This window comes from Oncorhynchus keta, chromosome 10 (assembly GCF_023373465.1).
Source record: "Oncorhynchus keta strain PuntledgeMale-10-30-2019 chromosome 10, Oket_V2, whole genome shotgun sequence".
Classification (NCBI taxonomy): Eukaryota; Metazoa; Chordata; class Actinopteri; order Salmoniformes; family Salmonidae; genus Oncorhynchus; species Oncorhynchus keta.
In genome coordinates, this window is record NC_068430.1 from 29576076 (window position 1) to 29648164 (window position 72089).

Below are 72089 nucleotides of genomic sequence, written 5' to 3' on the forward strand. Positions count from 1 at the left end.
ATGACTGTCCTGATCAGGTCAGGTTACAGGAGACCACAACCCTACAGATTATCTCTCAACCCCAACAGAGGAGGAGAGATCTCGGGGTCTGAAGATGTGGGGGTTTTACGACCCCTCACGCCCCTGGTAAATGTTAGGCCACAGACAAATTCCTTTTGTCCTGTTACTATAGAGAACCAGCATCAGAACATTAAACATGAAATAAAGGGACTTTGGAACAATGGTTTCCGTCAGCCACAATGGTGGTCATGACGATACATGGAATATGAAAATGTATGTCATTTTTGTTTGTTATTAAAGGTTAATAGATTACGTTTTTACGAAAACATTGTAACGTCAACATACCTAGTATATGTTTGATGTTTATACATTGTATGTTGTATGGAAAATGTCCAAATCGAAGAGAATGTTTTAGTAAAGATGAAATGTGAAGTTAGTTGTCTAAAATTGGATTTGAGTCAAATCTAGACCTTGCCTCTTAACTAGGTACGCCCAGAGAATTGCCCTAAAGGCGGTTACGCCCACTTCTGACCCAAGGGTATAAAACCTGTGAGTAAAGAATTTACAGATAAGACTACGTGACCCAAGCTGCAGCCGAGGTCTAAAAAGTAAACGAACCCAAAACACAACACAAGTTTGAAGACAAAGAAATCTTTTTCTACCTCAGCTACGGATGAGTAGCTGTGTCTAAGCGGGTGAATTCAAGTCGAACCACCTAGCTTCTACTTCCCATCGAATCGTGGTATCTACACTGTTTCATTCCTACGCTGTGAGCTCTGAGCTACAGAGCTGTCTGTCCTCAGAAGAACCCTTCCAGAACAAGGGCGAGGGAACAGACTCCTAAGCCAAAAGGACACTTACATCGTGAAGACGACCAGAGAGGTGCGCCGGAGAAGTGCGTCATTGAGCAGCCTGAATGGTCCAGCCTTCCCCACGTAATTACATAATTATATTCTGACCCATAAGAGCGGCAGTTTGGGGCAAGGCTAGGGTTAGAATAAGCATAGCTGACAAATTCACCCAAATGTATATTTCTCTCGTGTACTTTCTCTTTTTCTCTCTCTTTTAAATCCCCATCTTGGGTAACACGCGCCATAGTGTGTTTGGGAAATAGAAACTCAATAAAAACGTATTTTCCCATGGTGCCCCAGGCTGAGTTAATAATCGCTTGTTTCAGTTAATCACGCAATTAGAAACTTTTAATCATTCGATGAGCAACAGTCGTCACATTAACTAATACAACGTCACGACAGAGGTGAAGGGCAATAGTTAATCTCTGATAAGGCAGGCCAGCTGTGGAAACTAGAGAGAAGCGAGGAATTCAGCTTGAGGTCAAGTCAACAGATTGTCACAGGTTCAGTTTATTTGATTGTTGTTCCCTTGGCTTACCGCTGGGGGGCACCCTTGCCTTGTGTTCTGGTTTCCAGGTCACCCTAATTATTACTTATTGGTTTCACCTTTGATTACCATCTCTGTTCACCTGGTTGCCTTGCTATTTAGGTACCTCTGTTGCTTATATCTGTGCTTAGGGCTTATGTTTTGTTTAGTGCACTCTTGTGCTGTTGCCTTGTTTTTGTCAAGACTTTAAGTAAAGAGCTGAATTTACCTTTACCTCTGGTTGCTGTTTTTCTCTGTGACTGGGTTCGAGTTCGTACAAGCATCATTGTAACAGAAGACCTAAGCCAACAATGGACCCAGCAGAGATTTCTCAGTCATCTGAGGAACATGTTGAACTCCACCATTTACGGTGGCTCTCACCCACCAGGCATTGTCGGATGATTTAAGACCTCTTGTGTCCACTCTGCAGACAAGACAGACGGGAGCAACAGCTGCTGCTCCTGAGGTTGTTCCTAATCTTCCACTCCCTACCAGCTCAGTGACTTCCTCTCTTCGGGAGCCTCATCTCCCGGCACTGTAGCACTATGAGGGGCATCCTGAGAGGTGTTGTGGGTTCCTGCTCCAATGCTCTCTGGTATTCGAGCTGCAGGCATCAACGTTTCACACCGAGCATTCCATTGTTACATACGTCATCTCGTTGCTCTCAGGATGGGCTCTGGCCTGGGCCATGGCCATATGGGAGCAGCAACCAGACATTTGTTTTTAATTGGCAAAGCTTCACACAGGAGATGAGGAGGGTTTTTGATCACCCCATCATTGGCAGAAACGCTGCTCAAAGACTCATTGCACCCCGCCATTGACTTTCGGACGCTCGCCGACTGAGGGCGGTTGGAATACAGAGGCACTTCACTCAGCCTTTCTGAACGGACTCAGCGAGGTTCTCAAGGATGAACTGGCTTCCCGGGACAACCCTGACACTCTGGATGAGCTCATCGTTCTGGCCATCCGGATTGACAACCGGCTCCAGGAACGTCGTCATGAGAGGACGGAGGGATTCCGAGTGGTCTCCAGTGTTTCTGGTCCCGCTGAAGGAGTCGATTCTTCAGGTGTCCCACTGCCCTATGCTGCGCCTGCTTGTTCTGTACCCCGTCAGAGTTCTCATTTCGGCTTTGGTTTCCCTTCAGAGAAGCCGACGCAATTGGGACGCACCAGGCTTTCCGCTCTGGAGAGAAGGCCCAAGATTAACGAGCAACATTGTCCTTACGTACCTTTCTGTGCCTCCTGTCCCGAGCTCCTGTCCCGAGCTGATGGGATGACTTGTCAGTAAACGAGAGAATACTGGTGAGTCAGATACAGTCTCCTGCGGCCGACACGGTATGCACCATTTTTCCGCCCAACCTGCAGTGGGACAATGGGCAGTTGGACATTCCTGCTTTCATAGATGTTTTCTGGATTGCACATTAGCTCGCCAACAGGAACTGCCTCTCAATAAGCTGGACATTCCATTGTCGGTCACTGCGTTGTATGGTCAACCCCTATGGTCTGGGAAGTTGAATAAACTCACCATGCCTATTCAGTTACGAGTTCTGTATTACCATGTGGAGCTTATCCAGTTACATCTGGTGGACTCTCCTGAGCTTCCCCTGGTTCTTGGACATCTATGGCTTTCTATCCATAGTCCTTAAATTGACTGGCCCTCAGGAAGGATTCTGGGATGGAGTCCTTCATGCCAGCTCACCTGCCAGTAGCTCTCTCCTCATCCTTCTGGTCCTGCTCGTCTGGTGGCTTCCGATGCTCCAGTTCCCCTGGCTGGGAATGACAAGCCTGATCTTTCCCGTGTACCTCAGGATTACTGGGATCTGGGTCAGGTCTTCAGCAAACAAAGGGCCAGCGAACTACCTCCTCACAGGTCCTACGATTGGTCCTTTTTCTTTGTTGGGAAGAAGGATGGGGGATTACGTCCCTGTATGGATTACCAGGGTTTGAATAACATTACCATCAAGAACCGTTACCCTCTGCCTCTTATGTCATCAGCTTTTGAGAAACTCCAGGGAGCTACGTTTTTTCAAAATTGGACTTACAAAACGCGTACAATTTGGTGCGTATCAGACAGGAAGACGAGTGGAAGACACCGTTCAACACCCCTAATAGACATTATGAGTACCGTGTCATGCCGTTTGGACTTACTAATACTCCAGCCATTTTCCAGGCCCTGGTTAATGACGTGCTGCGCGACTTCCTTCACCAGTTTGTGTTTGTATACCTGGATGACATCCTCATCTACTCCAGGTCCATGGTTGAACACGTCCAACATGTACGCCAGGTCCTTCAAAGACTCCTCTCTCACCACTTGTTCGTGAAGGCCGAAAATTGTGTACATTGAGTTTGAGTCTATTTATTTTTACAGGGACAGTGCACATTAATCAACTTTTCAGTAAAAGTGCCGGTTTTAGCCAGCCGGCTAATTTTCAGCCGCAGTCCCTGGGCAGGTTATTAAAAAGAATTACAATTGTGTCTCAAGACTGTGTACGGATCGACTCCCACAAGGTAGAAGTGGTGGTCAACTGGCTGCAGCCCAGCGCTGTCAAGCAAGTCCAGCGTTTTTGGGGTTTTGCTAACTTCTACTGGAGATTTGTGAGAGACATTAGTTCTATGGCTGCGCCATTGGCAGCTCTCACCAAGGGCTCGGCTGGGCATGTAAGCTGAACCCTCTGCTGCTGAGAGGGCGTTTCAGGACCTGAAATGTCGGTTTCCTTCTGCACCCATTCTAGTTCATGCAGATCTTTTTCTTCCCTTCGTGGTAGAGATAGTTGCTTCTGACATTGGCGTGGGTGCGGTTCTGGCTCAGCGCTCGGCTAAAGACCAAAAGCTTCACCCCTGTGCCTTCTTCTCCAGACGTCTCACTCCAGCGGAGAGGAAATATGATGTCGGCAATCGGGAGCTGCTTGCGGTCAAACTGGCTTTGGGGGAGTGGTGGCACTGGTTGGAGGGTTCGGAACATCCTTTTACGGTTTGGAAAGACCACAAGAACCTGGTCTCTTTGCTGCCGGACCTGGAAGAGGGCTCGGTCAGTGCTCCTGAGGTCCTCTGCTCGGACTCAACGACAGGCCGACCACTCTCTCCTGCATCCAGGCCAGATGGTCTGGTTGTCTACTAGGGATCTGCCCCTACGCGTGGAATTTAGGAAATTGGCACCCCGGTATGTTGGGCCATTCAAGGTTCTACAGCGCATCAATCCAGTGGCCTATTGCCTTCGTCTTCCCCGGTCCATGAGGGTTCATCCCACCTTCCTTCTGGAGTACTTCTCCTGTCTTATCCGGTGTCCTGTGTGAATTTAAGTATGCTCTCTCTAATTCTCTCTTTCTCTCTTTCTTTCTCTCTCTCGGAGGACCTGAGCCCTAGGACCATGCCTCAGGACTACCTGGCATGATGACTCCTTCCAGTCCACCTGGCCGTGCTGCTGTCCTGTTCCGTTTATTTGATAGTTTCCAGGTAACACTAATTGTTTAGTGTACTCTAGTGCTGTTGCCTTATTTTGTCAAGACTTTAAGTGAAGAGCTGAATTTACCGTTACATCTGCTTGTTGTGTTTCTCTGTGACTGGTTTTGAGTTCGTACAAGCATCATTGTAACACAGATGAAGTGAGAAGAAACCTCTAGGAGGGGGGCCAGAGGGTCCCACCACAACGATCCTCCAACTCGAGTTATATCTCACACACATACACTTCCACGCCCACAAAGGTTCTAGCATCAGAAAGGGCCATGACTATACCAGTGAGATGAACCAATTAAGTTCCTGCCTAGCAACATAGATTAATTGGCTGTCTACATGTGTAAGGAGTTGACTTCGCCTATTAGGAGGTTATAAATATAAGTGATTGTGTAATCATACCTTGTCTTTGCAGCTGTATGCCCCAGTGGGTGAATAAACTTAGTTTGAGCTTTTTCTAGTCTTCTGTCACGGTTTTCTTGTGTCGAAGGAGAGGCGGACCAAAACGCAGCGTGGTTATTATTCATGGTTCTTTAATAAAGAAACTATACATGAATAGACAAACAAAACCAAGAAATGTGAAAAACCAAAACAGCCCTATCTGGTGCAAACACAGAGACAGGAACCCACAAAACCCAACACCAAACAGGCTACCTAAATATGGTTCCCAATCAGAGACAATGACTAACACCTGCCTCTGATTGAGAACCATATCAGGCCAAACACAGAAACAGACAAACTAGACACACAACATAGAATGCCCACTCAGATCACACCCTGACCAAACAAAACATAGAAACATACAAAGCAAACTATGGTCAGGGTGTGACACTTCTGTTTGAGTTTTTACTCTTTATCAAATAAAATTGTATTAATCACATGCACAGAATACAACTGGTGTAGCTAGCCTTCACAGTGAAATTGTTGCTTACGAAAATTTCTCAACGATGTAGTTTTATGAAATAAAAAAATATATATAATTAGTAACTAAGACAAGAGGAATAAAATAAAATACGCAAGAATGGAGCTATATAGAGGGAGTACCAGTACCAGATCAATGTGCAGAGGTGAAAGGTACTTGAGGAAGATACGGTGCAGTTGGAAAGTATTCAGACCGCTTATTCTAAAATGGATTTAATTATTTGTTTCCCTCATCAATCTACTGTGGCAAAGAAGGGGGTTGAGTGATAAATGGCAGATATGTGAGAGCAGAACTAATAAACGCCCGATCACGAGCTCGTTTCCAGAAATCTTGGCTTGTTTGTAGGTGACCAAATACTTATTTTCCACCATAATTTGCAAATAAATTCATAAAAAATCCTAAATTGTGATATTCTGGATTTTTTTCTCTAATTTTGTCTGTCATAGTTGAAGTGTACATATGATGAAAAGTACAGGCCTCTCTCATCTTTTTAAGTGGGAGAACATGCACAATTGGTGGCTGACTAAATACTTTTTTTGCCCCACTTGTAACTCTCATTCTGGGGTGATTTTGGTGACAGTTTCCCACTTCATTTGTGACAAACACTCCAAACCTTGAAGAGGTTTTCCACACTACACACAATACCCCATAACCAAAAAAAGGTTTTTAGACATTATTGCAAATGCATTACAAATATAAAACAGAAATACCTTATTTACGTAAGTATCCAGACCCTTTGCTATGAAACTCAAATTGAGCTCAGGTGCATCCTGTTTCCATTGATCATTCTTGAGATGTTTCTACAACTTGATTGGAGTATACCTGTGGTAAATTCAATTGATTGGACATGATTTGGAAAGGCACACACCTGTCTATAAAAGGTTGCACAGTTGACAGTGCATGTCAGAGCAAAAACCAAGCCATGAGGTCGAAGGAATTGTCCATTGAGCTCTGAGACAGGACTGTGTCAAGGCACAGATTGGGGGAAGGGTACCAAAACATTTCTGCAGCATTGAAGGTCCCAAAAAACACAATGCCTTACATCATTCTTAAATGGAAGAAGTTTGGAACCACAAAGACTATTCCTAGAGTTGGCAAACTGAGCATTCAGGGGAGGTCAGGGAGGTGACCAACAACCCGATGGTCACTCTGACAGAGCTCCAGAATTTCTCTGTGGAGATGAGAACCTTCCATAAGGACAACGACCCTAAGCACACAGCCAAGACAATGCAGGAGTGGCTTCGGGACAAGTCTCTGAATGTCCTTGAATGGCCCAGCCAGAGCCCGGACTTGAAAATAACTGTGCAACGACACTCCCCATCCAATCTGACAGAGCTTGAGAGGATCTGCAGAGAAGAATGGTAGCAGAGTGAATGGTCTATGGCCTTGGTGGCTGGAGTCTTTGGTAATTTTTCGGGCCTTCGTCTGATACCGCCTGGTATAGTCCTTGATGGCAGGGAGTTCGGCACCAGTAATATGCTGGGCTGTCCGCATCACCCGTTATAGCACTTTGTGGTCAAGGCCAGTTCAATTGCCATACCAATCAGTGATGCAACCAGTCAAGATGCTCTCAATGGTGCAGCTGTAGAACCTTTTGAGGATCTGAAGGTCCATGCCAAGTCTTTTCAGCCTCCTGAGGGGAAAAGGTGCTGCCGTACCCTCTTCACGACTGTGCAGGTGTGTGTGGACCATGTTAAGTCCTGATTTGGACGCCAACGTACTTAAAGTGCTCGACCTGCTCCACAACAGCCCTGTCGATGTGGATGGGGGCGTGCTCTCACCTCTTTCTCCCATAGTACACAATCAGATCCTTGGTCTTACTGGCGTTGAAAGAGAAGTTTCTGTCATGGCACCACTTTGCTAAGTCTCTGTCCTCCTCCCTGTAGACTGACTCATCAGTGTCTGTGATCAAGCCACTGTTGTGTCATCAGCAAACCTAATGATGGTGTTGGAGTCGTGCCTGGCCGTGCAGTCATGAGTGAACAGGGAGTACAGGAGGGGACTGAGCACGTACCCTGAGGGGCCCCCTTGTATGTGTATGTGCCAAATAAAATGTGATTTGTTGAGGGTCAGCGAGGTGGAGGTGGTGTTGCCTACCCTCACCACCTGGGGCCGACCTGTCAGGAAGTCCAGGATTTGTATTTGTATTTATTATGGATCCCCATTAGCTGCTGCAAAGGCATCAGGTACTCTTCCTGGGGCCCAGCATAATGAAGGTAAAATCCATGTGTACATGTGTGTATAGTGAGTGTCTTATCATATGTGTGTATGCGTGTGTCTGTGCCTGTGTGTTTGTCTCTAAACAGTCCCCGCTGTTCCATAAAGTGTATTTTTTATCTGATTTTAATGCCTGCATGAGTTACTTGATATGGAATAGAGTTCCATGTAGTCATGGCTCTATGTAGTACTGTGCGCCTCCCATAGTCTGTTCTGGACTTGGGGACTGTGAAGAGACCTCTGGTGGCATGTCTTGTTGGGTATGCGTGTCTGAGCAGTGTGGTAGTAATTTAAACAGAGAGATCTTGTATTCAACATGTCAAGACTTCTCACAAATACAAGTATTGATGTAGTCAATCTCTCTTCTACTTTTAGCTAGGAGAGATTGACATGCATATTGTCCATGTACATTTAAGGGCCAGCAGTGCTGATCCATTCTTGGCCAATTGTTATTTTCCAAAGTCCCTCTTTGTGGCACTTACCACATGACTGGACAGTATTCCAGGTGGGACAAAACTGGGGCCTGTAGGACTTGCCTTGTTGATACCGTTGTTAAGAAGGCAGAGCAGCGCTTTATTATGGACAGACCTCAACCCATCTTAGCTACTGTTGCATCAATATGTTTTGACCATGACAATTTACAATCCAGGGTTACTCCAACTTGTTCAATTTCCACATTATTCATTACAAGATTTAGTTGAGGTTTAGGGTTTAGTGGAATTTGTCCCAAATACAATGCTTTTAGTTTTTTAAATATTTAGGACTAATTTATTTATTGCCACCCATTCTGAAACTGACTGCAGTTCTTTAAGTGTTGCAGATATTTCACTTGCTGTGGTAGCTGACATGTATAGTGCTGAGTCATCAGCATACATAGATACACAGGCTTTACTCAGAGCCAATGGCAGGTCATTAGTAAAGATTGAAAAAAGTAAGTGGCCTAGACAGCTGCCCTAGACTCTATTTGGATTATGTTGGAGGCTCCCATTAACACCCTCCGGATCCAGTTGCAGAGGGAGGGGTTCAGTCCCAGCGTCCCTAGCTTGGTGGTGAGCTTGGAGGGGACTATGGTGTTGAAAGCTGAGCTGTAGTCTATGAACAGCATTCCCACATTGTTATTTCCCCTCTAGTATAGTTGGAACAGGGAAATATGAAGTGCAATTGAAATTGCATCATCTGTGGTTCTGTTGCAGTGGTATGCAAATTGGAGTGGGTCTTGGGTGAGGGTTTCAGCATAAAATATCCTTTATATTTTTTTTGACACAACTTTATTTATTTTACTATGTCAATAGTTTGAAGAGTTGCAGAGTTAATTGAAAGTAATGTCATTGTTGATTAGATGCTTTTTTTTTCATTAATTAGGCTAATTTATCTTGAACCATAAGGTCTATCTACTAGAAATACATGGAAAATATGGAGACAGATGTAAAAAATGAATACTATATATGAATAATTCTGAAAAATAAGTTATTCAAGTATAAACTACTAAAGTTACAATAGAGTGCCATAGATTTTCTGTTAATTACCAAAATGACTGAAGATTCCGGTAACTTTGGTAAACTAACAGTAGCAGAAGAATTGCATACCAGAGTGAAATCTCACCAAAAGCCAATTAATAAATACTTCATTGATTCCTCGATTTTTCAAGTTTAAATCAACTTTGGCAATGTATTACATATAATATCTACAGAATAAATACAGTTGAGTGTAAAAGGGGCAGGGCTGTAAACCAAGGTAGATCAGTGTCCTGTCCAGTCTACTCTGATCAAAGCAGTGGTGAGGCTGTGGAGTGGCTCCTGGCAGGGGAGAGCAGTGCCAAGGTTATCAGAGACATGTCTGAGAGGAGAGACATATTGAAAGAGAGGGAAGAAGAAAAAGGAAGGGACATGGTGGAAACATCATTATGATGCATGAGGGAGATGTATGATATGGTAAAGCCTGTTTAGGGGTCACCTTAATAAAAAGTACTGTAAAGGAATTTTAATGTTTGTGCTTTTCTGATAACTAATTTCTACGTTCTATTCATGTGCTGTTCTAATAGGCAATTTATATGTTCATGCAAGTGACTAATTTAACGAATCCTCACTTATCAGTATCTGCAATTTGGCATGAAAGAAAGATATCTCAGTTTCAAGGTCTCAGCTTAGAGAGAAGAAGCCTCGTGAGGTGTTGGTCTGTCACATGTTATGAAACAGTATTGGTCGGTCACATTCATGAAAAAATTATTAATTAATTATGCTAACTCATGCAAATATAAGTTGCCTAGTAAAATTTAAAAAAATAGGAGAGCCTGTCTGTCCGACAGGCATTATAGTAGAACCCACTTGAGCTCTTCTTAAACATATCATTGACAATTTATAGTGCTATATGATTTTCAAAGTAGTGTCGTGGAAATTCTTACACAGGGACACTTGTAGTCAATCCAGGCCGCTGGAGAGGTTCCAACCAACTCAATGCACATGTCAATCAGGAGCTCTGCTTGGGCAGTCCCAGCAGATGTCAATGATTTCTTTAAGACGAGCTTAAGTGGGTTCCTATTTTTTTTATTAGGCTAGTCAGTTAAGAACAAATTCTTATTTTCAATGACGACCTAGGAACAGTGGGTTAACTGCCTGTTCAGGGGTAGAACGACAGATTTGTACCTTGTCAGCTCGGAGATTTGAACTTGCAACTTTCCGGTTACTAGTCCAACGCTCTAACAACTATGCTACCCTGCCGCACCATAAAGAGTCAATGGAAACAACTTATTGACAATTTATAGTGCTATATGATTTTCAAAGTAGTGTCCAACAATAGCCATGTTGTCTTGTACTGTGCACCTTGTAGAAACAGTGCTCTGTATTGTCTTATATAAAGACAAATGTAAAAGATCTGTTGTTTACACCGAATGAAAATATAAAAACATGTAAAGTGTTGGTGCCATATTTCATGAGCTGAAATAAAAGATCCCAGGAATGTTCCATAAGCACAAAAAACATATTGTTCAAAAAATGTGCACAAAATTGTTTACATCCCTGTTAGTGAGCATTTCTCCTTTGCCAAGATAATCCATCCACCTGACAGGTGTGGAATATCAAGAACCTGATTAAACAGCATGGTCATTACACAGGTGGACCTTGTGCTGGTGACAATAAAAGGCCACTCTGAAATGTGCAGTTTTGTCACACTTTTGTCACATTACACAATGCCACAGAAGGGAGTGTGCAATTGGCAAGCTGACTGAAGGAATGCCCATCAGAGCTGTTGCCAGATAATTGAATGGTAACAGCCTGATCAACTTCACACAAAGATGTGTCGTGCTGCATGAGGCAAATGGTCACACCAGATAGTAAATGGTTTTCTGACCCACGTCCTTACCTTTTTGTTTAAGGTCTATGTCACCAACAGATGCAATCTGTATTCCCAGTCATGTGAAATTCATAGATTAGGGCTTAATTTATTTCAATTGACTGAATCCCTTATATGAACTGTAACTCAGTAAAATCTTTGAAATTGTTGCTTTAATATTTTTGTTAAGTGTAGAAAACGGATTGTCTAGTGTTTTAATAGACAAGTGCAAGGGTATAACATTTGGTTTTAAGTGCAAGTACTGCAGCATTTAGTTAAAAAGTTATTATGCATATTTTTCTCAACCCTGGATTATACTTCAATAAAACACTCCATGAAAAATGCTAATTATGTCAGAGCTGTAGTTTTTTTTATTAACTGTGGATAGAATTTCAAGGTTGTGAATGTTTGGTATTCACCCATGTTACTCAAATCAATATGGCTTGTAACTCATTCAGATCAATAGAAAGTTTCTGTATTTTATCAAGAGAACAACGCAACACTGCTGGGACAAACACATTAGTTGTTAAAGAAAATTGCCTCAGTCAATGTAAAGCTAAGAGTGCACTAAAGTGCATTAGTGCATTTACACACGAAAGGAAAAGACAAAAATCGAACAAAATTGATCAGGTACATAAACAATTATGCATTTGGAATGATTGAGGACACAAGTGCTAACATTTTACAAAGAATGTGCCCTGTTAAAACACTGACAAAACTATGCAAATCACAACCAGGAATAGTTGTTCTTCCTGGTTCATATTTACTGGGCTGTAACAGATATCTGCTTCTCTCTCAGCTCAGAGGTAAATCCTACCCGTAAGGTATAGAAGGCAGAAAGTCTCTCTCATTCTTAATTCTGATTTTAAAAGTATACTCACAGTGAACTAGTTTCAATAAAGAATGTCAAAGAACCGTTGCAGACCAAATGACTTGCACGCTTTCTACATCTTGACCTTTTCAAAACACTCCTGATCCTGAAACAGGATCTAACATTAGAGGGTTATATTTGACTTTACAAAGAGATCCCTGAAGTCCTCCCTGAAAGCTGTAATGCTTTCAGGGAGGACGACAGAGCTGTAATGCTCTGTCACATAGATGGTGAGGTAAAACTGGAAATGTCTGATGGCATTGTGTTTAAATTAATAGTCAAATGGAAGGGTTTACAAACAGCACCACCATTATCCTCTCTATTTGACATCTTCAATACGTTTTGATTTGAGTAGATGGTGGTGCTGAGAATAGCTTATGATACACTAACATAATGCTTGCTAAAATAACAAAACCAGAGCACTGGTTATTCCAAACACTTGCAATAATACTGTTGTAAACACTCATGTCCATCTTTAAGGGTTAGGACACAGACCTTTCATCAGGCATCTTTTAAATAAAGTCAAAGTAAGAAATATAGTAGCATTTAGGACAGGGTAGATATTGGTAAGAAGGCAGGCAAACTCTGCTGTATAATTCTGTATTATCCCACTGTTACTACAGCATAAAATTCAAAAACTTCACTTCTCCTTTTAGTGTTGGGCCCAAGGTATTTCCAGTGTATGTGACATTACCCTGAGCATCAAGCATAAAGTAAGCAGATCATATTATTTTACCATGACAGTGAGTATTTAGAACGAGGCATTACTGGTAAGGGATTGAATAAAGCTCAGGACAAAGGTCTTTTGCAGTTCGCAAATACCCATATGAAAGGAAAAAAACATTATGGATGTCTTCTTGACACCATGTAATTTCAAGAGAAGAAAGTGAGTGCTGTATCTCAGTAGGAGTGGGGTGGTCCAGGCTTGGTGCCCTCGGCCTGGTTGAAGGGGTTGGCTGAGCTGGTGGACTGGTCCTGCTGGTCAATGGACTGGTAAGCATCTCTGTTTCGTGTTACACTGGGGAAGCCTGCTGTGTAGAGACAAGAGATCTTTCAAAATATAGCTGATACACAGAACATTAAACTGTCAAATGTTATAATTTTTCAACATAAAACCCAACGTCAACCTCCATGTTAAGGTTCATACAGAAAATGGCAAACTACATTTGATGAATTACATTCAATGACACCAAGCTGCAGAAGTCACACAATCATAGCGGTGTTAGACTACCACAGTCAGGTGACCCACAGTCAAATGATAGAGAATGAAAAGGGAGGAACAGAACACCACCCAGGAGATAAAAGGAATGGATATCTACAAAGCCAAACTCCTTGGGAATTGTTTACACTGAAAACCCTGTATATGAAAGTCCCTTCAAAACAGCACATCGCAAACAAACTTGATTTATAACACACTTTTGAAGAGGAAAGGTGTGGGGCTAATCTTACAGGCTGCAGTATTCACTCACGATGAACCACTAGTGCATACTGAACAGTCACCCAGTCCTGTATGGTCACGCAGACAGAATACCAATGGCTGCCTAAAACCAAACCTGGGAACATAGAATTGAATGCCTGACATGTGATCAATCTTGTAAGAGGCAACCTTAGTGTTAAACCACAATATGGATAATGAAAATCAGATAACGAAAACACTGACGCAAAAATAGATTGAGCATTTTCCCTTAAATAGCGTTTATTAAAAATATTACTTTAAAATGTCTGCATAAATTAATTTTCAAGTCTAACACTGATATTTAAGTGCACAAAGTTGTTAATCTCAAATCATCCATTTATAACCTTAATATTCAACCTTACTCTGATGAATACAGATGCAGTCCAAAATATTCTTTACTTCATAAAGGCATAAAAACATTAAATCAAAACAAAAGCACAAACATCAAGCAAGAATATGTAAAGATCATTTTCATGGAGTGAAACAGATGTGACTTTCAGAATTATAGGAAGGAGTGACAAGCAGATATGACGTGTGATTAGCAGAGGAGGATGATGGGACACAAACACAGATACTGGAGTCATGTGGCAAGAGGTAAGACTGGACAGTCAGAAAACAAGACAAGAATTAGAGGCATGGCTGTAGTTCTTCAGCCCAGCAGTTTCCCTTACTGCCTGTGTGAGGGGAGGATTGATGGAAATAAAGGAATGATGAAAAAGAAGAAGAGGATCAGTAGCGGTGGCCGATAAAGGCACTGTCGGCACTATCCGTGGTGCAGCGACTGTCCACTGAGGTGTCTAAGTCTGAGGGGTCAGAGGCAAGCAGCAGAGGAGGGGGGGGGAGATGGAGACAAAACGCAAACAGGGTCAGAACAGAGATATAACAGACAAGACAGAGGATTGTTTCCACTCACAGACAGAAAGCTAAAGACAACATTCAATCACTAGTAGTGTGACAGAGTGAGGTTTAGTGAAAAGCTAACAATTGGATGTTTGGTATGGGATGACAAAAGCAGACTAACAGGGTTGTGCCCAGACTTACATTTATAACGTAAATGCAGAAAGTAAACAGCATAGTTGGTCAATTTCCACAACAGAGCATTGAAGTGCAAGGTTCAACTTCTGTTTTGGTGTCCAGGTCACCATGCACCTTCAGATACTGTGTGTGGGCGAAGTCTTGCATCTAGTCTCAATATCTGCAGTGCTGCTGATGGCAATGTAATTTTGCTGAGTATACCTTTAATATTATTGATGAAAGTGGAATAAATAAATGGTTTACTTACTCTTATGTGTAATAATGTAGAAGGGTGATGTACGGCAGACATTTTGCACTTGAATGCTTATAGAAACGCTGGTACAAGAAACAGACTACAACAATTTATTGTAAGTAATGTTAAGGGGCAAAGTAATGTGAGAAGTGTTTTTATGACTGCCAATCAAAATACTAACTTCTGGTACTGTAATTCTACATAATGTACTGTACTTATCAGCGTTAAATGGTTTTAAACCGACACACACCTTGATTGCCTTCTCCTTGGTGTATAGCACTGCAGGACACCACCTTGATCCCAGAGCCCCCCCACCCCCATGTCAAGCAATCAGAGAGCATTTAAAAGAGACCTTGAAAACTTAGAACATTAACTTTATTAATCACCTAGTTTCCAATCAAAGCCACATGTCCCTGCTGTGCATCATTCAACTTTACCACAGACAAGTCAACCTTATTAATGCTCTATTCTTATTTGAATATCCATGAGAGTCAAATTGGGTTGATCAACTTATACAACTTTTGACAAAACATATCTTTGTCTATTCAGGGTAACAAGGCCTGACAGAACCATCAAATTACCTAGTATGAACACTACATTCAAATGTATTTCAGGCATGTGCTACTGCTCTACGGGGTAGCATAACATGCCCTTCCTGTTCCATTAGGTTGAGAACAGTCACCAAACCTCTGCAAAAACACCCAGGACTTGTGTTGTGCTAACATCTCAGTTTGACTTAGATCAAGTTGAGAAGGGAATGGGTTCTGCCACTGCCATTATAGATTCCACTGTGTAATTGTCCTTTACTGTATACTGTATTCTTCCAATTAGCTGGGAAAGACAGGAACTCCAATCAGATTATTTTGCTCATCGGTGATATAATGTGACCCTGGCTAGGATGGTCCACTAGTTAGTGGGTGTCTCAGGCGCATTTGTCTTGTGACCGTCTCTGTAACTCAATTAGCTGGACTCTGGTTTGATCTGCCTGCAGTACAGTTTTACACAAAGGCTCTGAACAGCCAGCCTGTACACTACAATCCTCATGTCCAACAACATGAAACAGCCCAGGCAAGATTATAGCCTGGAGAATGTAATTTCCTCTCAAAATCTCCTTGGCACTAGGATAATATCACATCACACCATGCTTCGGACTTTGTCCATACCAGTCCAGGGATAGTCCTGAGACTATTTCTACAAACCCCAAAACCTTATTTTTACCATTAGAAGTGACAGTGAGTAACTAGCCCTACTGTAAACTAATGGTGGCTCTACTCACACTCACCAAAGTTGACATTGTAATCTCCTCCACGTTCTCTGTACATTTGGTAGACGAAGAAGCAAGAGACAGGTTTGAGTAGCAGGCCCAGGATGGCCATGCCAGCACTGAAGCGGAATGTGTCCCTGTTCCTCTCTGCTAGACCCTCGGCCAGCGGATAGTAGATCCCAAAATGGATGATGTCCGTCAGTATCGTCACTGCAATCCCAATAAGAAACTGGAAGGGAAATGCAGATGGAGAAACTAGACAAATGCATATAAGAGCCTGATGAGGTAGGATGATTCTTATTGATAGCTAGCCGGCTAAACTAAACTCTGTGATTTACTATGGTGTTGAGCAGCAACTAATCTGGGCGGACTGGAGCGCCGATGTCATTTTCTGTAATGTTGTGTGTAATTGAGGGTTATTCTTTGGCATTTTCTGTCTGAGATGGTACAGGAGTTTGAGGAAGTGATTCACCATAAGTACAGCATCGATGGAGTCCCTCTGAGCGATGGCCCACACACCCACAGCCAGGACACTGAAGTTCCCCCAGGCATAGGAGGGGGGTAGCCAGGCCATGCAGCCCCTAGGAACCACACACAGTAAGAAATACCAACAGACACTTCCAAATGTTCAGCATACACTAGCTTCTCTAAAAGAGTAGGCCTCATAAATCTCCAAATTGACAATTGTATTTGACAAACTCTGGAGGCAAACAAAGCATGTAGCTGAGAAGTGGTCCATTATCAGCTTGTGGTTAAAGTTTGCCTCTTCTGTGACTGACTGTAACTAGGAAGTCTTCAGGTAGAGCATTATGTTTGTGCAACTATCCATAGAGAAAACGCAACACAAGTGAACCATGTAGACCACTTTCCTCAGTTGGAGTCGGCAACAAGCGAAATTCCACAGGTGTATGAAAAACCCTTGAGAGGAGCCAACCCACCCACTTACTCACCAGATGGTCAGTAGCCAGTGCATTAGTACTATGGCCTGTGGGGACAAAGAAAGTCAACATCATACACGTGTGTTTCACATTTTTAGTGCCCAATGAGGCAATTTGCGTCAACTCCACTTGAATTGATAACGGATGCCTGACATTTCATTAAAACGATCAATGATTTACAATAAATTAAGAACGTGAATTGATTGAAGAAGTGCAAACACAAACTCAGCATCTCGTGATAAGCCCTGACTGAGTCATTTCACGCACGATAGAAGGAACAAGATTGTTACACAACTGTTGCTATTTTTTAGTCTACAATGACATAGCGCTTATGTTCCTGTAACTGGGCTGATGTGACACGTTAATAATAAAATGTAAATACTGTCGAAGCGCGTATCAAGTAAGAGCAGTGTAAATAAAGTCAGCATTGTATGTATGACTTACAACTATTGCAAACATGTTAACAACCGACTTTACCTTGAGGTTTACGGCAGGAATTTCCATATTTTCAGGCCAATGCAATGCAGATGTTGTGGTCCCCTTCAACTTTTGAGGTTTCTGAAGATTTAATACATAACTGTTCAACTCTGATAAAATGTCTCAACCACTCCCACTAACCAGGCAGCAAACACAAACCATGTGACAACAGCCTGACTCCTTCCGCCTAACCCTTTGCACACCCCATTATTTCATACTGCAAAAAAAACACGTGAGCGTCAGCTGCTTGGTCTTGGTCACCATTCTGTAAACCAATTATCATAAACATTAGAACATGTAGCCAGTCTATTTATTGGAATATGGTCAAATATTTTCATGTTCAAACATACCAACTGTATTACAAGCATTCGGGCTGAACTGGTAACAGTGGCCACTTTTCATAGGCTACATGTCACAAAAGTAAGGTGTTCAAAATAATATAAATCACAAGTTAAATATCTGGTGTTGTTCCCATGAGTCTATAAATGACTGTTCCAGGACAGAAGACAAATAAAATCTTTCTGATGGTTTTATTCTCCACTGTCTCCCACCCAGGTGTCTTCCGTCAGCCTGGTCTCATAGACTAGACTTAACATAGTAAACGTAAATCCGGGACATTCAAATTAGTATGATATGTTATGTTTGGTATGGTTGTGAGTGGATGGGTGGTCATAGAACATAAATGGCAAGCAACCTAAAGGTTGTGAGTATGAATCTCTTCATGAAAATGTTTTGCTGATTTGCAACTTTTCAACGACTTACTACTTTTTTTTCTACTGATGGGTGGGCATATAATGTAAATGTCCAGCAACCCATAGGTTGCAAGTTTGAATCTCTTCATGGACAACTTAAGCATTATAGCTAATTAGCAACTTTCCCACTACTTAATACTTTTGAGCTACTTTGAAACTACTTAGCATGTTAGCTTACCCTAAACCCAACCTTAACCCTTTAACCCTTACCCTAACGCCAACCTTAATCTTAACACTAACCCCTAGCATCGCTAACATTAGCCAGCTACCTAATGTTAGCCATCTAGCCACCTAGCTAGAATTCGTAAGATATAATACATTTGACGAATTCTTAACATATCGTACATTTTGGAAATTTGTAACATATTGTATGTTTGCAAATTCATAAGATATAATATGAATTGAAATTCCTAACATATCATATGAAATGTGTAATGGACATCGACAAATTAATAAATACCATACGGAATGTAACATATCATACTAAATGGAGTCATGGATTTACGTACATAATAATACGAAATGCTCTAAGACCAGGTTGGTAATATGATTCTATCAGCTCATAACTGCAGTGGGAAGTGCAAACCCATGGTAGACATATGATATGCTACAAATTCTAGCCAGGTGGTTAACGTTAGCCAGCTAGCTAATGTTAACCACCTGGCTAGAATTTGTAACATAGCTGGCTAACGTCAGCTAGGTGAGGAGTTAAAGGGTTAGGGTTAAGGTTAGGGTTAGGGGAAGAGTCAGCTAAAATGGTTACGGTAAGGGTTAGGGGAAGGGTTAGCTAAAATGCTAAGTAGTTGAAAAGTAGCTAAAAAGTAGCAAGTAGTTGATAATTTGCTAATTAGCTAAAATGCTAACATTGTGCGTGATGAGATTCAAACTCGCGTCCTCTGGGTTGCTTCATGTTGTGTTGTATGCCCAAATAACCACCCTACTTTCGTTATTGCCTGAAGTAACTATCTGTCATATGTAACAATACCAAACATAACAGATCATAGCTTCCCAAATGTACATGTACTATGTTATGTCTAGTCTATGAGACCAGGCTGATGTTACATATCTTGTCATTTTCTCTGCAGATGTTTATCAAACCTATCTCACTGACTGAGGTGGTCTTTCTAGTAATAACATCCAGATCCTGCGTGAAGAGAATACAATCTCTCAGAACAGCAAGTGCTTCAGGGAATTGCTAATGTATCTCATCTCTCTGTAACTCACCTTAAATGGGTTCTTAATAGACAGTTTGTCATGCTCCTCATGAAATCCAAATTAGGTAGAAATGAAACTATGCTGTGCAAAGTATACAGTGTCACCCTGTTATGCATCTCTACAGCACAGGAGTTTGGTGGCACCTTAATAATTATTAAAGTGTGAGGACAGGCTCGTGGTAATGGCTGGAGCGGAATTGTGGAATGGTATCAAATACATCACAAGGTTGTCATGTGTTTAATTCCATTCCATTTGCTCCGTTCCATCCATTATTATGAGCCGTCCTCCCGTCAGCAGCCTCCTTTGCTCTACAGGTACATCTCTGTAAAGTAACAGTTGTTTCTGAGGTGCACTGCTAACAATAGAAAATCCTTTATTCTAACCCCATTCGTTTATATGGCTGTTGATTCATGCAGTGAGACAGTTACTGGATGCTAAATGCTGTGGCGTGACTATAGAGGTGGAAGAGGTCTCATCTTTGTATGTGTGACGTTATGATGTCTGTGACAGCAGCATTTTAACGTAGTCCATTTTATTCTTCTTTTATGTTTGATAAAAGTGTACAGCTAATTGGTGATTTACTGCTGCTGCAACCTGAACTCAGGGGTAGATGTAACACATTAAATATAAATCTGCCTCCTTCCAGCTATTGTGAAAGGGTGATACCTAGTCAGTTGTACAACTGAAGGCATTCAACTGATTTGTGTTTTCCGCATTTAACCCAACCCCTCTGAATCAGAGAGGTGCGGCAGGTTGCCACGATCAACATCCACATCTTTTGCCCCCCGGGAAACAGTGGGTTAACTGCCTTGCTCAGGGGCAGAACGACAGATTTTTACCTTGCCAGCTCGAGAATTCGATCCATCAATCTTTCGGTTACTGGCCCAATGCTCTAGTATGATATCTTAAGGTATGTATTAATTTGTGGATGTCCAAAAACCATTTTGTGTGATATGTTACAACCGACAATTCATATGATATGTCACAAATTGGAATTCTTACAATATGTAACGAATTTGCAATATTTTTGACATGTACGAATTCCAATTTGTTGTGGCTAACATTAGCTAGGTGGTTAACATTAGCTAGGTGGCTAACGTTAACTATGCTAGGGGTTAGGGTTCGGGGTTAGGGTTAAGGTTAGGAGTTAGGTTAAAGGGTTAAGGTTAGGGTTAGGGGAAGGGTTAGCTAACATGCTAAGTAGCTAAAATTGTCCGTGATGAGATTCAAACACACATCTTTTGGGTTGCCAGAGGTTCATGTTCTATGCCCATCCATCGTGTTATACCCCACCCACCCATCCTCCCCGACCAACCACACTCCTTTTGTTTTACCTGAAGTAACTTTATGTCTTATGTAACCATATCAAACGTAACACCAAACTCCCAATCCGACAAGGTTAATTGACCCACAGTCCCACAAAGTGACATGATATCATTGAAGTGACATGCTAATGAGCGATAGAAAACCAATCACGCAAATGTCACCATTCAGAATATATATAAACTCACCAAAAATGATATGTCCCTTTTTCAGGACACTGTCTTTCAAAGATAACTTCACAGATTTTCATTGAAAACGGTTTAAACACTGTTTCCCATGCTTGTTCAATGAACCATAAACAATGAATGAACATGCACCTGTTGAACACTAACAGCTTACAGACGGTAGGTAATTAAGGTCGCAGTTATGAAAACTTAGAACACTAAAGAGGCCTTGCTGCAAAGAGGCATGAGGACTGCAGATGTGGCCAAGGCAATAAATTGCAATGTCCGTACTGTGAGATGCCTAAAACAGCACTACAGGGAGATAGCTGATCATTCTCACAGTGGCAGACCACCTGCACAGGATTGGTACCTGCAGGACAGGCACAGGATGGCAACAACAACTGCCCAAGTTACACCAGGAACATCCCTCCATCAGTGCTCAGACTGTCCGCAATAGGCTGAGAAAGGCTGGACTGAGGGCTTGTAGGCCTGTTGTAAGGCCTATTTTACCAGGCAAGTCAGTTAAGAACAAATTCTTATTTTCAATGACAGCCTAGGAACAGTGGGTTAACTTGTTCAGGGGCAGAACGGCAGATTTTTACTTTGTCAGCTCGGGGTTTCGATCTTGCAATCTTCCGGTTACTAGTCCAACACTCTAACCACTAGGCTACCTTCCACCCCAGCAACATGACCGGCAACAGCGTCACCTATGGGCACAAACCCGCCGCCGCTGGCCCAGACAGGACTGGCAAAAAGTGCTCTTCACTGACGCGTCGCGGTTTTGTCTCACCAGGGGTGATGGTCGGATTTGCATTTATTGTCAAAGGAATGAGCATTACACTGAGGCCTGTACTCTGGAGCGGGATCCATTTGGAGGTGGGGGGGTCCGTTATGGTCTGGGGAGGTGTGTCACAGAATCATCGGACTGAGCTTGTTGTCATTGTAGGCAATCTCAACGCTGTGCGTTACAAGGAAGACATCCTCCTCCCTCATGTGGTACCCTTCCTGCAGGCTCATCTTGACATGACCCTCCAGCATGGCAATGCCACCAGCCATACTGCTCGATCTGTGTGTGATTTCCTGCAAGACAGGAATGTCAGTGTTCTGCCATGGCCAGGGAAGAACACGGATTTCAATCCCATTGAGCATGTCTGGAATCTGTTGGATCAGAGAGTGAGGGCTAGGGCCATTCCCCCTAGAAATGTCTGGGAACTTGGAGGTGCCTTAGGGGAAGAGTGGGGTAACATCTCACAGCAAGAACTGGCAAGTCTGGTGCAGTCCATGAGGAGGAGATGCAGTGCAGTACTTAATGCATCTGGTGGCCACACCAGATACGGACTGTTACTTTTGATTTTGACTCCCCCCTTTGTTCAGGGACACATTATTCCATTTCTGTTAGTCACATGTCTGCGGAACTTGTTCAGTTTATGTCCAGTTGTTGAATCTTGTTATGTTCATACAAATATTCACACGTTAAATTTGCTGACAATAAACGCAGTTGACAGTGAGAGGACATTTTTTTGTTGATGCTGAGTTTATCATAATAAATTGGCTGTCTCGGATTTACATTTACTATGTTACGTCTAGTCTATGAGACCAGGCTGGCCACCTGCTGTATTGGAGTCTTGAACCAAATCTTGTATGTCATTCATTTATTGTGGCCACTAGATGGAGGTGATATAGCTTGAAGCCATTTATGAACCATAGCACCCAATTTGAAGAAGAAGACAATGCTCTGATCGGAGAGACACTCTTTTCACGCCACTTTGAAAATGGTCTCCTAACCTGCTACGAAAATCACGTCCGGTCATAGCTGTGTCTGTGCCACTTGAAAAGAGTGTCTCGCTCTGATATATGGGAAGGTCTCAATTTCATACTCCTCTTTCCTTGTCTCCTTCCCAAAACCCATTGATGAGAAAGGCAGAGGTCCCTCCCCTCTGACCTTCTCCTTCAATGGGATTTGAGGAGGATGAAATTGAGATTTTCCCATTGGCTGATTGCTCCCAACCCATAGGGATCCCCATCCAGTTGACTACTTTAAAATGGTGGTAGCCTTCAATGGTAATGTCCATGCTAAAACAATTTAGAAACCAAGTTGAATGCTCTAACTATCGCTCATGGTGTGACAGGGATTAGACAGTCCTGGTTATCGTTAGTGTCTCCCAATTCTTTTAAGGTGTCTGTCCTCTCGCACCCTGCTGGTAATGAACCCATTTGTTGTGACAGTAACATGGCAGATGGCCACTGGCCAACCGTAGCAGGTGCGACCCCTGACCTGACCTCCCGTTGACCTCTTTGACCTCTGTGACATCAGCGACAGTAACCAACGTAGAATTCATGCAATAATGTTTCTATTCAAAGCGGGTATAATTTCTGTCATTTTAATTTAAAGACGTATTTGATCTCAAAATGTCGTAGAAACAGCCACATCTGTCTCGTTGCACATTGGTTGGGTATCCTCTGTCTCTAGAGGGGACTGGGAAGGGAGGGATAGGAAGGGAGGGAGGTGTTTGTGACAGATGGATGTATTACTTTAATTTGTGTTGTAATTTTGCTTTACACCTGGGAGCAAAGTCAATAATCGGAATTTAATTGAATATGTGGTAACACTCCTCTGAAACATCTTCTCATACACTAAGTGTTAAACAATTCTCCATTCCTTTCTATCTAAAGGCTTTATGGGCTGTTTTACAGTCTAGGCAGGTCCCTTATTGATGCTGCTATTCCCCATGTATCCTGCCACGATTTGGCTGGGTGTGATCCATCATTCGACTGGCTGCTTTCCAAGTTTCAGCAGTGCACTCAGTAGCACAACACTTTCTCAGGGGTTATTATAAAAAATACATCACTACTGCTTTTATTCCAAGACTGTAAATCAGAGTGAGAGCAACATGGTGCTCCCAGTGTGCTGGTTGTTTGGGACAAAAGACAAGTATTACTTACTCTGCCTGATCAAATATTGATACAGGTGCAATTGTGTGGTGGGAGTAGGAGCTAATGTTTTACTCACTAATACACTTAATGTCAGCTAATGCTTTACTCACCAATGCACTTGATGTCATCGATTTCCCCTTCTATACACTCGGTGTTTCAATTTGTTTGACCACCTTGTTTCTCCATTTGAAAGAGAGACAAGAGAGAAAGTGTGAAAGAGGGATGCAGCAGTGAGACTGTGGAGGATCAAGGTCACCTGCGTAGAAGCAGAGAGAGAGAGACAGACAGGGAAAGAAAGTGAGAGAGACAGCATCTGTCCTCCTTCAGGAGGCCCTGGGCTCTGACACACAGCATCCCACTGAGAGCAGGGGGCATACAGCCCCATCCTCAGAGCTCCTGTGGCTCTTTGGAACCAACTCTCACATCTGTCTCCACACAGAGTGCTGGGAAGAATTATCCTCACTGGTGTCATGGAGTATAATGTTTCATAAAAGACCCTGATCCCCGTGACTAAACAAACTGAATCCATAGAGGTAGCATAATGATAAGAATCTTAACCAAGCCTGCCTCTGCCCTGCCTGTCCATGAAATGGTTAAAGGACATGAACCCCCACTGACTCACATGAGCCATAGCTCCCCCTGTATCATGTGAAACTCTGTGGTATGATGTAACATGAGGTCCTGGACATTTGACATGGCTAAATCCTACACCCAAATGTTCCATCCACAATAAGACTAGGGACAACCGTCATCATTGTACAAGAATTTAATCACATACAATTAATTTGAAAAAAACAACACAATAGACAGAGTTCTGTTTGAAGTATTGTATAAATAAAACATAGTTAAACATATAAAAGGAAACTCAAACAAACATGTTTGCTTTTCATACTAATTACCTTTTAAAGAGTAGTGTAACATTATCAGTAGAAAAGCAATTGGTAATCAATCCATTCTCAGAAAAGACATTCATATGTACAGGACACAGATAATCAGACACTGCACAGTTGTTGTTTTGGACCTAACATACATGTACATGATTTTGTGGCATTGAAGTGGGGGAGATGATATGAGTTGGTAGTAAGTATGAAAATGCTGAATTAACTATCACTGTCAGGTGATGTATAACCTGTGTTCTGTCGGTTTTGTCAGAGGGAGTGGTCATGTTCAATTTGTGGTGTGTGTGGGGGCCTCTGGTGTGTGTCTGTCGCCCCTCACACTGTGATGAAGGCACCCTGGTCACTGTTGGCTGACTCTGGCACTACGCAGCGGCCCCTTCGCCTGGTCACTCGACGCTTCCGGTGGAACTTGGCATAGCAACGGAACCCTTAGACAAAGTAATAGGACAATAGAGGATGGATAAGCAGGTTACTGACATATAGAACAATACCTTTATCACCTACTGTTTGTTGGTTGTGTTCTCTCAAAATCTCTGATGTTCTGTGGCTTTCGCCTGATACATCCCTTACTCACCTTCCTCGCACATACAGTCGTCATAGCACTTGTTGTTGAGGCCCCGGTTGTGAGGCTTACACTCGTGTTGTCTCAGGTCACAGCAGGAGCCTATAGGAGGGGATGGAGGGAGAAACCATGTGACTTCTGGTTGTAAATTTAAAAACAAATGTTTCAACCGTCACATGGCCTTTATCATAACGATCCTTCAGGAGACCATGACCGGAGAGGTCAAAGGTCAAGGATCAGAGGTCAGGAGAGTAGTGGATGTGCGACAGTTTAGTCACTGACCTGGGAGACAGTCCAGATGGTGGTCACATGGCTCGATGGCATCAGTGTCCACTGTCACATTGCCACTGCTCAGGTTCTTACTGCGCCGCTTGTCTTCAGCATGCAAAACAACAAACAACAGATTGCCAATAAAGTACTTGGACTGAATGATTCAACCCAGGCTCAGACAAACAGATGGACAATCAAGCAAACACTTCAATGTCAATAGAAATAACAGATATCACACGTGTTTATTCTGTGCTGCGTGTTCAGTACATGCCAAGGGATCATTACAAATGTAGGACATTAATATGATCACCCTGTTATAGCACAACTTTTCTGCAATCCAGGCAATGTTACATTTGTAGTGTATTTGAAGTTTTAAAAGGATTCTGAAGTTTGTCATTACCACATTATGAAAATGTATCAACCCCTACAAAAATGTCCATTAATTATAATCCACATAATAATTCAGATTTCGTGTTGCTGCAGGATTATTTTCCTGCTGTAGTAGACTGGCTCAAATTAAGATCCTACATCTGTATGTTTTTTGGGGGGGGGGGGTGGAGTGAACACATTCATGTGTGACTTTCCACCAACATTAACATTAGCTGTATCTTCTCAAAACATCTAAAGTGCTGACCTTTCTTCCTGGAAGATGGCCAGGCGTCCACTGGCTTCATGTCCTCATAGTCTGTCCAGTCAAACAGAGTCATGTCCAGTGTGGGCATCACCTCTCCTTGCATCTTCCCCCGGCCAGACTTCTGTAATGCAGAGAAAATACCCCATTACAGCCTCACACCATTGGTCTCTAACTACATTCCAGTATGTTTCTGTTGGGGTGTTGATGTGCACTGCCACCTGGCCCATAAAACAGCCTGTTAGTTGTGAACACCCAGGCCTTCACACCCCAGAGTGCTTTACAGGCAATCAGTTGGCTACTGAGGACATGGCTACCCACTACACTGTTTATGGACCTGAGGCAGCATACATACATCAGATGGTAGTGTTACTACTGGTCAGAGAAGAAGGCCTGTGCTGATTCACAAAGCTGTGATTTTACCAACACTGTCAACAATGTCCTACAATATTAAACCCTGAGCCGAAGCAATTTTAAGTTGAAGTCAAATTTAACAAAACAACTCCTCTGAGGATTACTCAGCCAAAACCGATATGTCATAAACTTCAACAAAACTCTTTACATAATGCATATCCCCTGGACCTCTGGGCTGTGTTAACAAAATAATAGCAGGTTATTATGAAGTCAATTTGACATTGAGAGGTCTCCTGGTGATGTCTAGAGAGACTGGACCAACCAGGCTTCTGGTGCACATTGATCCCAGCTCATTCTGTCTCACCCCGAGGAAATATCGAGGAACATCAATTAGATGTGGGATATTAGTGCTTGGCTGTTTATTTTGCCAGCAGCCGGAATCAAATATGAATTAAGAACGCTCCCAGCATCCCTGTGTCATTGAACCCAGGTCCACTCCAAGCGAGGCTTCCACTTCAGGCCGGTATCTGATAGCTCCTGAATAAAGACATACACACGGTCTCCAAGGTTCTCCGGCAGCTTGTAAACAGCATACCAAGCAGTCAGACAGACCAGACATCAAACACTCACAGAGGCCAGTAAAGCCAGACAGGGCTACAGTAACTCTGGAATTATGGGCCTGGGAGAGGAAAACACCATGGGCCTGGGAGAGGAAAACACCATGGGCCTGGGAGAGGAAGACACCATGGGCCTGGGAGAGGAAAACACCATGGGCCTGGGAGAGGAAAACACCATGGGCCTGGGAGAGGAAAACACCATGGGCCTGGGAGAGGAAAACACCATGGGCCTGGGAGAGGAAAACACCATGGGCCTGGGAGAGGAAAACACCATGGGCCTGGGAGAGGAAAACACCATGGGCCTGGGAGAGGAAAACACCATGGGCCTGGGAGAGGAAAACACCATGGGCCTGGGAGAGGAAAACACCATGGGCCTGGGAGAGGAAAACACCATGGGCCTGGGAGAGGAAAACACCATGGGCCTGGGGGAAAACACCAGAGGAAAACACCATGGGCCTGGGGGAGAAAACACCATGGGCCTGGGAGGAAAACACCATGGGCCTGGGAGGGAAAACACCATGGGCCTGGGAAAACACCATGGGCCTGGGCCTGGGGGAGGAAAACACCATGGGCCTGGGAGAGGAAAACACCATGGGCCTGGGAAGGGAAAACACCATGGGCCTGGGAGAGGAAAACACCATGGGCCTGGGAGAGGAAAACACCATGGGCCTGGGAGAGGAAAACACCATGGGCCTGGGAGAGGAAAACACCATGGGCCTGGGAGAGGAAAACACCATGGGCCTGGGAGAGGAAAACACCATGGGCCTGGGAGAGGAAAACACCATGGGCCTGGGAGAAAACACCATGGGCCTGGGAGAGGAAAACACCATGGGCCTGGGAGAGGAAAACACCATGGGCCTGGGAGAGGAAAACACCATGGGCCTGGGAGAGGAAAACACCATGGGCCTGGGAGAGGAAAACACCAGAGACAAAGAGTAGGCTCCTCGGAACAGATGAGTACTGGTATTTACCAGTCTAATGAGTGTGTTGGTGGTTTGATAGCATCCTGTGATAAATAGATGGATGATAGAGAAGGAGTATTTATATTTGAGGAGCAGAGAAGATATCTAACTCTGTGTGTGTGAGCGCTGTGATGGCAGGCAGCATACTGGGAGAAAGTGACTGACAGATGGCTATGAGGAGGAGGGGCCAGGCAGCTACACCTCACCCACCACACTTCTACAACCCCCCTCCTCATACAAATGAGCCCATTGCCTCCTAGACGTTCAATCATGGATTTACCAGACAGTAATACATAATAACCAAGACAGTAACAGAGAGGGTATTCTACTACTTGACCAATGATGGTGTGAACTTGACCCCCAAGGCATGTGTTATGTAGATTAGCATAACTATATCCATCATATCTAAAAACCCTTGAGACCAGTCTACCATATTGGCTATTATGTTCCAACCACCCTCAACTGATAGGTAATTTAAAAAGCCTGTCTCCTCGCTTTTCTGAGATGAATAATGAGCTATGTGATACATTAAGCCCATTATGGAGCCTAGGTATTTCCAAATAGGAAATACAGTCGCTCTTTCTTTACTATGAACACGTAACTCTATAAACCCTACAACACTGAGGCACAACTGACAATGGTATTTCTAATAAGCACTCATATGTCTTTATGGGGTACCTGGGGTTTGGTGGAGGCTGGGGGCAGCGTTGGGAGATGCTCGCTCATCACCGTGGAAACCGCATAGGAGCCGGAGCCAAAGACCACGTAGATGGGGGAGGGGGGTTCAGTGGGCGGGGTCAATCTGTGAGAGGAGGCGGCTGCAGCGGCAGAGGAGACAGATCCCTCCTCAGACAGATCCCTGTTCTTCAGTACAGAGCCCAGCTCAGGCTCAGGGAGAAAACCTACAATGAGGGAGAGAAGGACAGAACAGGGGTGGGGGAGGTGAAGGATAGCCAGACATTATCATATACACCTAACAAGATCTCGCCCTGTTGTCAAGAAAAATGTATTACATTTTTTTGGTTCATTGTTAAGTATAAGGTCAACTACTTAAAATACTTAATCAATTTATCAATGACCTATAACAAAATCACAAAATTTAACATTATGTTTTTAAATGGATTAGTATTTGTGCTCTTTCAGAACTCTTTATATTACATTTATAGAGAACTAATCCCAAACAGGCTCACGGCTCATTATCTGATAACCTTAGATCCATTGGGGACTCACCTTTAGTGAGCCGACCCTTATCTCTCCGACCTCCATGTCTCCTCTGGTCAAAGTGGTGCCCATGCCCCTGGCCCCTCCCCTTGCGTGGCCCCAGAGGGTGGTTGTCTCGGGCATGAGACGGGTTCCTGAAGCCCCCACGACCCTTCTCCTGCTCCCTGCCCACAGGACCCATCTCCAGTCTCACCGGGTTCAGGCCCTCCAGACCCGTCCCATCATCCTCAGGCCGAGCTGCGGGGTGCAGGGGCCTGCGGGAGAGAAGCCCAGCCCCAGAACTGGCTTTGGCACCACGGGACCCCTGGCCACCATGCCCCCCTCCACGCTCCCGACCGTGCCCGTGGCTCTGGAAGCCCTGATCAGGGTACTGGAGGGCATTGCCACTGCCTGGCAAGGGCTGTGCCAGTCTCCTCTTTGCATGTGTGGAGCCAGGTTCAGCGCTGTGTGAAACAGCCAGAGTGGAGAACAGGAGAGCCAGAGGCAGACACCAGGATGAAGACATCTATAACCACAGAGCCACCTGCTGTAAAAATACAACAGTTTTCAGTACACTCATTCTATATTTTACATGACAAAAATGGACAGAAGCAGCTACATTATGATGACACAAACACACTATGGACTGGGCTGGTGAACTATACTTCTCAGAAAGTCCAGAGTACATTCAACTATACAGTATGTAGACAAACTTGTCTCCCGTCATGTTTTATATAATCCCTACAGAACATAGTGTTTCACACCATCAGTCACTGCTGATTGGTGTGATATCCCTCTGTGAGCGCCTGTGGTTTTGAGCCTCTGCCATAGAGTCCACCACCAGGCAGCCATAGTATCCTCCTCTGCAACCAGGCAGTTACACTATCCTCCTCTGCCATGGAGTCCACCACCAGGCAGCCATACTATCCTCCTCTGCAACCAGGCAGTTACACTATCCTCCTCTGCCATGGAGTCCACCACCAGGCAGCCATACTATCCTCCTCTGCAACCAGGCAGTTACACTATCCTCCTCTGCCATGGAGTCCACCACCAGGCAGCCATACTATCCTCCTCTGCAACCAGGCAGTTACACTATCCTCCTCTGCCATAGAGTCCACCACCAGGCAGCCATAGTATCCTCCTCTGCAACCAGGCAGTTACACTATCCTCCTCTGCCATGGAGTCCACCACCAGGCAGCCATACTATCCTCCTCTGCAACCAGGCAGCCACACTATCCTCCTCTGCAACCAGGCAGCCACACTATCCTCCTCTGCAACCAGGCAGCCACACTATCCTCCTCTGCAACCAGGCAGCCACACTATCCTCCTCTGCAACCAGGCAGCCATACTATCCTCCTCTGCCATAGAGTCCACCACCAGGCAGCCATACTATCCTCCTCTGCCATGGAGTCCACCACCAAGCAGCCACACTATCCTCCTCTGCCATGGAGTCCACCACCAGGCAGCCATACTATCCTCCTCTGCAACCAGGCAGCCACACTATCCTTCTCTGCAACCAGGCAGCCATACTATCCTCCTCTGCCATGGAGTCCACCACCAGGCAGCCACACTATCCTCCTCTGCCATGGAGTCCACCACCGAGCAGCCACACTATCCTCCTCCACCACGGAGTCCACCACCAGGCAGCCATACTACCCTCCTCTGCCATAGAGTCCACCACCAGGCAGCCATACTATCCTCCTCTGCCATGGAGTCCACCACCAGGCAGCCACACTATCCTCCTCTGCCATGGAGTCCACCACCAGGCAGCCACACTATCCTCCTCGGAAGACCCCAGGCAGTACACTGTTCCCTTGTCCTCTGTTCCCAGAAGCACTCCATACCACCCTATCATAGCCTACTAACCCTTCCACCATCCCTGTTGCTGTGCTACGGCAGCACTCATCAGTCTTAGCAGTAATCATTACCCTCTTGTGCTAGCCTCTCAAGCTGCAGTGGCTCTTTAGGAGCCTATATAGGACAGAGATATACAGACCCTTAGTGCTGTAAAAATGTGTTGTAAAAATGAATTTCCTGGTCAGTCATCCTCTTCATCATAAGATGCTTCAGCCGTTCTCCACCACAGCCTTGCATTATGTATACCTGTGGGCTCTAGGAGCTGCATCTCCAACCCACCTGTCTATTTATTATAACAGTAAGAATCAAGTGTGAGGTCGATATGATTGAGACATAATGACATACCCAATTAGTGGCACTGCCACTGACCGCACTATGGAAATCAAAAAGGGGATTGGTACAGTGGGACTTTCTGAGAATATGGGCATGGGGCCTGAGGACTAATAACCACTAGCTAACTGACCGACTTCATTTGTATTCAACTCGGGATGTCCTAGTAAAAATGTCAGAGTCCTTGTTTCTAACCCCCTGGTCTAGTTCATGTGAGTTCATTTGGGTTGTTTATTAAAAAGAACAAGGTGAGCTTTCTGTTCCTCTCTGATGGGTTTGGACCATCCATCGCCCTGGCAACGCAGCATGACTGCTCTGCCCCTGGCAGGCCACTCTTTTATGTTAAAGACAGACGACGGTGCGGCCCATACAGAAAATCTATAGGGGAGAAGTATTGACCTGCTGCTGCAGGGGTGTTGTGGGTCGATAGCCTTGCCTCTTCAATCACACACACACACGCACTTTCAAAAACACTCCACCCTGAGGTTTACACTGAGTTATTTAGGTACTTTGAAAACAGGCCAGGACTAGGAGATTGCGTTATGGGGAGGAGGAGAAGCAACTGCTGTCAAGGGGAATGTGTGGTGCTATTGCAAGCAGGCCTGTATGGGGATTAGACACAAACTGCTATCTCTTGCCTGTCTCTGGAGGGAGTTCTACCCACTGTGCAGTTTGCAAACAGTGGGACGGTAGCTGCTGAGGTGAGACCTTTATCGTCTATAACCTTACAGTGTGTCTGAGAGAGAGAGGTACAGTGCAGTTTCCCACAGAAAGTGTTTGGTCAGGCTTTATTTCATCCTCCAGCCCTGTACATTTGACACTGCTGTGGTAGAGAAGGGTATTTTTAATCACAGGACAGAGAGACTTCGCAGAAAAATGGCATCGCAAGAAAACACTCTAGCTTGTTGGTCTGCTCAGTGAGAACCATGAGGCCTTGCTGACAAAATGAACAAACCAACCAGTCCCAAAAAATAGACAGCAGCAAACAGCATCAAAAATGCACACGACGTACTGTACATATTGACTGAGCCCAGACTCATATTGGAGATCACAGAGTCCTCTGAAATGAGTGTGCAGATAATAGGGCGCAGACAGAGGATGAGCAGCATTCTGATTGAATGGCACCACAAATATTTCTCTCACATAAAGAGAAAAGGGGCGCCTCCATAGAAACGGAGTGGACTGCTAGTCGGAGCCTGAATAGCCCTGTCACCTTAAAAGGAAGGCGGTGGGTAACAGAGAGGGGCACAGAGGCAAAGAGCATCCTTGCCTAGCAGAGCCACTTCTCCTTTGGGCCTTTGATGTAGCCGTCAACAGGTGGTCCTTTGAGAAGACTCAGGATGGGGGTGGAAATAGAGCACTCTGGGGTGGAGTTCTCAGCATCTTCTGATGATAAGCAGCCCCTACTAAACAGTGTATTATACAGCGCTGTGTGATATAGGTAGGACGCAGCAGGGGTTAGCATCTGGCGCCGAGGCGGTGGCCAGGCTAGGGGGGCAAAACCAAGTGGCCAGGCCAAGCGTGAAATTCTTTCTGAAGACAGAGAGGGCTTTGAGAGCACATGAGGAGGAGGAAGATACAGTATGAGGTGTACCTTCAGTTTATATACACATGGAAAGCTATGAACATATTGAACAACCTATTGAAAAACTGAGATGATATGAATTGAGATGAATTCATGTTCAGACAGAGGTAGGTCCAGTGATGATGGGGAATCTAGCAGCGAGTGCAAAGGGCCACCTCTGAGGCCTGGTTCATTTAACACTGAGATCTGAGACCTCTCTCTGGTCCATGACCAATTGGTCAGTGCTCATCAATATCAGGCCCCGACATGCTTCACAGAAGCCCAGCTTACAACAGATCATGGACACAGCTGAAATGATAGTTTGAAGAGGGCCTGGTAGTGAGGGGAGCAGCGAGGCAAGGTGAGGCGAAGCAGTGGCACTGGGCACTGGGCTGGCAGTGGACTCTGTTTTATGTGCATAGATAACTTCACCTGCTGGGCCACAAGCCTCCAGAAGCCATCTGCTCCTGTCCTGTTGTCTCTCCTAGCAACCAGCGTGGCCACGAAGAACGACCAAACAAAGATCCAAAAACTCCCGGAATCATTCTGGGTTTACATAAAGAGATTACAGGCCCATGTCCAAAAGCACATTTATATCAGATGATTTACCTGATTAGCAGTGTTCCGTCAGGTTGCAGAGTGTGTGCCTTCTGTGTAATGTGAGAGTGAGACGACAATGGGAAGTCAGGGAGTGGCTGGGCTCAGGTGGACTCTGGTCCCTGTCCCCATCACATATGGCTCACTGGAGAACAACAGACTTCACACCAACCAGACCAGAAACGCATGACTAATTCACCATCCTTTCTTTGCTCCCCCAGTGAACAATGCCAATAACCCCCCCACACCCAAAACAAAACCAAATGGGAGGTCTTGTGGTAAACACAGCTGGTGATCCACTGCGATAACTGTACACTCTAGTCAAAATAAGAATGCAGAGAAAAAGATCATTCAATAGCCTGTATATTTAAATGCCCAAAAGGAAGGATTGATTTCTCAATCATTTGGCAGACTTAAAGAGTCAATGGATGCATTCATGTATCTATTAGCCGATTAAAATATGCTGTTCATCAGGTGTTCACCATGTAATAAACACATAAGATTCTCAATGTTTTACCAACACTTAACTTTCATAAGTCTGATTTCCATCAGATTTCTCAACAAATACTTCAGGAAAGCTACTGAAAGCACTAGAAAAATTTGTTTCAGCAAGTAGCCTTTCAACTGCCCAATCAATAGAGAGCAATAGTAATGGCGTCTTTTTGTAGGCACTAACTCGAACTATGGGAAAATGAATGGAGTTTTTGTAGGGTTTTTGGATAAATGCCAAAAATAAGGTATGTGGTAAACATGGGCTTAGGAGATCTTATACATTTTGTTCTATAAGATCATCTTCAGCAGCTAAAGTCACTTTTTGTGAATTTTGAGCACATAATGGCAATATAATCCCTAAAGGTCATGTTAACTGACTGATATGTCATAGAACAAAACATAAGATCTCTTCAGCCTGTGTTAATCTCAGACCTTATTTTCAGTGTTTATCCCATATTCTTTCCTCATAGGAACAGCTGAACGAACCAGAGGTAACTCATTTCTGGGTTTTAGGACTACAAGCTGGCGAGCTCTATGACCGCTGATTTAAACAGTTTGAATTCTTCAGCTCTCTAGAGAACAATATTGGAGATTTCATACCATCAACTGGGAGCTTTTGCAGCTCTGAGTGTGCAGCATTATCCTCTGAGCCCCTGGAAACTGCTCAGTGTGATGAGAGCCATAAGGAAGGCCCATCTGTCAGCAAGTGAGCCGATGCAGAGAAGAGGCACAAACTGATTCTGTGGCAATTTCGTTGCAGGTACAACAGATGTGGGGCAAGATCGAACATTGCCACGGTTGCACAGCAACATCACAGACATCCCGCAATGTGGCCATTATCTTCCCGTAGAGCACGCTCAGTGCACACACACACACTCACAGCGGGGCAACCTCCTCCAGATACCCACAGAGCAGAGAGAGAGAAACACGTTCCAGCAACGCTCTGAGACACAAACAGCACCAGGAGAACAGAGCTACAGACATCCCACTGAGAGGAGAAAGACAAGGGAGAGACAAAGAGACAGGGGGAGGGTAGGCCAAGAGAACAGACAGACAGTAAGAGAACAGACAGACAGTAAGAGAGAGACAGTAAGAGAGAGAATTTATCCATGGCAGGGTTAATTGGAACAGTGACAGTGGAATCTCTCATTTGATGTCACACAAGGAGACCAGCTGGGTCCACTGTTCAAAAACCAAAACACAACAACAACCAATCAGACTGAACCAACCTTGAACCCGAAAAGATCACTGTTGACAGCATAGCAAATCTCCTCCATTATAAGACATGGAGATGGTGGCCACGCTCAGTTTAGATAACCAATGTAGTCCATAGTGGAGGAGATTTGCTATATTGACACAGCTCACTGCTTTACTTAGCCTACACATTATATGAAGAGGCAGCATAGTGATAGTGTACTAGGAAGTTATCTACGTACGTGGAATGGAGGAAGAACTTTAGTTAATTAATGCTTGGTTAGGCTACCATAAAGTCATGATTCATATTTTCCTTGAGTTTGCTATTATTTTTATGAAATTTCTCTCAATAGTGAATGTGGACTGGATGCGACCCCCAGATCGCCCTGCTGGGAGCTTCACAATCAGGTCTCTCCACAGTTCTCATAGGGATCACATTCACATTCCTGCTGATTGGCTTGCTTTTAATTAACAGGCTTATTAATGAGTCCACAAATATTGTACACCCACTGTCTCTGCTTTATATTCACTTACAGTTGATTAATAAAATGCATGATCTCACAAGGAGACAGCCTACCTAAAATCTCTCACTCTCTCTCTACATAATTGCAATATATGATTGTCTCTTCTAACATGTTCATTAATACTCTGAGCTATTTTCAAGATACAGAACAAAAACATATTTTATTTCCAATATCAGAATGACTTTCCCCTATGCCAAATAACAGAACACAGTTAAGTTCAGATAATCTTATCTTAAAACGTACCACTAAGCAATTAGGAATACTGAAGGCACTATTGGGTATAATAAAAAGGCAAACAATTTCACATGTCTTTAAATTTAGAATAATTGGCCGCCACGGTTTCTATCTTGCCTTCAGTGGAGTTCATTCATATAGCCTAATAACTTTATAGAAGAAAGTGAGTGTTATTAATGCACTAGCTAGTACAAGATGTAGTCTTGTGAATGTAACAATATAAAGCTTAATGAATGATACAGGTGGCACATTTGGTTGGCTATAGTTCGTTATTGCGACAGACAACCTTCTTTAACACTTGAATAAATTGACAAATTACCTTACCCGTTGGTTAATCCGTTGAGGTTGACTATTATTGCAAAGAGAATTCAGTCATATGGGAAGACCGATATAGTTTGATAACGCGCACAGGACTCTAATTCCGTTTGTGTATGCTCCGTTCGGGGTCTGTGTGCTGGTCGTTGCGATTCTATCTGGTTTTTGAAGTCACCGGCTGGAAGCGCGTAACCGTATGCGCGTTCACGCGGATATTTATGTCAGTGTTTGTCCCATTAGGTGAGGCGCATGGGAAATGTTTCCTGAGCTTGCGATAGGATACATCAATTTATCGCCAGTGTTGGCCGGTAAAGTGATAAACTGTCGAAATGTATTCCTTCTTTGATCACAATTATCACCGTGAATTATATCAAAGTGTCCTACATGCAATGGGAACTGAACATTGAAACAAGTAGTACGCAAAGTGTGTACGTACACAAGTGTGCATCAATGAATCATTTCGCAGGAAAAATAAAACACAACAGAATTGGGTTTCTTCTTGTGTAAGAATATTGTATAACTTAAGAACCGGCATCCGTTCATGTGGCAGTAGGGGGTAATGAAGAAGTTGAGGCACAGCATGTTGCGGAGGACCCCCTGCTTGGCACGGCGCATTATAAGCATATGACTCCCCAGCAAGAGCGCACAGCGAGCAACTACTGTGCCACACACACCAGCACTCCATTCTCACATAGCGCCACCGGCACTAAAAACGCTTTGATGATTCTAGAGCAGTGAGTTGTACTCCCTCACATCCTTGCAGTTATCCACTCCTCTCAACTCCCTAAAATTCCTTAAGTACCGCACTCCAAAAAAATCAACACAATTAACAAAGAGAAATCGCATTACTTTAATAAAATAAATTCACATTTAATTACAAGTGATTGTAAAGAGAACAATAATTTCCCTAAATGTCATCATGAACCCATGTAATGCAAATTAATTTTATTTACACTTATTTCACATGTATTTACAAATGACAATATCAATCCACAGATTAAGCAAATAAAGTCATGGAAACATTTGGACAGCAATGCCTCAACCCAACAAAAACTCCTTGAATTTACCAAGGCTGCCAACATAATGTAAAAAAAGACAGCTTAATGTGCTATGAAATTACCTTAAATACACTTTTGAGATTGGCAGCTCTCAGAACATCCAATGAATAACAAAATATCCATATCATTAATTTGGTTGTTAGGAGCTCATGTTCACATGAAAATACTGCCACCTTCTGTAATTACATTTAACCCCTCAATAAAGTGCCAAAAATTCCCTGCAACATTTTAGCTTCTCAGGCAATGATCATCACAATTAAGTGAATAATCTCATTTGACCTAATGGCAGTGATGAAAGGAGGAAAATCTTGGGATTCAAAAGGAAGACTAAACACAAACCCATAGAAAAGCCACTTTCATGTAGCCCCTGGTAACAAACACCCATGTTTCTCCTGCAATAGAAATTAAACCAGGTTGGTTACATTTTGAACGAGCTATGCTTTTTATCACTCCCACCTCAAGGCACACCTACCATATATTTGTGAAGCATCACCACAGATTGCTATAATTACCCTGGTAGCACAGCACTCGCAAAGCATCTCTTCACCATTGAAATGGGCACCTTGTTGTCATGGTAACCATTGGGATGCTGTAAGTAAACAGCAGGGTACTAATAACCTGTCTATAAATGCAGTTAGTAGAGGATCTCACTTGCATTGGCAGTCAATCTGCAAAGAGGACACCTCTACCACTGACAAGTTTGTCTGTTCTGATACCATAACTACAATTTTGGCAGTAATCTGCAACAACACAAGATAGTGCAAAGTACGGTTGTATATTCAAAAAAGGAAGACATTTAAACATTGAGGTTACTAAGCGATGTTATACTCTACCCTGTTTTGACATCCTTGCTAAAATAGGCTGCCAAGTTTTCAAATCAATCAAAGCCCACTGAAACTGATCTTAAAAACTCCTCCCTGTACAATCTGCATATCAATCATCATGAGTCGGTGAAATCAACCCCATCACAGCTAGCTGGACCTCTCCAACTTGTACCGGAAACAGTTCAACCTGTCCCATAATCAGACTTCAAAAGGAGAGTGATGAGATCATGAAGGCGTCACAGGAGCATGATCCAGGGTGGTGGGTTTTGTGTCTAGTGGCACCTCGTACTTGAAGACCACACTGAAGAGCTTGCCTCCCAGTCGGTCAGCCAGCCAGGAGTTCTTGATGACGGCCATCTTGAGGCTCTCACAGCTCAACAAGGCGTAGTAGTTGGTGTGGATGGCCCGGCCCATGCCCTCGATGATCACCAGGTCTGTGTGGCGTTCCCGCACAACCCCAGCCAACACCTTGTCCAAACGGCTGAGGAGAGAAATTATCATATTTACAGGAATAACCTTAAAACATGTATATTAGAAGAAATGACTTAGTAACTACACTGAACAAAGATATACATGTAGCATCCAACAATTTCAAAGATGTTACTGAGTTACAGTTCATAAGGAAATCAGTCAATTGAAATACACTGCTCAAAAAAATAAAGGGAACACTTAAACAACACAATGTAACTCCAAGTCAATCACACTTCTGTGAAATCAAACTGTCCACTTAGGAAGCAACACTGATTGACAATACATTTCACATGCTGTTGTGCAAATGAAATAGACAACAGGTGGAAATTATAGGCATTTAGCAAGACACCCCCAATAAAGGAGTGGTTCGGAGTCTACAACCCACACAAGTGACTACCCACACAGGTAATGCAGCTCATCCAGGATGGCACATCAATGCGAGCTGTGGCAAGAAGGTTTGCTGTGTCTGTCAGCGTAGTGTCCAGAACATGGAGGCGCTACCAGGAGACAGGCCAGTACATCAGGAGACGTGGAGAAGGCCGTAGGAGGGCAACAACCCAGCAGCAGGACCGTTACCTCCGCCTTTGTGCAAGGAGGAGCAGGAGGAGCACTGCCAGAGCCCTGCAAAATGACCTCCAGCAGGCCACAAATGTGCACGTGTCTGCTCAAACGGTCAGAAACAGATTCCACGAGGGTGGTATGAGGGCCCGACGTCCACAGGTGGGGGTTGTGCTTACAGCCCAACACCGTGCAGGACGTTTGGCAAATTCGCCACTGGCGCCCTGTGCTCTTCACAGGTGAAAGCAGGTTCACACTGAGCACATGTGACAGAGTCTGGAGACGCCGTGGAGAACGTTCTGCTGCCTGCAACATCCTCCAGCATGACCGGTTTGGCGGTGGGTCAGTCACGGTGTGGGGTGGCATTTCTTTGGGGGGCCGCACAGCCCTCCATGTGCTCGCCAGAGGTAGCCTGACTGCCATTAGGTACCGAGATGAGATCCTCAGACCCCCTATGAGACCATATGCTGGTGCGGTTGGCCCTGGGTTCCTCCTAATGCAAGACAATGCTAGACCTCATGTGGCTGGAGTGTGTCAGCAGTTCCTGCAAGAGGAAGGCATTGATGCTATGGACTGGCCCGCCCGTTCCCCAGACCTGAATCCAATTTAGCACATCTAGGAGATCATGTCTCGTTCCATCCACCAACGCCACGTTGCGCCACAGACTGTCCAGGAGTTGGTGGATGCTTTAGTCCAGGTCTGGGAGGAGATCCCTCAGGAGACCATCTGCCACCTCATCAGGAGCATGCCCAGGCGCTGTAGGGAGGTCATACAGGCACGTGGAGGCCACACACACTACTGAGCCTCATTTTGACTTGTTTTAAGGACATTACATCAAAGTTGGATCAGCCTGTAGTGTGGTTTTCCACTTTAATTTTGAGTGTGACTCCAAATCCAGATCTCCATGGGTTGATAAATTTGATTTCAATTGATAATTTGTGTGATTGTTGTCAGCACATTCAACTATGTAAAGAAAAAAGTATTTAATAAGAATATTTAATTCGTTCAGATCTAGGATGTGTTATTTTAGTGTTCCCTTTATTCTTTTGAGCAGTGTACATTCATTAGACCGAAATCTATGGATTTCACATGACTGGGAATACAGATATGCATCTGTTGGCCACAAACACCTTAAAAAAAAGGTAGGGGATTGGATCAGAAAAGCAGTCAGTAGCTGTCATGAACACCATTTGCCTCATGCAGCGCGACATCTCCTTGGCATACGAGTTTATCAGGCTGTTGATTGTGGCCTGTTGTCACACTCCTCTTCAATGGCTGTGCGAAGTTGCTGGATATCGGTGGGAACTGGAACGCCCAGTCGTGCACGTCGATCCAAAGCATCCCAAACATGTTCAATAGGTGACATGTCTGGTGAGTATGCAAGCCATGAAAAACGGGGACATTTTCAGCTCCTGGAATTGTGTAAGGAGCCTTGCGACATGGAGCAGTGCACTATCATGCTGAAACATTTATGACATGACAATAGCAGGATCTTATCACGGAATCTCTGTGCATTCAAACCGGAATCGATAAAATGCACGTGTTTGTTGTCCGTAGCTTATGCCTGCCCATACTATAAGAACTGGTACATTGATACTGACCCACAATTGAAACCCATTTTTAAATATCCCCCACAAATGTGGCCGATGTGCACAATGCAGCTTTACGTACAAAGGCAACCTCGTACAGGACAAATACTTAAGATCAAGGGTCTGTTTACCTGTATGTCCACCAATGTTATTTACATGTTGAAAATGTCATTGTGGTCTGTCTCACATAGGGAAAACCCGTAGAAGCCTTAAGACACGGATCAGTGAGCACTGCAGCAATATTTTATTTGTTTTAACCTTTATTTAACTAGGCAAGTCAGTTAAGAACAAATTCATATTTTCAATGACGGCCTAGGAACAGTGGGTTAACTGCCTGTTCAGGGGCAGAACGACAGATTTGTAACTTGTCAACTTGGGGGTTTGAACTTGCAACCTTCCGGTTACTAGTCCAACGCTCTAACCACTAGGCTACCCTGCCGCCCCGACATGTGAGACAAAATCTGGTTGCTGATCATTTTGTACACGCTGGAATCCTATTAGCTCTCTGAGATACATTGGAATAGAAATGGTCAAGATGTCACACAGGGGAGGGGACATTGAGAGTTAACTTCTTCAAAGGGAATCTTGCTGAACACTCTTCTTGGCCTTAATGGAGGAGTTTGACTTGAAACCATTTTTATAGTTTCAATGTCTAAATAGTTTTTAAAAATCCTAATTGAATATTGTATGTATATTACTGTAAATATTGATCACATTCCCTGTGTATGATCATATATTTTGATCCATTGAATGTTAATATTGTGAAACTACGTAATATAAAAATAATTACCTCCTGTTTCAGGAAGTGATGTCACTCAGTACTGCCCCTATATATAGGACCTTCCACCCTCACCTGGGATATGGATGTCTGATGAAGACCGAAGGGTCTAAACGTTGTTAATAAATACCACCTGGAAGCATGAGTGCGGCATTTTCCTTTCTGCTTTCCATGAGTTTGCCTACAACTCCAGCACCTGTGGAAAGTACCTGGATGTGCACATGTTCTCCAGCTTTGGTACATGCCCATACCATAACAGAGTGCCAAATGGTGGCGGTGGGGTTCATAATGTCGACATCAGCAAACCACTCACCCACACAACGCCATACACTCTGTCTGCCATATGCCCGATACTCTTGAAACCAGAATACATCCGTGAAGAGCACACTTCGCCAGTGGCCATCAAAGTTGAGCCTTTGCCGACTGCAGTCGGTACCGACGCTGAAACTGGAGTCAGGTCAAGACCCTAGTAAGGACAACGAGCACTCAGATGAGCTTCTCTGAGATGGTTTCTGACAGTTTGTGCAGAAATGGTTTGGCTGTGCAAACTCAGTTTCATCAGCTGTCTGGGTGGCTTGTCTCTGACAGTCCCGCAGGTGAAGAAGAAGCCGTATGTGGAAGTCTATGCTGGCGTGGTGTGAGGCCGGTTGGACGTACTGCCAAATTCTCTAAAATGACGTTGAAGGTGGCTTATGGTACAGAAATTAACATTCAATTCTCTGGCAACAGCTCTGGTGGACATTCCTGCAGTATGATTGTTTTTAAACATAGTTAACACATACAAAGGAAATAAAACAAACCTTAAGTCTAAGCACGGAGAGCTGGAGCCACTCTGGACTAGCGTCAACCTGTCCTCCTTCACAGCAGACCTGAAAAACAAATGAAATGGCATTGAAATGGTGGGAAAGGATCACTGTATCCATGATGCAGTCACAAATGCAGTGCTAAAATATTTAAATACTCACTGTATGACTGGATCCATTGCAGCTATTCTTTCAGTCAAGATCTGTAGCTCATTGTTCGTTACATCATTCAGAGCTGGGCTTGAGTTGCTGGCAAGGACTACCTGGAAAACAGCAAATGCAGGGTGTCAAAGGCCCAAAAATACCATAAAGTGGAAAAAAGTTAACCTTGCTTCGGTCATCTTGTTTTATTAAATCCAGTGTGTATTTGAAGGGGTGGTGAAGGTGACAACGTTTCAAGATATTAGGGGGTGGACAGTGTGGTTCCTTACCTCTGTTCCCCTGCAGAGAAGCTCTCTGACAAATGGGAAGACTCCAAGTATGATGTCTATTCCACTATTATCTACGAAAAATAATGCACACTTATGAGGTGGGCCCTGCAAAAGAAAGCCAGTAGGCATGGTATTCAATTACTGTTCCACAGCATGAAGTCATACACATCTTTGGGACAAATCCTAAATTGAGATCCATGCACAGAACTTCTGTGGAGCTTAAGTTAGGATGTGGCCCAAAACAAGAATACAGCTAAAATAATCAATTTAAACACTAACGTCAGAAAACAGTGTAAATTCTTACATTCAGTCTCTCGAGCCATTGGTCATAGTTGTCGATAAGCCACGGCCGCTCTATGGAGAAAACATGACTCATTATGTAGCCTACGTAGGTTACAGCAGCAATATAAAATGCAGGATCCATTTAAATATCAAAATGTTTTCCCAGTCAACAAGGGCTTTCATACCTTCCAATTGTCGTTTCGCCTGTTCAAAGCCAAACTCCGGATCAGACTCCAGAACACTAAGTGAAAACGTGAGCGACAGTCTTTGTTCATTCAAAATTGCCATATAATTCTCAAGAATATACATATATATATTATAGCCAGAATTTGTCATAATAATCATTCATAGTCCCAAATTAAGGAGTGCAGACTCACTCTGAAACAGCCTTGGCTCCCCAGTCAAAGACGTTCCCAGCCAGGAGGCCCCTGACCAGGGCAAACTGCCTCTGCTCCCAGCTCAGCTCCTCCAGGGACTTGACTGCCTTCTGGAAGTACTTGAGGGCCATGTCATTCTCCCTCTGCTTGATCTGTGGAAGATGAAGACAAAACTGAGACACAGAAGCTTCCATCTTCTCAAATCATATAATGACAGACACTAATCAAGGCAAGTGGACATGAAATGACATCAAAATGCACCCAAGACCACATGTGTAAGCTTCATCATTAGATGACCAGAAAAAGAGAAGCACTGGAGCATGTATTGGGAACCGTGAACAGAGGAAAAAGAGTGCTATAGAATCCAGTCAAACCTTCGAGTAGGGGTCAGGGAAGTTGAACTCGTTTAAACAGTGTTCTCTTGTGTCTAAAAGACTTCTGACAGTGAGGGATCCATAAGCACTACAGGTGAGAAGAGAAGTACTCTACATTAGCAGACAAAAACACATACAGATTGCACAGGAAACAGTGAGACTTCATAATGTACAATAGTCAATTTATTCCACTACTTGGGAGGCCTTCAAAGATATGCATCTACATAAATGATCAAGAAACAGCTCTAGTAGTCTAACAGCCTTTAAAAAGGATCTGCAGCTGTGGCTCCCCTTACAAAGGCTGGTGGCGGAGGGTCTGCAGCTTGTGCAGGTACTTGTGCCGGAACTTCTCCGCTCGTTCAGCAGCCTCTGGTAGATCAGGCTGGCTGGCCACAGCTCTTTTTACCACCTGTCCAAAGCACATCACCCAGATCGGCAATTTTAAAAGCAACCAGGTTGAGGACTCGCTGTGTGTGCAATGTGTGTGTATTGATGAATAGACCAGTAGAAGATGCTCTGCCTCTTACCCCATCCAGGGCCTCCTCAAAGCAGTAGAGCCAGTACTCCCGTGCAGGGGCATCCTCTGAGAGGTCCACTGTGTCTGGGATGTAGGAGGACGGGTCCTGCAGCAGGGGCAGATTCACAAGCTGCCTCTCCAGACGATCCATCTCCAACATGTCAAACTGGAGCCGGACAAGAGACACACTAAGCACTGCAAATAGTGCTGGGCTAATGCACTCATGCACACATCAAAATAAAAACCAAAGCAACCAGACTCCTTCAAACGTCACAAAAAATGCCAATATATCCGTTTTAAATTCCCCACCTAGTGGTCAGTGAGCTGACAATAGCATGTGTCAAGCTCCATATCACTCAGGGACAATTACACTGTCAGTGCAGTCGACACACACATCAAAGTTTAGATGTACCCTATACGGACTCCTCACACCTATCAGTGCCTTGAGTATGCTTTTAAGTTCAGTGTCTAAGGTGAATAGACCTGATTACTATTCTCCAGTGTCACAGGTGACTTTAAGGTTGGTTATAACACGTCACAACACAATTCAAAACAGTGACTGCTAAAAGTAACACTTCAAACGCTGTTAAACAATGCAATCTGAAAGGAAAAAGCTGGCATCTGGCAGTTAATGCAACAATTGTCTCTCTGAAACCATACTTAACACAATGTGAATGTTAGGGCAGGTGTAGAGCTACAAAGCCAGAAGCATGAGGAAATATTTATCCCTAATCAAACCACTACACACAGAGCATGAGGAAGTACTTACGGGAAACTGAGGAAAGGGTTACAGTAGGTAAACAGATGTAAGATATGGTGGATATGAAGAGAAGAGATGAAAACAATCAAATGTTAGATGAAATTATCAATGAAGGTTGTCACACCAGGCCTGTGGATTTTAAAAAGGACAGCAGTGGTGACATTTCCCCAGAAAATATCAAATCTACAATTATCTCAGAAATCAGATAAAAGGGTGGTGGGGGTGAATTGCTAAAATGGTTAATGTAATGTCACCAAAATTAAATGGCAACAAGTGGGTTATGAGCGCACCCTAGTGGTCCAAAGCTGACCTTAAGGTATTTTCTTCTACAAAGGACTTACTGTTCCACTGCGTGCACGTTGCATGGGGTTCAGGTCTGGAGAGGTACTCATCAGGCCAGAGCTCCCAGCATAGTTCTCCCCCCAACTGTACTGGTTAGGATCTAGATAAAGTGACAATTATAATACCAGTGAAAACGACTCAAAAAGAACTTCTCATCAACAGGAAAATGCAAATCAAACAAAGAGAGTAATAAGGCATGACTGCCAGTGCCACTTTCTGTCATGAAGAAATTCCATAGAGGAAACCATCAACTTACTGTCTTCCTCTGCTCCCTTGAGAAAGGCACCAATAGTCCCCAGATAGCCTTCATGTCTCAGGAACAGCGCCTGGACTTCCCCCTGCAACAAAAAAAAAACAATATACATATCCAGTCAGAAGGAACCATTTCTAACTCTCATTACACTTGCAGATTGTATCATGTACAAGTAGCCTATGGGGACAATATAATCAAACCTGTCATGTCAATATTTTAGTTTTTTTTAAACTGCCCACACAAATGTTCCATCTGAAAATGTAAATAATTTACCTGTGAGGTGAGTTCTGTTAGGTGGGGTTCTGTTACCTGCTGCGTAACAGAACCCAAAGACATTGAATTCAGGAAAAAGGGTATATTTCCATGCTACTGTGTAAATACAGCAAGGCAGATTTTATTGCTGGTTTTCAAGCTCTGAGCCAGGCAGATTTTATTGCTGGTTTTCAAGCTCTGAGCCAGGCCCAAGGGACATATCCCCGATTTTAGTCAGCTGACATCAGATCAAGCTCTTTCAGGGCTAAATCTAGAGCTCAATCAAATGTACCTGAGAACAAAACCTAGATTGAGAAAGAAATTCTTGTTTAGGAGGTACATTGGGGGGGGCTTGCCTTGGTGAAGAAGTTGATACTGTAAGTGATTGTGTGCATAGTGACAGGGTGTCCTCGGATGAAGAAACCCCCAAAGTAGACCCTGGTCAAGTTGTGAAGCCGGGCATAGAGGCAGGCCAGCTGCCCAATGTCATTGCTGATCATATGGAGCAGGCTCTTAGCCATATCTTCTTTAGAGAACTCTAATTCAGGAGGAAACAAAAGTAAAAGTATGTCAACATACAGCCAAGTGAAGATCCAGAAACATGGAGTCACTCTAGACAACAAGCCAAGGTCCCATTGAAGTAAGTACAGTGTTGGTTTATATATTGACTGTTTGTCTCAGGTATTATTGGCATTACATTAAAAACATTAACTATCTAATAGAGTGAGTGAATGAGTTGCTTGCTTTGCCTCCATGGCTGTCTGCCTCATCTATTTCTCAACAGTAACCACACAGCCTAGAGGGGACAAGGCCACAGTAACTGGGTTAGAAGTCAATCTGTTAGTGCTAAACAGGAATGTAACCTACATTACAGTATATGGCAGTGGAGGCTGGTGTGAGGAGCTATAGGAGGACGGGATCATTGTAATGGCTGGAATGGAACGTATCACACATATGTTAACTCCGTTCCATTTCAGCAATTACAATGAGCCCGTCCTCCTATAGGTCCTCCCACCAGCTTCAGCAGGTAGATTGCATGCCAGGGAGTCCGCTCCTGAAGACAATGAAAAACAGATTATGGGGCCAAAGAATAAACATACTGCAAGGGCTGTGTTCTCTCTTTACCTTTGTCAGCCGTAGCAGATTTTCCAAAGCTGCTTGCGATAAGGTCCCCAGTCAAGCCCAAGGACACATAAGATCCCCCGTAGATGTCTTTGACTAGCATGTCAACACTTGTGTGCTGCCCCTTCGAAGCCAACTGAAGTAGTTCATCAAATCTCTAGGAGGTGAGAGCAGGAGGACATGGGAGTACAGTAGTTTTAAAAACAGCACTTTAACACAGATAGCCAAGCTATTTTGTAACATCCATGTTTTTTTCTGGATCAAAATGGGGCTTAGGTGGTTAGCGTGGCGATTGGTGCAGTTTCCAACCATGTTTAAGAGGCACTCCTGTTGACACAAATCACTGACATGAACCCTGCAAAATAAATACTTGCACACACACACACCAGATTAGCTGACCAAAGAAAGTATTCAGACCACTTGACTTTTCCCACATTTTGTTATGTTAGTTACTTTGCATTTCTAAAATGGGTTAAATTAAATTTCTCATCAATCTACACACAATAACCCATAACTACAAAGCGAAAACAGTATTTTGAAATGTTTGCAAATTTATAAAAAATAAAATACAGAAATATCTTATTTACATAAGTACTCAGACCCTTTGCTATGAGACTCAAAATTGAGCTCAGATGCATCCTGTTTCCATTGATCATCCTTGAGAAGTTTCTACAACGTAATTGGAGTCAAACTGTGGTAAATGAAATTGATTGAATATGATTTGGAAAGGCACACACCTGTCTATATAAGTTCCCACAGTTGACAGTGCACGTCAGAGCAAAAACCAAGCCATGAGGTCAATGCAATTGACCATAGAGCTCAGAGACAGGATTGTGCCGAGGCACAGATCTGGGGAAGGACACCAAAACATGTCTGCAGCATTGAAGGTCCCCAAGAACACAGTGGACTCCACCATTCTTAAATGGAAGAATTTTGGACCCACCAAGACTCTTCCTAGAGCTGGCCACCCAGATAAACTGAGCAATCAGGGGAGAAGGGCCATGGTCAGCGAGGTGTTCCAAGAATCCGATGGTCGCTCCAGAGTTCCACTGTGGAGATGGGAGAACCATCTCTGCAGCACTCCACCAATCAGGCCTTTATGGTAGCGTGGCAAGACGGAAGCCATTCCTCAGTAAAAGGTATAACAGCCTGCTTGGAGTTTGCCAAAAGGCACCTAAAAGGACTCTCAGACAATGAGAAACAAGATTCTCTGGTCTGATGAAACCAAGATTGAACTGGTTAGCCTGAATGCCAAGCGTCACGTCTGGAGGAAACCTGGCACCAGGTTGGGGATGTTTTTTAGCAGCAGGGAATGGAGGAAAGATGAACGAAGCAAAGTACAGAGAGATACTTGATGAAAACATGCTCAAGACCTCAGACAGGGGCAAAGGTTCACCTTCCAACAGGACTACTACCATAAGCACACAGCCAAGACAAACACAGGCATGGCTTCAGGACAAGTCTCTGAATGCCCTTAAGTGGCCCAACCGGAGCCCAGACTTGAACCCTTATCGATCTGAGACCTGAAAATAGCTGTGCAGCGACACTCCCCATGCAACCTGACAGAGCTTGAGAGGATCTACAGAAAAGAATGGGAGAAACTCTCCAAATTCAAGTGCCAAGCTTGTAGTGTCATACCCAAGAAGACTCGAGGCTGTAATCACTGTCAAAAGTGTGTCAACAAAGTACTGAGTAAAGGGTCAAAATACATATGTAAATGTGCTAAAAGTTCTATAAAACCTGTTTTTCTTTGTCATTATGGGTTATTGTGTGTAGATTGATTTAAAAAAATTATTTTTTGAATAAGGCTGTAACGTAACAAAATGTGGAAAAAGTCAATGGGTCTGAATGCACTGTACATGACTTCTCTGTCAAGTGTGATAATGTGATTGGCTCCATTGATAGAATTGTGTTCATAGGTTGGAAATCAACCTAATAGATGTCCCTCGTCTTCAAGCACACCTGTATGAATAAGGCAACAGGTCCTGATGGCATCTCTGCTTTTCTTCTAAAAACATGTGCAGAGGAATTTACTCCGGCTTGGTGCCCTGTCTTTCAGAGGTCTCTAGACTCCCATACAGTCCCATCTCTGTGGAAAAAGGCCATCATCACTCCAGTCCCCAAAATAAAATAATGACTACAGACCTGGTCTGACCATCATAATGAAGTTCTGAAAAGATCTGTATCAATTTGCCTATAAGAAAAGTTGCAGGACTGATTATGCAATCAACACCATAGAGCATCTCATTGTTAAGAATCTGGAAAACCCCAAGGAAACCCCTAGACTGCCATTCATTGATTTAAGTTAAGCGTTTAACACAATACAGCCACACGTCGTACTCAGCAAGTTAAAGTAGATGGGTATTAACCCCTATATCATAAGGTGGTACCACTCATTCATGACTAACAGTACTCAGATTAGTTAACAGTACACTCTCTGAGGCTATAGACATTAGCATGGGGGCCCCACTGGGTTGTGAGTACACCCATCTTATTCACTCTGTACACAAATGAATGAACTAGCAGTAATCCTGATAAATATATTGTCCAGTTTTCTGCCTGTGGTTGTCCAAAATGCCATAACACAGGTTAGTTTGTTCCTGGGTGTACACATGGACAATATGCTGAGCTGGAAGGGCCAAGTAAAGGGCATGCTGCAGAGTCCAACAACACCTCCATTTCCTACGTAGACTCATGGTTTTTGAAGTTGACCAGAAAATAATGCTCTGGGGCCTCCCGAGTGGTGCAGTGATTTAAGGCACTGCATCACAGTGCTAACTGTGCCACTAGAGATCCTGGTTTGAGTCCAGGCTCTGTCGCGACCGGGAGACCCATGGGGCGGCACACAACTGGCCCAGCTTCGTCCGGATTAGAGGAGGGTTTAGCCAGCAGGGATGTTCCTGTCCCATTGCACACTAGCGACTTCTGTGGCATGCCGGACTAATTGCACGCCGACAGTCACCAGGTGCAGTGTTTCCTCCGACACCTTGGTGCGGCTGGCTTCCGGGTTAATCGGGCATGGTGTCAAGAAGCAGTGCAGCTTGGCTGGGTTGTGTTTGAGGACACACGGCTCTCGACCTTCACCTCTCCCGAGTCTGTACGGGAGTTGCAGCGAATGGGACAAGACTAATTACCAATTGAATACCACAAAACTGTGGAGAAAAAAACATTTTAAAAACAAAAGAATGCTCGTTTTACTATGCAATCATGGAAGTATGCTAAATCATTTCAGATCCATCCCATGTACTTCACTCTTAGCATCAGCTCCTCCCCTCAGGCAGATGCTATAGGGTCCCTTAAATACCTAAACCGCCATAAGGCTGAGCACCACTGACAGAATATGGGAAAATGTAAAGTAATATGCATATGCCTATATGAGCAGTATAAGGGTAACGTGCAATGTATTACACTGAGTATAAAAACATCAACACCTGCTCTTTCCATGAGAGACAGACCAGATGAATGTGATGATCCCTTATTCATGATGTCACTTTTTAAATCAGTGTGGATGGACAGGTTAAAGAAGGATTTTTAAGCCTCAAGAAAAAATGAGACATGGATTGTGTATGTGTGCCATTCAGAGGGTGAATTGGCAAGACAACAAATGTAAGTTCCTTTGAACGGGGTATGGTAGTTGGTGCCAGACGCACCGGTGTGTTAAGAACTGCAACGCTGCTGGGTTTTTCAAGCTCAACTGTTTCCTGTGTGCATCAAAAATAGTCTACCACTCAAAAAAAAGGACATGAAGCCAACTTGACAACTGTGGGAAACATTGGAGTCAACATGAGCCAGCATCTCTGGAAAGCTTTGAACACCTTGTAGAGTCCATGACCAATTGAAGGTGGTAGTAAATGATTGTTTAATGGCGTCAGACCAAGGCTCTGCATCAGTCCTCATGCTCCTAGACCTTAGTGTTGCCTTTGACACCAATCATCACACTCTTTTGGAGAGATTGGAAACCCCAATTGGTCTACACGGACAAGTTCTTGCCTGGTTTAGATCTTATCTGTCGGAAAGATATCAGCTTGTCTCCGTGGATGGTTTGTCCTCTGACAAATCAATTACATGTTGTTTCGGTGTTCCTCAAGGTTCCGATTTCACCATCTATACACACAACCATTCAAAAGTTGTGTCACTTAAATATCCTCGTTTTGAAAGAAAAGCAAATATTTTGTCAATTCAAATAACATCAAATTGATTCAGAAATACAATGTAGACATGGTTAACGTTGTAAATGACTATTGTAGCTGGAAAAGGCAGATTTTTAATGGAATATCTACAGGCGTACAGAGGCCCATTATCAGCAACCATTACTCCTGTGTTCCAATGGCATGTTGTGTTAGCTAATCCAAGTTCATAATTTTAGAAGGCTAATAGATCATTAGAAAACCCTTTTGCAATTATGTTAGCACAGCTGAAAACTGTTGTTCTGAAACTGAAGATCTCGTATAATACGGTGTACTCCGCCCTTCATAGAACAGCGCAAACTGGCTCTAAACAGAATATAAAGAGGAGTGAGAGGTATTTTCTTTCAAAAACAAGGGCATTTCTAAGTGACCCCAAACTTTGAACAGTAGTGTATATTCTACCTCTTGGTGAGGTCATTCAAAACACAATATCAACTTTCACTGCTATGCAGACGACACACAGCTGTACATTTCGATGAAACATGGTGAAGCACAAAAATGACCTACCCTGGACGTATGTGTTTCAGACATAAGGAAATGGATGGCGTCAACATTTTAAAACTCTGACAAAACAGAGATGCTAGTTCTAGGTCCCAAGAAACAAACAGATCTGCTGACGACTCCGGGTTTGGCGGATGCCAGGAGAAAGCTACCTGTCCGAATGCATAGTGCAAACTGTAAAAAGTTTGGTGGAGGAGGAATAATGGTCTAGGGATGTTTTTCACGTTTCGAGCAAGGCCCCTTAGTTCCAGTGAAGGGACTTCTTAATGCTACAGCATACAATGCCATGTACAAAGTGAGGTCCATACAGAAATAGTTTGTTGAGATCATTGTGGACGAACTTGACTGGCCTGAAGACCCCTGACCTCAAATGCTCCCTCACCCAGTGTAATCTAGCCCAGGAGTGCGAAGATGGCCATTGCAGTCTCTGCCTGGCCGGCTCTCCTCTGAGATTCTCTGCCTCAGACCCTATTACTGGCCTTCAAGCACTCTTCCATGCCATCCATAGGAGTCGTTTTTGCTAAACTTGACTCGAGTGGGTTGAGTTACTGTCGTGATATTCCTGCCTGTTTCTGCATCCTCTCGGGATTGTGAAGTGGAGATCTTTGTGGGCTATACTCAGCCTTGTTTCAGAGTAGTAAGCTGATATCTCTCTAGTGGTGTGGTGGCTGTGCTTTGGCAAACTGGGTGGGGTTATATCCTGCCTGGTTTGCACTGTCTGGGGGTATAGTCGGACAGGGCCAGTGTCCCCCGACCTCCAGTCTCAGCCTCCCGTATCGATGCTGCAATAGTCAATGTGCCGGGGGGCTACGGTCAGTCTGTCCTATCTGGTGAAATTCCTGTCTTCTGTGGTGTCCTGTGTGAACTTAAGTGTGTGTATGTTTTTTTCTCTTCCCCCCCCTCTCTTCTCAGCTATAAAAAGCCTATTGACATTTACTCCTGAGGTGCTGACCTGTTGCACCCTCTACAACCACTGATCAGAAAACCAGTCGTATCAGGTGTGACCCCCAGGGCCTAACATTAACTTTTTGGTCCACCAGCCAGTGTGGCAGGTACAATATTTTTTTTTATGCGCCAAAATATAGATTTTTTAAATAAAAACAATCTGATGCCCATGCTTTTTAATGTTCCTAAAACAAGAAATGTGGTAAGTTAAATTTAATTACATTTTTTGTGACCAGTCTTGTAATCAAAAGAGACTAAATGTTTAAGGCAGAGAGATTACCATGGTAACAGGGCCACTGGAGTCATGTCACATGTGTCTGTCTGAGATCTGACTATTAGTTGAAGCAGCAGACTCAAACTAACGTTGAAAAACAACCAAGCTTGTGAACAAGACAATGTAAATAGACAAAACACAAGGACAAAGTCTCACTTTGTAGACTTTAGTAAATTAGACCAAGTTTTATGCCTGTGCTCAGCACCTCCAAAAATCTACAGTATCAGCACTTCACTCAGTGCGCACAGCTCCCCTGCCAGGCAGTGGTGGGATATAGGATGAATAATTATTTGTTTAATTATCAGCTATGAAACAAAACAGCTTAAATTATTTTAAAACAGCTACTGCAGCATTTTTAACTAACTAACATAAGACTGCTGAACAATTTATCAAATGGGCACCTGGACTATTTACATTGACACCAGCTTTATTTTTACACTGCTGCTACTCACTGTTAATCATCTATGCATAGTCACTTCGCGCCTACCTTCAAGTACAAATTTCCACAACTAGTGGTTAGGGCGTTGTCCAGTAACCGAAAGGTTACTGGATCGAATCCCCGAGCTGACATGGTAAAAATCTATTGTTCTGCCCGAGCAAGGCAGTTAACCCACTGTTCCCCAGGCGACAAAGACGTGGATGTCGATTAAGGCAGTCCCACACCTTTCTGATTCAGAGGGGTTGGGTTAAATGCAGAAGAAACATTTCAGTTGAAGGCATTCAGTTGTACAACCGACTAGGCATCCCCCTTTCCCTTACCTGTGCCCCCGTATATTGACTTGGTACCGGTACCCCCTGTATACAGCCTCTTATTTTTATTGAGCGGCATTGTTGGTTAAGGACTTGTATCTAAGCATTTCATGGTAAGGTCTAACTACATCTGTTGTACTCGGCACACTTGACAAAAAAAAACATTTTATTAGATTATACTTTATTTTTTACTAATAAATGTAATGCTCGCAATGTAGAGCCATGGAAATTGACCACCTGCCAACAGGTCTGGTGAAATAGATATTCTTACCCGCCAATACCTAAATCTACCCGCACTTAGCAGGTGTTAATTTTATGCCCTAGTGGCCACCATTTGCCTCATGCAGTGTGACATCTCCTTCACATAGAGTTGATCAGGCTGTTGGTTGTGGCCTGCAGAATGTTGTTCCACTACTCTTCAATGGCTGTGCGAAGTTGCTGGTTATTAGCATGATCTGGAACATGCTGTCGTACACATCGATCCAGAGCATCCCAAACATGCTCAATGAGTGACTGGTAAGTATACAGACTATGGATGAACTGGGACATTTTCAGCTTCCAGGAATTGTGTACAGATCCTTGCGACACGGGCCGTGCACAATCATGCTGAAACATGAGTTGATGGCGGTGGATGAATGGCACTACAATGGGGGGTCTTAGCATCTCAACACATTTAGATTTTTAGCAATTTAGCAGACGCTCTGATCCAGAGCGACTTACAGTAGTGAGTGAAAACATTTCACACTTTTTTTCCCCCCCCGTACCAGTCCGAGGGAATCGAACCCACAATCCTGGCATTGCAAGCGCCACTCTCTACCAACTGAGTCGCACGGGACCACTCATTACGGTATCTCTGTGCATTCAAATTGATGTCAATCATTGTCCGTAGGCTATGCCTGCCCATACCATAACCCCACCGCCACCATGGGGTACTCTGTTCACAACGTTGACATCAGCAAACCGCTCGCCCACACAACGCCATACACGCTTGTCTGCCATCTTCCTGGTACAGTTGAAACCGTGATTCATCCGTGAAGAGAATTTCATCGTGCCAGTGGCAAGCAAAGGTGAAAATTTACTCACTGAAGTCAGATGACAAACTGCAGTCAGGTCAAGACCCTGGTAAGGATGATTAACACACAGATGAGCTTCCCTTAGTTTGTGCAGAAATGTTTTGGTTGTGCAAGCCCACAGTTTCATCAGCTGTCCAGGTGGCTGGTCTTAGACACAGGTATAGAAGCCCGATGTGGTCCTGGGCTGGTAACACGTGGTCTGCGGTTGTGAGGCCGGGAGGATGTACAGACAAATTATAAAACGAATGAGGCTTATGGTAGAGAAACTAACATGCAATTCTCTGGCAACAACTCTACTGGACATTCCTGCAGTCAGCATGCCAATTGCATGCACCTTCAAAACTTGACAGATTTGTGGCATTGTGTAGTGTGACAAAACTGTACATTTTAGAGTGAGCATGTATTGTCCCCAGCACAAGGTGCACATTAATAATGGGCATGCTGTTTGGACAGACTGCCCGTCCAAGACTTTTCCACACGGAAAATCCCCTGAACCCTATACAGAACAAGAGCTTGTAAGTACAGAGGGCAGTCTTCCTGATAATAAAAATAAAAGTTGCAGTAATGTCAACTTGCAAGATATTAGGCAAGAACCAACAGAAAATAAGACTATACATTTCAGTTCATTTGAGTAGCCTGACTTTTTAAAAAGTCTATTGCTTGAAGTGTCAGCATGAGGGTGAGGGGTTTTACCTTTGTTTTTGTGAGCAGAGCTCCAAGGCCCCAGAACGTCCCCCCACCTATGGAGCTTCCTCCAACACGCTCAAATGTATCCTCTGATTCAACCTGTTTGGAAATAAATATTGTTTGTTGAATTAATTGGTACATAGGCCACACGTCACACCAGATCTAGATGAGTGTCAGGCATTGGTACCTTGATGATTGACACCCCTGAGCCGATGTTGATGAGCAGGTAAGGGAAAATGTCAGGGTGAGTGTTCTGGAAGCGGAATTCAGAGTCTGCATGCTTGACATAGACAAAAGCCTCGTGGGGGATGTTCTTCAGCACAAAGTTGCAGCCCTTAATCAGGCATGTCATTTCATCCTCCTTGTCCACCCTTGTCAAAACATGAAGAGCAGCTACATTATAATAAGCTCTACCTTATACCGGTCAAGCAGTCTTTAAAAATAAAGCCGTTTTAGATTTTAACAAAATACCTCAAAACATATTCCTTTTCTCACCTGAGCTTCAGTTTCTTCTCTATGAGATCTTTGAACTTATGAGCCCCTCCACCGGTAGCTTTGATGACTTTGGTGTCAGTGTTGACCAGGTGGTCTTTGATAAAGTCCAGGCAGGTTTCAATGTAGGCATTTTCAAACTTGATGAAGTGAAGGCGAGCCAATAGCTCCTCCTGCATTGAAATCTCATAGAGGGGGTCATCCTCAGTGTCCTGGTAAAGAGGGACACAGATAAGGAACCAGACCAAATCTGCAGACCTGAGACCTCCAGGGCAACCTGAGTGGGCTCAGTAAGACTTGTAAGTCTACATATTCACTGTCCCAAGGTACACAGCCTTTTGAAGCACAACATCATGAATCAGTGGCCTATATGTCTACCAAACCCCACACTCAAGCAATCCCATATTGGCTACTCTCTAATTAACGTTTACTTTTCTGTAGCTACATTCACACACCTTTATCAGGTTGGCCCATTGGAGACCTATGACTAAATAGTACAGTGTACTGAGAGATAAGAATAACTACTCTGGCACGAGTCCTCCAGGCTTAAACACTGTAATAACACTAATAACACTGCATAGCAGTGCACTTGGCAGCAAATCACTTTTGCCCCTCAATTGAACACTGACATGTGATGTTACGGTTGCCGAGTAAATAGCACACTACACGCAAGTTCTTATTTAGCTGTGTCCTCTGCTCCATTGGACCGAACGTTTGTTACGGACAGTGTTGCAAAGTTTATTGACACCACATACCTTTGCAGTATGGTCGAATGACCGTACTTTCGCTACTTTGTGTTGAACAGTGGAGTAATAGGCGAGTTTCGTCAGAGAGCCACCTGTGGGAGGAACAAAAAGGTTTCTGCAGTCTCACGTGAGATAAATAAATCCATCAGTCAACTATTGACAACTCAGCCACTCTGGCGCAGCGGTCAAATTAGCTGGTTAGTTAGCTAGTTAGCAATTTTAGAAACCTGTAGCTAACTAGCCCATAAACAAACGCTAATTAGCCAGCTAACATTTATGTGGCAAACCAGTGGCGCGAAGGTAACTTCGCAACTACTGGTAGATAACTACAGTACTTAAATCAGCTAGTTTAGCTAGCCAGCCACACGTCGTTGCTTGCTAGCCTCTTGTGTGCCTGCTGTGTTGTCAAAGTAACAAGACAAGTGAATATATTCAAGTAGCGATCTAAATATTAACTTAGTTTATACCTATGTCTATTGCGAACCTCTTAGCATTTTCCAAATTCCTGAAGATCTCATTGGATGGAAGAGTTATGCTTTTATCCATGCTGTGACTACTCCTGTCTACTCTCTCACTTTCCGCCGCCATCTTGTGTTGCGCAATGACGTGCAGGTACAAATAAATAATAATCCCTCAATGGAAAAATCTCTGGGGCGTTCAGGAGGACGCCACGTTTTGGAACGTTCAGACATGTAGAACAATGAATTGGTTCTATTCAAGGGATTTCTATCTGCAACGTTCGATAACGTTTGGCAACTGAACATGGCCCCGGATTTCTGTGATAATGTGGTAGGTAAATCTCTGGTCTTCTGTGATATTTTCTGTAAACCTACATATATACACATAGGTGAGCATTTGGTAAAACACGAAGCTATTCGGCACACATTTGATGTGCAACTAAAATCAATATCATATCATCATAAACCTCCTGCATGTCATGCTGATGTGATGGGAATATCTTCATAACAAAATGGTCATTTGCAAGCATTTAACGTTTAGGCCTACGCCTACACAATTATTGAACTGAAATGTAAACTATCATCGTAAAGATAAGAAAAAGTAAATAAAGAACAAGAAAAAAAAGTATTTCAGAGACACTGTGCAAAGTAATTATACATCACAAACAGAAACTTGGAAAAATCTCCAAGACATACTCTAACAGAGTATGGGCTGCCAGGTGGAGTATGGGGATATTGCCTACATTTACTGTCTTTACAAAAGACACACCGGATTGTTGAAAATTAACAAGAATTTTGAGAAAGTTTTTCTTCAGTATAGACATATTCAGATAATGTATTATGATCTTAAAACAGATAAGTTTTTGCTTATCATAGAGAGTGATGATTACAAGTATAATAGGCTACCCAGTTTAGGTAAATCATCCTCACATGAATAATGATGCTGTAGTTTAGGTCCATTATTATCAAATGGATAACTGATACATGCTTCATATAAGATGCTCAATATTATGTAAATCTTTATCAATACACAAATGTAGTGGAAACAATTGCTTATTCTCTAAACTTTGACCTTAAAACAGATTATTAGACAATCACAAAAATATTGGTAATTTTAGGTAAAAGTCCTCATAGAGGACTGTTAAAGTTGAATAAACACATAATCAACGTATTCAACACATATTTCACAAAACATAAAGGTTATGATGTCAATTATATAATACCATCACACAACAAAAATCTAATTTTCATGGACAATCGTCTTAGAATAATACAATAATAGTATAGGCCATTTAGCAGTACAACTTCTTGAGTACAACTGCAATGAACAGTCTCAATCACAGCAAGACTTTAAAAAACTCCTGAATAAGGAGATAGAGAATATATCTTCCTATTGTCATTATTGTCCATGACAAATATGACATTAATATAGACCAACATGGTCCATTGTGTTTGTCTCAGAGTGGAACTCCAGTCTGTAAGACTCTACCAGGGCCTCCAGAGGGCGATGTTAACTGGACTCTTCTCTTTACTGATGTTGGCTGGAAGTGGAAGTGGCTCAGCAGTCTTCTCTGGGACAGTGTCTTCACCTCATCCTTGGACAGGACATGCACAATCTGAAGTGCACATCTGGAGTAACCAAGATTGATAGGTGCTGAGTATGAGTAGGAGCTCACTGGCTGGTACTGTTGCTGTCATCTCAGTAAGCATCATCTCCAGGATGTCACGTTTCCAGCTTGGAGTCAGGCTGCTGATTGAGGATCTCTGGACCCAGGAGAGACATGAGCTGCTCAACACTGCTGTTGATACTATCTCCACCACTGGCTTTCTTAGCTGTAAGAAGAGGATAGTCATTAATAACATTGCTCAGCAATATGGCATTATTGAAATAAATAATAATCAAATCAAATTGAAGAATGGTCCTTGAATTTGAATCTTTAGAGTGGATCATAGCAAATGGAGGATCATAGAGAAGACTGCTGAGCCACTTCCAGAGCCTGCAGCCATCCTCTGATAAGAACCGGATGGAGAGTGACCTACCTAAATTGAGCTCCCCAACCTAGCACAACATCAGTAAAGAGAAGTCCAATTAACATCGCCCTCTGGAGGCCCTGGTAGAGTCTTACAGACTGGAGTTCCACTCTGAGACAAACATAATGGACCATGTTGGTCTATAGTGGATCATAGTGATTGTAGGTGTCATGGTTTGTTCTTTGTGTTGTATAGGTCTCTGTGTAGAGAGAATCTGATTTCTACTGGCTTCATCTCTCCTATCTATAGTCCCAAGTCTGCATATGAATGTTTGGGTTTTGAGATTGTTGGAGTTTTTCATAGTCTGTAGCGCTGTGTGAATCTGGGAAAGTGGTGACCCCCACTCAAAGTCAATCTTAAATGAATAATTGTTTATTTGTCAGATCGCTGGAGAGGTTTTGACTATTGACATGTGTACTATGGTGCATTGAGTTGGTTGGAACCTCTCCAGCGTGCTGATAATAAACAATGATTCATTTAAGATTGACTTCGAGTGTCACTGTGTAAGAATGTCCACAACAATTTGGCGTCAACAAGCATGATGATGGATTCTGCCTGTGGAGCTTTCCAGTGGGGGTCTGCGAGGAAAACCGGTGGCGCATTTTATGAAGCATGAGGGAAATTCCTGTCTGAACATATCACAACGAGGAGCCACCCAGAACAGACCCTTACTGTGAACTTCCCAGGAGGAGGCTTATCATCCACCAACAATTGAGGGACAGCAACTGATTTCAGTAAGTCAATTTAAATTAATCTGTATTAAAAAAAAAGATTTAAAAAATAAACAAACTATTTGCATATTTACTAAAGGGCCACGGGGGACCGGTAATTCCCCTTTTGATACATATGACTCACATCGTAATTGTGCGTCCCAAAAAAACAACAATGCCTGTTAAATCAAAAATAAACTAATTACAATAAATCAAATTGGGAATAGTAAACATTGGGCTTTTCAGTACATTTCTTCTAATCAAGAGAATGTACATGTGTGCAACCAAAACTCTGACAATAGAAATTTCATTTTTGTCCTTTCCAACCTGTGAAAACCCCCACTAAACCCAAATAAACAGAACCCACACCATAAATCAGTATTAACACCACTAACAAATATTAATTAACAGGTGGGTTGTGTGTGGGTTATTGCGTGTGTTCTCAAAAATCGTAGGGTTAACACAAACAAAATGGCCAGGCCTTGCTTAATTTGGGAGATCCCTTAACAGCTGGATCCGGGTACTTTAACTGCTCTCCCAAGGCACCTGCTTCAGGAAGCCTTTCAAAGGGAGAGATACAGAATCACTGATAAACATTAAATAAAAACTTGGTAGTGGACATTCCATCAGTCCTGGAAGAAAGAAAATAAACACAATCGAGTTTACTGCATCTTGGGCAGGAAGTCTTAATAAACCCATGCGTATATAGAATTATACTTCAGACACCTTAATACTTCCGACATATCAGATGACATGGGTTTACTATTCCCAAACACACTCTGTAATCTCATTACCACATGTGCATCGTCAACTGTGCATCTCTTGTCGTTACTTGCTATGCACTATATCTATAGTCATGGTTCTCTTACAGCTACTTGCTACACGTATAAATAACACCCCGTATTAAAAAATACCATGTGTTATTTTGTAGTGGCTGCAGACCACATAGACATTTTTTCTAAATACCTACAGACAGCTGTCAGCGGGGCTTTCCATGGTACTGTTACGCCTCGCTCTAGTTTTCTCATAAATCTAGGGAATAGTCTTCTCTCTTTTATTTTTAAATTTATTTAACCTTTATTTAACCAGGTAGGCTAGTTGAGAACAGGTCCTCATTTACAACTGTGACCTGGCCAAGATAAAGCAAAGCAGTTGGACACAAACAGCAACACAGAGTTACACATGGAATAAAACAAACATACAGTCAATAATACAGTAGAAAGGCAATAAATAGGCCATAGTGGTCAAATAATTACAATATAGCAACTAGACACTGGAGTGATATATGCACAGAAGATGAGTGTGCAAGTAGACTATGGGTACCTTTCTAAGCGTTACTTTATTTTTTTATATATTTTTTATTTTTATACAGATTCATTTCAATTGACTTGCTGAAATCAGTTGCCGTCCCTCAATTGTTTGTGGATGATGTGTCTCCTCTTGGGCAGCTCACAGTAAGGGTCTGTTCTGGGCGGGTCTCTTCGTATTTTGGTCAGATGGGGAATTTCCCTCATGTTTCATAAAATGCGCCACCGGTTTTCCTCACAGACCCACACTGGAAAGCTCAGCAGGCAGAATCAATCATGCTGTTCATTGATGCCAAATGGTTGTGGAAATTCTTACACAGGGACACTCAAAGTCAATCTTAAATGAATCATCGTTTATTATCAGCACGCTGGAGAGGTTCCAACCAACTCAATGCACCATAGTACACATGTCAGTCAGGAGCTCTGCCTAGGCAGTCCCAACAGTTATCTTATATATGGCTATACACAGACAAGTTATATTTGCATGATTTAGCATAATTAATAAATCATTACTGTTTTGTTTGATTCATGTGACAACCAATAATGGTTCATAACATGTGACAGACATGTGACATCAAATGAGAGAGATTCCCACTGTCACTGTTCCAATTAACCCTGCCCCGGATAAATTCTCTCTCTCTTACTTTCTCTGTCTGTCTATCTGTGTCCATCTGGCTGGCCAGACTTATTTGGCCATGCAGCTAACTGGTAGGCCACACTAGCTCACAGAATGGGACCATCGAGTCCTGAAGCGCATATTGCATAAAAATCGTCTGTCCTCAGTTGCAACACTCACTACTTCAATTGGGCCGACCAACCAGTTCTCCCGCACATTGGCTAACCGGGCTATCTGCATTGTGTCCCATCACCCACCACCTGCCAAACCCTCTTTTACCCTACAGCTACTCTCTGTTCATTATATATGCATAGTCACTTTAACCATATCTACATGTACATACTACCTCAATCAGCCTGACTAACCGGTGTCTGTATGTAGCCTCTCTACTTTTATAGCCTCGCTACTGTTATCTTTCACTGTCTTTTTACTGTTGTTTTATTTCTTTACTTACCTATTGCTCACCTAATACCTTTTTTTCACTATTGGTTAGAGCCTGTAAGTATTCGGCGCACATGACAAATAAACTTTGATTTGAAGTTCCAAACTAGCTCTGGAAGCAAAGCCAGCACAAGAACTCTTCATCGGGCTAGGTCCAGCCAGGGCCAGATAGATAGGTCCGCCCAGTCGGTCTGTGGGCCTGAGCGCTACAGTGCATTCGGAAAGTTTTTAGACCTAGCTATCTGGCCAACCGGCCCTGGATGTAGGTATTTAGCCTGCCGCTCAGAATCAGACCGTAGCTCTAACATAACAATGTGTTTTCATGTTTAAACAGAAGGAGCTATGAATTTCAGGCAGGCTCTGACATATGTGATGGCCTTTAAACAAGTTGGACAAAGTCCGTTTGGTGTCAGTAAACAGTGGCGGTTGGTGACATTTAAGATGAGAGAGGACTCTTTTTTTTGCAAACAAGTGTTTCTATTGGACAAATTCAGGTATGTTTATCCCCGTTTCTTTCGCTTCCATTTAAGAAACGTTTTGCAACAGAATCGGTGGAATGAATGCACCTCTGATCACGCACCTCTGATCACACCTCTGATCACGCACCTCTGATCACGCATGATCACCTCTGATCACGCACAGTTCACTTTCATAACAACCACATTGTATTCCTTCTTGTATCTATGCACTTTCCTAATCTCACCTTTTCCCTCCACTTGTGGACTTCGATGCTCCACACATCAGCAATGCCAAACCATATCATATCTACTACACACAGCCTCCATACTTTTCACCATATTACCTAAAGTAACATCATAGTCAACATAGCTAATAGAATTAGCGAGTTAGTAAACAATCATGTGGTAATGTTACAGTGTACAGTCAGTAAGAAGTTTGTGGTAGCAGTTACACCGGCCCCGGTGGCAATACATTTGTAAAACCAAAAGCTTACCTTGACTTGGAAGAGTTCCAGTGTTGTGTTGGATAGTCATAGCCAGCTAGCTAACATAGCAACCCTCTGTTTGAGCAGGGTGTTTGAGTAGGCTAAACTAGCTAGCTGCATTTGCTAGCTAAGTGAAACTAAAACTGAAAAAAATGACTCTCTCTATCTCTCTCTTTCTTCTTAATTTTGGAAGAAAGTAATTTGTTCAAAACTGTTCAACTATTGTCTTTCTCTCTCTTTGAGTCAACGACTCACCACATTTTATGCACTGCACTGTTAGTTAGCTGTAGCTTATGCTTTCAGTACAAGATTCATTCTCTCATCTTTTCATTGGGTGGACAACATGTCAGTTCATCCTGCAAGAGCACTGATAGGTTGGAGGACATCCTTCGGATGTTGTCATAATGACTTTGTAAGTCTATGGAATGGGGTGAGAACCATGAGCCTCCTAGGTTTTGTATTGAAGGTAATGTACCAAGAGGAGGACAGAAGCTTGCTTTGTCCTCCGGCTACACCATGGTGCTAACTTACAGAGTACTGTTGAGGCTACTGTTGACCTTCATTGCAAAACAGTGTGTTTAAAACAATTATTTGGTGACGTAAATATATATATAGTATAGTTTTATCTAAAAAGGATCACTTTTTTTAACGTTTCAACATTTTTATTTTTATGAAATTCACTGAGGTGGATTGTCCTCCCCTTCTTACTCTGAGGACCCTCCACTGGTATGATGTCCTATTGACTGATGGCTGACTTGATGGCTGACTGTCCAATTGCAGTATGATAAATTGTCATTGTCCATATTTTATATTGCAAATGGACAATGTCCATTGCCAATATATTTAAGCAGGGATTTCCCATCACCAAATGGACAGGTTGAAATCAACACTGAAAGGCAAACGAATGGCATCACTATAGTCTTGAGGCTTGTCCGAGTTCAATGTGGTGCTCCACTTGATCTTAGCTCGCTCAATCTGACTGCAGTGACTGTGCAAACAAGTAGGCCGGAATGAAGCCTGGCTAGTAGCAGCTTCTAGGTCATAAAGATACATGTCATTTTTGACAGGGGTTATCGGGGGGAGGGGGCTATTCTAGCTGCGTGCGGCGGTTCATGTAGTCTGACTGTCACGGTTCATGAATCCACTGCCTCTCTCTCTCTCTCTCCCCCTCTCTCCCTCTCTCTCTCTCTCTCTCTCTCTCTCCCTCTCTCCCTCTCCCGTGTTTGTGTGGGCGTGGTTCCCAATCTCGGCCTGATTGTCTGCGCCAGCTGGAACCACTTATCTTCCCTTTATATGTTCTGTAACCAGTGTTTCTTGTTGTCAGATCGCTGTTACTTCCCTGAGGTTGTGTCGTGTGTCTGTGCTCTTCTCTCGCCGTCCTTGTGTGGATTATCTGCTGTGCTCCTTCCTACCCATCCGGACACACTCCCCTGGATTTCTCAGCACGCTATCATTGGAAGATGCGCCCTAGTCCCTGGGTCGGATTCCGTCTAAGTACAGTCTGTCTGTCCTGTTGCTGTTGTAAACTGTATTCATTAAACCATCGTTGCTTGCATCTTGCATCCGCCTCTGTGTTGTCACACTGACACATCCACATTTCTCCCATAGGATAACATTGGTTTACAGGTTATTGTCTAACTATGCTTCCGTGAATGCGATTTGCAAAAATGATTTTTGCCACACATTCAGGGCCACTGATACTCCTCCAGATGTCGATATGATGAGAGTACACGGTCCATTTCATATCTTAACATGGAAGTGTGAACTTGCAATATATCATATGGCCAATGCCAATATACCACATTGCAATTGGACAGCCATCAAGTCAGCCATCTCGTTGCTTAAATCATCATAAACAGTCAAAGGACAGCACATTTGAATGGTATTTGTACAGTACAGTTTCCCAATTGTGGACTTTATTAGTCTAAGCCCTTTAACTGCGTGTTCAATTTGTGATGGCAAATGCCCATTGTAATATATGGACAGTGTACATTAGACATATGATATATTGCCAAAATTTGCAGTATGAAATGTTGGCACTGACAATATTTAATTTGTCTAATGTACACTGTCTGTATCCAATATATTTAAGAAGTGATTTACCATCATATTTCCCTCATCAATCTACACACAATACCAAGAGTGTGTAACCAAGGCAAAGAGTGTCATCAAGGCAAAAGGTGCCTACTTTGAAGAATCTCAAATATAAAATATATTTGTTTAACACTTTTTTGGTTACTACATGATTCCATATGTGTTATTACATAGTGTTGATGTCTTCACTATTATTCTACAATGTAAAAAATAGTCAAATAAAGAAAAACCCTTGAATGAGTAGGTGTGTCCAAACTTTTGACTGGTACTGCATGTTCCATCGACATTCATCTCTAGTAAAAAGCTTTGTGTGTAACGATGTGCGCTGAGAGTCACAAAGCAAGTTCAGGGAGTTAGTGTTTTAATAAATTATTGAAACATAATACAAACAAGATACACAAACAACACACAGACAGGAAATGGGGAAGGAACCAAAGGGAGTGACATATATAGGGCAGGTAATTAAGGAAGTGATGGAGTCCAGGTGAGGGATGACGTGCAGGTGCATTTAACGATGGTGACAGGTGTGCGCTATAACGAGCAGCCTGGTGACCTAGAGGCCCGAGAGGGAGCAGACTTGACATTGTGTTAGTCTATTTCTTCATTGATAAATATTGTACACATGAGTTTTTTTCCCAAGGGCTTGTTGGGAGCTGGTTGTGTAGATATCAATAAGCATTTAACAAGGCACACCTTAGTTTATTGTTTATTTGAAGCTCTCACAATGTGAAAAGTGTGAGAAAGCTCTGGAGAGCAGTCACAATACATTGTCATAAGCGTCATCAGTCCCACTAGAACTCTTGAGTCTCAGTGGGGGAATAGGCATACTTCAGGAAGTGATTAAAGCAACAGTTTACAAGCCTGAAAACTGAAAGCCAAGATGGCGTAGCAGTCGGACGTCTGTTTGTCTTGTCCCGTCCCATGTATATATTTTTTTCTTCTTAAATATTTTCGTATATATTTTAAATATTTTTTTAAAATCTCAATTTCCATCTACGGACTGAACATACTCTCGTGCAACCTGCCTCACTCAATCTGGTACGAATCTGCTATTTTTTACACTTTAGAACCGGAACCCCCATCAGAAACGAGCCAGCAAACTAGCTACTAGCTAATAGTCAGTTAGCCACTGCTAGCACCGTTAAATCGGACACCAGCCCGGTCAATTCCTGCCAGTCTGCCCAGCGCAATATCAATCCAGAGCATATTGGACTGCTTTTCTCTACCACAGCTCCGGAGTCCTACCGTAAGCTCCAAACCTTTACACCGGATCATTGCAGCTAGCTAGCTGCTATCCGAGTGGATACTCCTGGCTAACGTCACTGTCCTGAGGCTATCACCAGTTAGCCTGGAGCTAGCCTCGAGCTAGGCCCATCTCTCAGCCAATTCTTGGGCTACAATACCTATTTTGCCAATTGGCCTGGACCCTTTTACTGCTGACACAGAACCCCGCCGATCCATCACGACTGGTCTGCCGACGTAACCGTCCGAGGGGGTTTCAACAGGCTCTTCTGTTGCGACGTCCCCCAAAGGCCCATCTGCTAGCCTGCTATCCCCGGCCCGCTATCTATCTGAATCGCCGTGTCTCCAGCTCGCCTGGCTCCTCACTGGACCCTATGATCACTCGACTACACATGCCTCTTCCCTAATTTCGATATGCCTTGTCTACTGCTGTTTTGGTTAGTGATAATTGTCTTATTTCACTGTACAGCCTTCAGCCCTGCTCAATATGCCTTAGCTAGCCCTTTTGTTCCACCGCCAACACATGCAGTGACCTCACCTGGCTTAAATGGTTCCCCTAGAGACAAAACCTCTCTCATCGTCACTCAATGCCTAGGTTTACCTCCACTGTATTCACATCCTACCATACCCTTGTCTGTATATTATGCCTTGAATATATTATGCCAGAAATCTACTCCTTTTACACTCTGTTCCAAATGCACAAGATGACCAATTCTTATAACCTTTAGCCATACCCTTATCCTACTCATCCTCTGTTCCTCTGGTGATGTACAGATTAACCCAGGCCCTGCAGCCCCTAGATCTACTCCCATTCCCCAGGCACTCTCATTTGTTGACTTCTGTAACCGTAAAAGCCTTGGTTTCATGCATGTTAACATTAGAAGCCTCCTCCCTAAGTTTGTTTTATTAGCTGCTTTAGCACACTCCGCCAACCCGGATGTCCTAACTGTGTCTGTATCCTGGCTTAGGAAGGCCACCAAAAATCCTGAAATTTCCATCGCTAACTATAACATTTTCCGACAAGATAGAACTGCCAAAGGGGGCGGAGTTGCAATCTACTGCAGAGATAGCCTGCAGTGTTCTGTCATACTATCCAGGTCTGTTCCCAAACAATTCGAGCTTCTACTTCTACTAATAATTCACCTTTCCAGAAACAAGTCTCTCACCACTGCCAATGGTTCCCCTAGAGACAAAACCTCTCTCATCGTCACTCAATGCCTAGGTTTACCTCCACTGTATTCACATCCTACCATACCCTTGTCTGTATATTATGCCTTGAATATATTATGCCAGAAATCTACTCCTTTTACACTCTGTTCCAAACGCACAAGATGACCAATTCTTATAACCTTTAGCCATACCCTTATCCTACTCATCCTCTGTTCCTCTGGTGATGTACAGATTAACCCAGGCCCTGCAGCCCCTAGATCTACTCCCATTCCCCAGGCACTCTCATTTGTTGACTTCTGTAACCGTAAAAGCCTTGGTTTCATGCATGTTAACATTAGAAGCCTCCTCCTAAGTTTGTTTTATTAGCTGCTTTAGCACACTCCGCCAACCCGGATGTCCTAACTGTGTCTGTATCCTGGCTTAGGAAGGCCACCAAAAATCCTGAAATTTCCATCGCTAACTATAACATTTTCCGACAAGATAGAACTGCCAAAGGGGGCGGAGTTGCAATCTACTGCAGAGATAGCCTGCAGTGTTCTGTCATACTATCCAGGTCTGTTCCCAAACAATTCGAGCTTCTACTTCTACTAATAATTCACCTTTCCAGAAACAAGTCTCTCACCACTGCCACTTTTTATAGACCACATTCAGCCCCAAACTGTGCCCTGGCCCCATATGTGAATTGATCGCCCCCCATCTATCTTCAGAGTTCGTACTGTTAGGTGACCTAAACTGGGACATGCTTAACTCCCCGGCCATCCTACAATCTAAGATAGATGCCCTCAATCTCACACAAATTATCAAGGAACCTACCACGTACAACCCTAAATCCGTAACCATGGGCACCCTCTTAGATATCATCCTGACCAACTTGCCCTCTAAATACACCTGTGGTGTCTTCAACCAGGATCTCAGCGATCATTGCTTCATTGCCTTTGTGCGTAATGGGTCCACGGTCAAACGACCACCCCTCATCACTGTCAAACGCTCCCTAAAACACTGCAGCGAGCAGGCCTTTCTAATCGACCTGGCCTGGGTATCCTGGAAGGATATTGTTCTCATCCCGTCAGTAGAGGATGCCTGGTTGCTCTTTAAAAGTGCTTTCCTCACCATCTTAAATATCAAATCAAATCAAAGTTTATTTGTCACGTGCACAGAATACAACAGGTGTAGGTAGACCTTACAGTGAAATGCTTACTAACAGTCTCAAACCAATAGTGCAAAAAAGGTGTTAGGTGAACAATAGGTAAGTAAATAAATAAAACAGCGGACAATATAGAGTAAGATAGGCTATATAGAGTAAGCATGCCCAATTCAAAAAATGTAGAACTAAGAACAGATATAGCCCTTGGTTCACCCCAGACTTGACTGCCCTTGACCAGCACAAAAACATCCTGTGGCGTTCTGCATTTGCATCGATTAGCCCCCGCTATTTGCAACTTTTCAGGGAACTGAGAAGTCAGGAACCAATATACTCAGTCAGTTAGGAAAGCTAAGGCTAGCATTTTCAAACAGAAATTTGTATCCTGTAGCACCAACTCCAAAAGGTTTTGGGACACTGTAAAGTCCATGGAGAATAAGAGCACCTCCTCCCAGCTGCCCACTGCACTGAGGATAGGAAACATTGTCACCACCGATAAATCTACGATAATCGCTAATTTCAATAAGAATTCTTATACGGCTGGCCATGCTTTCCACCTAGCTACCCCTTCCCCGGCCAACATCTCAGCACCCCTGCAGCAACTTGCCCAAGCCCCCTTCTCCTTCACCCAAATCCAGACAGCTTATGTTCTGAAAGAGCTCAGCTGGGCTAGGCAATCTGAACCCTCTCTTTCTAAAATGATCAGCTGAAATTGTTGCAACCCCTATTACTAGCCTATTCAACCTCTCTTTCGTATCGCCAAAGATTGGAAAGCTGCCGCGGTCATCCGCGGTCATCCCCCTCTTCAAAGGGGGAGACACTCTACACCCAAACTGTTATAAACCTATGTATATCCATCCTGCCCTGCCTTTCTAAAATCTTTGAAAGCCAAGTTAACAAACAGATCACAGACCATTTCAAATCCTACCGTACCTTCTCCACTATGCAATCTGGTTTCCGAGCTGGTCATGGGTGCACCTCAGCTATGCTCAAGGTCCTAAATGATATTATAACCCCCATCGATAAAAGACAGTACTGTGCAGCCATCTTCATCGACCTGGCCAAGGCTTTTGACTCTGTCAATCACCGTATTCGTATTGGCAGACTCAACAGCCTTGGTTTCTCAAATAACTGCCTCACCTGGTTCACCAACTACTTCTCAGATAAAGTTCAGGGGGACAAATTGGAGGGCCTGTTGTCCGGACCTCTGGCAGTCTCTATGGGGGTGCCACAGGGTTCAAATCTCGGGCCAACTCTTTTCTCTGTATATATCAATGATGTCGCTCTTGCTGCTGGTGATTCTCTGATCCACCTCTACGCAGATGACACCATTCTGTATACATCTGGCCCTTCTTTGGGCACTGTGCTAATAAACCTCCGAACGAGCTTCAAATCCATACACCACTGCTTCCGAGGCCTCCAACTGCTTTTAAATGCAAGTAAAACTAAGTGCATGCTCTTCAACCGATTGCTGCCCGCACCTTCCTGCCCGACTAGCGTCACTACTCTGGACGGTTCTATCTTAGAATATGTGGATAACTACAAATACCTAGGTATCTGGTTAGACTGTAAACTCTCCTTCCAGACTCACATTAAGCATCTCCAATCCAAAATTAAATCTAGAATCGGCTTCCTATTTCGCATCAAAGCATCCTTCACTCATGCTGCCACATACCCTCGTAAAACTGACTATCCTACCAATCCTTGACTTCGGCGATGTCATTTACAAAATAGCCTCCAACACTCTACTCAGCAAACTGTATGTAGTCTATCACAGTGCCATCCATTTTCTCACCAAAGCCACATATACTACCCACCACTGCGACCTGTATGCTCTCGTTGGCTGGCCCTCACTACATATTCGTGGCCAAACTGGCTCCAGGTCATCTATAAGTCTATGCTAAGTAAAGCCCCGCCTTATCTCAGCTCACTGGTCACCATAGCAACACCCACCCGTAGCACGCGCTCTAGCAGGTATATTTCACTGGTCACCCCCAAAGCCAACACTTGGTTTTGCTGCCTTTCCATCCAGTTCTCTGCTGCCTATGACTGGAACGAATTGCCAAAATCACTGAAGCTGGAGTCTTAAATCTCCCTCTCTAACTTTAAGAATCAGCTGTCAGAGCAGCTTACCGATCACTGTACCTGTACACAAACAATCTGTAAATAGCACACCCGACTACCTCATCCCCATATTGTTACTTATCCTCTTGCTCTTTTGCATCCCAGTATCTCTACTTGCACATCATCATCTGCACATCTATCACTCCAGTGTTAATGCTAAATTGTAAATATTTCGCCTCCATGGCCTATTTATTGCCTTACCTCCCTACTCTTCTACATTTGCACACACTGTACATAGATTTTTCTATTGTGTTATTGACTGTACGTTTGTTTATGTGTAACTCTGTTGTTGTTTTTGTCGCACACGCAAGTTACACTGAAACGGCATGGTTGGTTAGGGTTAGCGGCTCGTAAGTAAGTGTTTCACTGTAAGTCTACACCTGTTGTATTCGGAGCATGTGACTAATAAAATGTGCTCTTTTTTTTTTGATTTGTAGTTATGTTTTGGACATGATAGATACATTTATAAAGCAGTAAAATTATTGAAAAAGAAAATGAATATTCTCTGAATCATCTGAACAGCTTGACGTCTAAAATATTTTAAAGTGTTGGCAGTTATAATAGGGGAAATGTAATGCTCCGGGTGTCGTGGGTGTGGAGTCAAATGCAGGAGACAGAGTTCAATGCTGTGCGTCTTTTAATAGCACCAACGCACCACAGGATGCTCACAAAAGTTACGTTCCCAAACACAGGGAATCAAAAAATACAATGGAAAAAATCACGACCAGGCACAAACACGTACCTTTACAACAGAGCCGAAGGTTACAATGAAATAATTCCGCACAACAACCAGGCGGGCCGGCTGTCTAA

General features: G+C 43.5%; 3 protein-coding genes across 12 annotated transcripts; all 3 read right to left on the minus strand.

Moving 5' to 3' along the window:
* Window positions 1-11449: 11449 nt before the first annotated feature.
* On the minus strand, window positions 11450-17776 carry agtrap (angiotensin II receptor-associated protein). Of its 6 annotated transcripts, none has more exons than XM_035777611.2 (5): window positions 17567-17776; window positions 17102-17136; window positions 16624-16732; window positions 16164-16380; window positions 11450-13192 (listed from the first exon to the last, which is right to left on the minus strand). In XM_035777611.2, exons 1-5 carry the CDS (start codon window positions 17591-17593, stop codon window positions 13065-13067), a joined length of 516 nt encoding a protein of 171 aa, XP_035633504.1. In that variant the 5' UTR covers window positions 17594-17776; the 3' UTR covers window positions 11450-13064. The 6 variants fall into 6 exon arrangements, with proteins under 6 accessions (XP_035633504.1, XP_035633503.1, XP_035633506.1 ...); XM_035777610.2 differs by having other exon boundaries at window positions 11450-13195; XM_035777613.2 differs by having other exon boundaries at window positions 16170-16380; window positions 17567-17774.
* Window positions 17777-24704: 6928 nt separating this feature from the next.
* Window positions 24705-36749, minus strand: LOC118388486 (draxin-A). Of its 4 annotated transcripts, none has more exons than XM_035777618.2 (7): window positions 36566-36749; window positions 29480-29993; window positions 28928-29151; window positions 26320-26440; window positions 25698-25790; window positions 25428-25517; window positions 24705-25281 (listed from the first exon to the last, which is right to left on the minus strand). In XM_035777618.2, the coding sequence occupies exons 2-7, from the start codon at window positions 29973-29975 to the stop codon at window positions 25169-25171; spliced, it is 1137 nt and encodes a 378-aa protein (XP_035633511.1). In that variant the 5' UTR covers window positions 29976-29993; window positions 36566-36749; the 3' UTR covers window positions 24705-25168. The 4 variants fall into 4 exon arrangements, with proteins under 4 accessions (XP_035633511.1, XP_035633512.1, XP_035633510.1 ...); XM_035777619.2 differs by having other exon boundaries at window positions 36561-36749; XM_035777617.2 differs by having other exon boundaries at window positions 29480-29996; window positions 36561-36748.
* A 633-nt stretch (window positions 36750-37382) lies between these two features.
* Window positions 37383-57620, minus strand: LOC118388488 (4'-phosphopantetheine phosphatase). 2 transcript variants are annotated; one of them, XM_035777621.2, is made up of 19 exons: window positions 57470-57620; window positions 57012-57094; window positions 56260-56468; window positions 55952-56135; window positions 55771-55863; window positions 47351-47504; window positions 46582-46763; window positions 45977-46058; window positions 45720-45820; window positions 44629-44784; window positions 44398-44510; window positions 44102-44189; window positions 43728-43879; window positions 43536-43591; window positions 43373-43422; window positions 43069-43173; window positions 42800-42900; window positions 42635-42703; window positions 37383-38919 (listed from the first exon to the last, which is right to left on the minus strand). In XM_035777621.2, exons 1-19 carry the CDS (start codon window positions 57588-57590, stop codon window positions 38664-38666), a joined length of 2355 nt encoding a protein of 784 aa, XP_035633514.1. In that variant the 5' UTR covers window positions 57591-57620; the 3' UTR covers window positions 37383-38663. The 2 variants fall into 2 exon arrangements, with proteins under 2 accessions (XP_035633514.1, XP_052382782.1); XM_052526822.1 differs by having other exon boundaries at window positions 57487-57597.
* Between the last annotated feature and the right edge of the window lie 14469 nt (window positions 57621-72089).

Coding starts and splice junctions, on each gene's coding strand:
- LOC118388488 (XM_035777621.2), bottom strand. CDS start 57,590: ATGGCGGCGGAAAGTGAGAGAGTAGACAGGAGTAGTCACAGCATGGAT. Junction 47,505..55,770: donor CTCTGCTCACAAAAACAAAG/GTAAAACCCCTC, acceptor CTCACCTCCTAG/AGATTTGATGAACTACTTCA. Junction 38,920..42,634: donor TCTCCGTGCTTAGACTTAAG/GTTTGTTTTATT, acceptor TTCTCTCCTCAG/CCGTTTGGACAAGGTGTTGG.
- LOC118388486 (XM_035777618.2), bottom strand. CDS start 29,975: ATGTCTTCATCCTGGTGTCTGCCTCTGGCTCTCCTGTTCTCCACTCTG. Junction 29,152..29,479: donor TAAGGGTCGGCTCACTAAAG/GTGAGTCCCCAA, acceptor CCCTCATTGTAG/GTTTTCTCCCTGAGCCTGAG. Junction 26,441..28,927: donor CAGCCTCCACCAAACCCCAG/GTACCCCATAAA, acceptor TCTGCATTACAG/AAGTCTGGCCGGGGGAAGAT.
- agtrap (XM_035777610.2), bottom strand. CDS start 17,593: ATGGAAATTCCTGCCGTAAACCTCAAG. Junction 17,137..17,566: donor TTCCTGCCGTAAACCTCAAG/GTAAAGTCGGTT, acceptor TTGTCCCCACAG/GCCATAGTACTAATGCACTG. Junction 16,733..17,101: donor CACTGGCTACTGACCATCTG/GTGAGTAAGTGG, acceptor TGTGGTTCCTAG/GGGCTGCATGGCCTGGCTAC.